Below are 60,948 nucleotides of genomic sequence, written 5' to 3'. Positions count from 1 at the left end.
GGATATTTTACGTCAACAGTGGTCGGTGCGAGCCGGGTGCGGAATTCGTATCGAAAAACCATTGCTGGGATTTGAACTCTGTTTACCTCATTGGAAGTTGAATGCTTTATCCCCTGAGCCACTACGGCTCTGCAGATATGATACTGTTAAGTTTCTTACTTTAACGAGAAAATATTAATCTACTTTAACATTTCGTTGCTTTGTGGGCAATCCGGGGGATGTTTGGAAAGCGAGTAGGGGTGGATCTACTAATATAATAAATATATTATATATTAGAGAGTAAAAGCTGAAGTATTAAGCAAGATCAATGTAGAGACAGTAAGCGAAGCAATCCGCAAGGGTCGGAGAGCAGGGGACGGATACCCCTGCTTAGTTTACTAAAGCTATTAGCAGTAGAATTACATGTTTTTTGTCAATGAACTAACAATGCGTCTTAATTTGCTTACATTTTTTAATTCCTTCAGAACAATTCAATTCTGAACTTGAGTTAGTTTTACGAACAAACATCATGGACTCACTCCATTGTTTTTAATGATTTCTACTTTATACGTAATCCGTTCCAGATCGCCCAGCCATCTCATATGAACTTTGTAAGAAGTTCCAGGGTTTGACGAGCAAAAGCGAGCAGTCTTTAGAAAATGCACTTAATTTATTATTATTGTTGAATTTAATTAATGGACAAGTATCTGTAATGCACTATGGTTGTATGATTACGTTGATCTACTAAAACTCAGCGAAAAAATTTATGCTTCCTACGTCAAAAAATATATTAAAAATTTCACACTACAAATCGCGTCCTTTTTTAGAACAATCTCGGAATAAATGAGCAATGCACTACGTCAACTGTTAGAAAAAGTATATTTTTGTTATCTAAATTTAATAGTTTTAATTTGTCAAAATTTTTATACAAATCTGTAGAATTTAATTTAAATTGGAAAGTACTAGTTTATTTAAAATATTTTTAATTGAAGAACCACTTTTTCATTAATGAAACACAAATAATTTTCACTTTGTCTGACATAACAATAATTTAAAAACGTTTTTGCTTTAACCTCAACGTCAGATTAGGCATACGAACGTTAGTCATTTCGCTTTAGCCAACAGACAATTTATACAAAATAGTATGAGAATATTAAAACGACTATCATTTTGCAACTTGATCTCTGTAATGGCGATCATAAACTTTTAATGTAATTTTAGACTAGCATATATTCGTTCTTAAAAAAATTCAAATTTGTGTTCAATTTGTGTAAATTAAAAAAGTTAAAAAGAATATTTCTTCAGCATAAAGTTATATTACGCGAATTAAAAATTGGGAGCAGTTGACTATTTTAAATATCTTCTAGACAAATAACTTTAGCTTTCCATTTGAAAAATCAACCTTGAAAATTTAAAAATCAGGTCATATTGATTTAAGTAAGTTTTGGAAGAACTTTTCTAATTTTATAAGAACTCATTCAGAAAAGGAACTTTTTTTTTAAATTAAAAACCCATCAAATGGCTTGATTATTTAACTTTTATAGATAACACAATGTTAAATAATTAATACTTCCATGAACTATGGTATTTGACGTTTAAAAAGCATATTTTCTTATTCATTTATTTAAACATATTTTTTATAGTTTTTTCCTTATTTTGTAATAATTTAGGTTAAAATAAGTAAAATATTATATTTAGAAATTTAATAATTTATGGTTATGAAATAGAGATAGATAGGTACAGAAAAGTCCTTTCATCTGGGTGATTGTGTGAATGTAACCAGCCTGAGCCGCGATGGCTCAGGAGATAGCACGTTATCCTTCCAATGAGGCAAACCGGGTTCTAATCCCAGTCGATGCGAATTCCGCATCCAACTTGTACCGACCACAATGCTGACGTGAAATATCCTAAATGGTAGACGGATGGATCATGGGTGAGAGTCCCCTTGCCGTCAGGCTAACCGTGGGAGGTTCTCGTGGTCTTCCTGTCCATGTAACGCGGGTTAGCTCCATCAAAAAGTGAAGTCAAATTCCTCCCAATACTCGATGCAGAAGCTCCCTTGTCTTCAGGATTAGGTTCAAAATTACAAGGCTATGCAGTTGAACATTAGTAGCCGTAAACCCATAAAATTGGGTCGGTTGTTTAACGACGGTAAAAAATTTTACCAGCCCTATAAAGGGGTTTGCGGTTCAATGACATGGACGTCGATACTCCACCGTCGAGGCTTAGCCACAGGTGCCCAATGGGTAGCGATAAGTGAGGAGCAATTCTGAGGCCAATAGGAAATGAACCCAAGTACACGCCATCGAAAAATGCTCCAACTTAGAATATTTAAAGATCCTGAACGTTTCTAAGAAAAATCTTGAAATAAAAAATATTTCTTTTAAGATTTATTTAAAAATATATATTTACCAGTGGTAGCTACTGACGTGCTTGCTGATAGCAAAAGGTGAGCATGATAGAGTCAACCACTTCTTATTCATTCGATAAAGACACACTGAGGAGGACAAATTTGGTCATCTTTCCCCTCCAACTGCAACAACCATTTCTCCTGCAAGAGACATCGTTTTTTTGTTACAAATTTTCCCGTATTAAAATTTTTGATGGTAGCATTAAAATTTTTTTGATAGTTTCAGTGTGATTCAAGATGGTCACCATCATCCGAGATTTTCCATTACATGTTCACGGTTTTCGATATGCCAACAAACTTTCATCATTCCATGATGGAAATTAATACTATGACGGTTAACCATCAAGAGAAGTTTTACTCTCATGGATCAAAAACCAATGATGATCCGTGATTTTTTCAACTATATATTTTCTTGATGGGAATTCTTGTTGGTTCTCAGGAAAATACCATCAAAACAATCTGGGTTTTTTATTTTGGACCATCATAAATCAGTTCCTACATTTAGGTGATGGTTGTTTATGATCGTTCCAACATTTGATTTCTAAGATACTGTGATGGAAATTAGGAGAGCTCAAAAGGAACAAGCTACGAGAACAAATTGCTATTCTTATGTTGAAACATCATAAATCAGTTCGAATTCCTAGATTGAAGTGATATTTACTTTTGTTGGTTACTATCAAAAAATATAATGTTTCATGATAGAATTATTGATGATTACCATCAAGATTATGTTGTTCCATCAATGGAAAACCATCAAAAATTTTGACTTGTGTAGAGCAAAAGTTATCTCAATACCGAAAATGGTGGCAACTGCTTTACACTAAAGTGAATCACTGTACATAATTTCTTGGTATTTAAGTGTTTTCCTACACAAAGAATCAAAGATAGTTTTGGACCACCATTTTGGTATTCAACAACACTAAAATTTACGAGTTCAGTAAGATATGATACACATAGGAGTCGGTAAAGTTATTTTTATGATACAAAAAGTAAGAATCATTAATTTAGGTTGCATATGTATGTTGTCGTGAATAACCAAAATCAAGAGAATGTCGACTTTCACTGGTAAATGTCAACAATCACATAATCGTTTTGGTGATTGTCCAGAATATTTCTTATATCCGATTTTATATTAACTTATTCATTTGTATTATTATATGAATTCGACATTTTAATATCTGATGAAAATAGATTTGGGATAATATCAGTGTGTACCGGTTAAATGCATACTAGGAAGTGGCACTTTACCTTAAAAAAACATTGATGTAGATCATACCGGACAAATGTATACCGGGTAGAGGCAATAAACTGGACCTAGTTTATAATTCGGACATTTACCAAACAGATTATGTGACTGTCAACTTAACCGGCGGAAGTCAACAATCACCAATTTCTGTCATTCATAGCAACATATATCTATAACGTTTATAGCATTTGTTTTCATTTCCATGAAAACCATTATTCAGCTTCATATCAAAAATAAATATAGAAACTAAGACTAAACTCCCGTAGTGCAAATTCAACCTTGACTTTAAAAAAACATGGATGTAGGCACTTTAGTTTGTCTATGGTAATAACTCCCCCCGCGACAAAGTCTGAGGCTGTCTGCTGCTACGAAAACTAGAATAGCGCATTTCAGTGCGGAATAGCTTCTATTCTCTTTAGGGCTAACACAATAGACCAAAAAAAAAGATTAATTTTCTCTGTCCGACCAGAGCCAAAACCTGTCCTAAGCAGTGACCCCACACCTCTACGTACAATAGTTATATCTCGTTACCATAGTCACCGTCATGGGTGCAGACAAAAGACTAGGGGAATTCTTACTTTAGTCGAACTGTAGTATATATTTCGAACTCTTACTAGCGAATATATAATTGTCAACATTCACCGGTGGAAGTTAACAACCACCAATTTCGGTCATTCAGAGTATACTAATTTTTAAAATAAAATGTGTTTGGTTTGCAAATCGAACTTACTAATCGAACCAACACACATCAAAAAGGATTATTTAGGTGAACTCAAACTAGGCTGACTAGCTAGACGAATGAAATTTAAATATTATGAAAATATTCAGTGGAATTGACCATTTTATGTAAATCTTCTAATTAAAACATAACTATTTTTTATTGCGCAACTTAAAATAAATATGCTCACTCACATTTCACTGCAGGTGTGTATGAATGCCTATTTCAGTATAAGCAATAAGCTGGCGATAACACAATTTTAATTTTTTTTAATTCCTCAGAATTGTAAGACAAATATCCTGTGTTAATGTTTTCCAACAATTATGGGCAAGGATCATGTTGGAGTTCTCCTTAAATGTCTTAAATGAAATATCCGACAATTGCAACAGTGAAAAAGTTTAACCAATGAAATGTGGCCTATAAAACTTCCCTCAAAAGCAATAGCATTTTCCAGCAGGATGAATAGCTTAGAACATTTTGAAAAACATATGTGAAAGACTGGTCTGTATATTTTGGCATATAATATTGTGGAATATATATTTTTATTCTTAATTTTTCTCAGATGACTTAAACTTTTAATAACTAAATACATTTTATAACATAGTTTTATATATAAACTTGCAGAAAAATGCATAGATTATTGATAGAAGATTGCATAAATTTAAAGTGCCCAAAATCACTTTTGTCCATCAGCATGCTGGCTACTGACATTCAGAAAAAAAAATCCTTGGCTTTCCTTTAAGGTTTGTAACTAATGATAAAATTTCATTATTTGTATTACATTTTTTAACATTTTTAATTGTGATTAAAGATGAATATGAATATTCAAAAAAAAAATTTTTTTTAACAGATTTATAGCAAACATATCTAGCAAACATTTTGCCTGACTGAATTCTCGTATATAATAGGCTTTATTCATAAAGTGTCAAAGAGAAATTATGAACGACATACATCATATTTTTTACTACGTAACTTAATCCTTAATAACGTACAGAGATTAAAAACTTTTAAATGACAAAATATTGAAACTAAATTTAAGCAAAAATAAATATTTCTCAAAAATAAAATATGCAATTTAAAGAATAAGTCCAACTTTCTCTTTATTCATAAGTGTCAATCTCATTCAACAGAAAATAAGCACCTTTCAAACACGCAAAAAATATTTTTAAGCACTATAAAAAATATCATAATTAGACCGGTTTGGCAAGTTTTCGACAGTTGAAGGTTTTATCTAGTTTTAAAGTCAAAAAACCATTTTGACATAGTTTTTGACAATTGTCAAAAACTCAAAATTTTGGCGTAATGATAATTATTAGCTATTATAAATATGAAGTATTTTTAAATTACCATACATGTAAAATTACAAGTACACATCACTTATGTTATTGAGCTATTTTAACATAAACTCTTTTTATTTTGAAAATTACTACCAAAATCTGAAATTTTGGTGCGGAAAATATTAAACAATTATAAATAAAAATATATCAAACTGATATTTATCTAATAACTAAAATTGTTAGACTATTAAAAATAAAAATACAAAAGCACTTAACAATGATCTTATTCTTTATATGCAAAATCATTTTTCATTTACTTCCATTTTTACTCTTCTTTTCCAAAAAGCAAAGAATTACAAAAAAGTAGTTTTAGAGCTATCTGTATTCCAAGTTTATTTTAATATGAATAAGACCGATATTTGAAACTGTTGTTTTGTTTGATGCTCAGCTGTATAGACTAGAATGTTGACCTATTAAACTATTAAAACATTATAAAATAACAGATAATTAAGAAATTAATATTAATAACTGTACTGAATATTGATAGTAACTCAACTAAACCTATAAATAGATTGATTTAAGAAATTATAACTTATTTAATCAAACATTTATATACTTTGTAAATTATAATTAGATTACTTATAAGGTAATATATTATATTCATGATTTACAGGGTATATTCCTGCACATATAAGCAGGAGTGCAGAAAAATCTCTGCCCCTAATATATTTTATCGAAATTTCCACCAAAATTTTATCATTTCTCTTTCTTTTAGTACCATACCTTTTAAAAAATATTTTTGGAAAGTTAAAATTATACAAGAAACTTGTTTGAATTTTTCAATAAACGAGCATATGTTACAAATTTTCAGAAATTTAAATGCAGCAGGACTTCTATTTAAGAAACTTCCATTTTGCGAATTTCTCAGTTTTCCGATTTTTGTCAAGGAACCAAAAACATTATGAAAATTTCTTTGTAAAATAACTTCCAAATATCGAAGCGAATTTTCAATATAGCGAACTTTTCTTTGTGATCCACTTTCCCTATTTCCCCTTATTATTTCTGAACATTTCAAACTTGCTAACGCATGCTTTTATGGGGGGAAATGACATTGAATTGACTTTCAAATTTTCGAGAAAGCAGTAAAATCCCTTTTTGTTTGCAATTCAAACGAAAAACTCAGACAAAATTGGCGGATTTAATCAATTCAACATAAGAGCGCATGAGGTATGAAAGTTTGCTTAAAATTACTTTTATAATTACAGCTATAATTTCGTAAATAAATTCAGCTTTTTTAGTTGAAAATGTATGTAGCATGATAATGTAACACTGGGTAAGGTAATGTTTTGCTCTATTCCTGCTTTACACGTAGATTTCTTTTATGGCTAAGATTTGCAAAATAAATATCAGATACTAGCTTACAAGACAAAGGTGTATCAATTACTATTTTAATTATGTCCAATGCTTATGAATTTGAAACCTGTTTCGTGTTGCTTAAGTATTTCAAAAGGTGATTTTCTATTTAACGAATTTTTCATGTAATGAACTTTCTATCGGGATTCAGCGACTTCATTAAATAGAGGTCCGACTGTATATTGCAAAAGTAATAGTTTATTAAATTAAAGATACCACTCATAAACTTAAGGAATTCTAACTAATAAATACACAAATTAACATTTAATGTTTTTTAACAAGTAAACATATACAAAGTGACACATTTTTTAATAATAAAGAGTTTTGTAGGAACTTTTTTAGACGGAAAAGTTTTCTTTGGCTGCCTGAATATCCCTCAAAACCTCATTCGCATGATTAGACATTATCTTCGAATCTACACATAAGTAGCGTAAGTAGTAATAACAAACAATAAGAGTCAAGAAGCTTTTTTTTTTTAATAAGTTAAGATCAATTATTGGCGACCACTTTTGTTTTACTTAATCTAAAAAATCTACCTAAATTGTGGCATAAAATATTTAAAATCAATATTTAGATTGACAATAATTAACAACTCATAGTTATTACTTATATTAAGATTACCATGTTTTTAGAAAACCCCATTTATAATTTAACGATTTTGGCTATATTTTTAATAAACGGTATATAATATAAATGTTAATTATGGTAATGCAAGTATTTTGTGCATGATTTGATGGCTAATAAAACGTCCCCAATGTTAACAAAGAAACTTGTCCGACAATTTTTGAAATCCTTCGACAAATTTTTGACGTGCTTAATCAAAAGCCGCTTGTGACGTCAAAATCCAACACTGTAATTAGGATATGAACACTAATAAAAAAAAATGTCTTCCTATTGTTAAAAGTTCTTCATAAAAACATTACCAAAGTGCAAAATAATTTCCAAAGACATTAACTGATCATGATAAAATAACTAGTGGATGATGAAGAACTTTTTTTCTTGATTACATTAGCCACCACAAAAACAATTTATACACGCTTTTTAAGCTATTCAGTATTAAGTGGCTCATTTTATTTTTAAATCAATATTTACTTTATTTAATTATGTAAAAAAATTAATTCAAAATTGTAATTTAACTATTATTTCGAAAATGTTATTGAATGTATTTTTTAGATTAAAATAAAAGATTAATATTATTGACCATACCGAATTTGTGTAAACATATGTAAAAAATTAAGCAAGCTAGGAAAACTAAAATAAATTCATATTACATGCGTAAATTAATGCATGGACCCTAAAAATGTTCCTTTTTGTTATTTGGCTTAGTATTTCTTCAACACTAGAAAGACTGAAACTTAGTATAAACCTATATTGCCCAAAAGTAGCCAAAATAACTGGATTGTTAAAGAATAACTAATGTTGAAAGAGAAATTTGCTTAAAATTAATGTTAAAATTTTTTTATATAATTTACAGTTATGTAACATGTTATTAGTAAATATTAACAATAAAAAAATTATACGTTGTACAAAAAGTCACAAAATTCTAAGAAATTGTGTCATTATATTCATCATTGTTTCTCTAATTGAAATTAAAAAGCTATCAAAATGACTTCCTTAGCGTTAATGAAATGATTGAAAATATTTTTTAGTAATTTTGAAATGTAAATATAATGAGTTTAGAAGCTAAGCATTTTTGTTAGAAGTAAATTATTAATGGTTATTGAATTCCTAAGATTTAACAAATATGATTTTATTAAATTTTCGGATTTGAATTGTTTACAAAAAAAAATCCTTAAAATATTAATTAAAATTTTTTGGAATGACAAATCTGAATTTGTTTACATAACTAATTATTGGATTTTCTATGCTGCATTTAAAATATTAAAAACCCCTCAATTTAAACTCTTTTTAAAATATTGCCTCTAATTATTTTTGAGTTCTCATAAAACAACTTAAGAGTACTGAAAATTTTAAAAGTAATAATACCATAATTAATAAAAATTTAAAATACGATTCACTACAAAATGAAAAGAATTATGATCGCCACAAAGCGATCACAGGTTATCCATTGACAAAATGGCTAGAGTCTAATTTTTTGGGGAAAAGAAACTTTACTGTGTTTTCATCTGAACTGCTCTGTACACAATTTCGCAGACATACTTAAGTGTAGCTCAGAAACATTCTGTGTAAATTCCTTTCACGACTGAATAGACTTTGAACAGCCAATCGAGATCAATATTAGCATTTTCGGATTGGTACAGTGGTGTTTGATGGGAATTGTAAGTTGCATCATACACCCGTTTCGGATTCACAAGTTCAAGCTTGAAATATGATTTGAAATCTAGGTTTTTTTAAAATTTCACATGAATCGTGAATTAATCATTTATATTGGGAGACATTGGAACTCTAACACAATACGATTGTAATAAATAAATAAAAATGTGTACAACCAAGAAAATTTTCCAAAAGAATCTAAGAGGTTATACTTTTATACTTATAGCTTATTAACAATTTTGAATAAATTTATAATAACGATTATAAATAATAACGATTTTGATGCAATAAATTTCTAGTAGAAACACCATACAAGCAAAAAATGTTTACAATTTTCAGTTATCATCGCACAAGGCATAATTTTCATTTTTAGTTACCATACTTTGTTAGATTCTATTAAAGAAAAATGAGAATTTTAAGTCCAAAAAAAAACCCAGTGGTGTATTCTAGCCTTTTTATCTTTGAAGGCAATTTTATTTAATGCTGGGAGCATTTATATATACATTGGAGCTCAAATAATTTACCAAGAAATGGCAAAAAAAATAATTAATTTAAAAGTTAACATATATATAAATGAAGTTAAACTATGGAAACTATTTTTATAATATAGCAATGTAGATAAACAATAACTAATAAAAAAGCAGAAAAATAAGTAATTCAAAAATATAAATCAAATTTGAAAGTGAAACATATTAATTAATTAAAATATCAACATAAAAACCTATTTTAATTAAAACCATTATAACGATATTACAATGTAAATAAACAGCTGACATTAAGGAAGTAGAATAATAAATATCACAGAAATAAATACAAATTAAATTAAATATGAACATTAAAACTAATTACTTACAGTTCCAACCCGATTGATTGCACAAGTAGAATAGCTATTGGCAATAGCAGCACATCATGTCTCTATGGGCCACATGGGTTAACTATTAATATATTACACCAATTAAAGATATTATGCATACTTTTTGTTCAAAATCATTCATGATTTTAACAAAAGAAATAATTGGAAGAAAAAGTTTCAGTATATTTAAACATGTTAACAAACTGTGGATAAGAGAAAAAATAATAATATAAATATGCTTTGGATCAGAATTCCTTTAACCATATTGCAACTTAATGTATTCTTGTTAAAAGAAGGATACATTTAATTTTATTTAGAATGAGCCTTAAAAAATCTTATTTAAGATGAATTAAATAAGTATAAAAGTATACATATAGTAAGAAATAGTGTTACCAAAATATTAGTGGAGAAAATTGCATCAGAATGAATGAGAAGTTTAATAGCAACCCTGATAAGGAAGAAGTAATTTGGTGCTTTATAATAGTAGCATTTACTAACATTTGAGTGATAAGAAATTTTTCTTTTAGAGAAAAAGAAATTTTCTTTAAGAGAAAAAGAAATTTTTCTTTCTCTGAATTGAACAACATAGTGAGAAACCAATTTCTTACAGATGAAAATAAACAGACTAATTGGTGGGAAAATTGTGTTAAAAACTCTTTAAGCAAACTGCTTTGAATTAAATGAAAAGAAAAATATTTTCAGCTTATTACAACAAAATTGTTTGTCCTATTATGTTTTGTTTTAAAAAAGTTAAAAATTTTATGCGAAAAAAAAACAATTAAAGAAAAGAAAGGAAAAATTAATGTATTCTGATGTAATTGATTTCTAATATTTGATGTAAAAATGAAGAAAAAAAAAACATTTGAAAATTTAATTTGAAAGTTGAGCTGTCCTTGCAGTTTAACTATAATTTAAATTAAAAGTCATAATAATTTATATTATAAATTATTTTAAATCACATTTCTTTTTTAAATTTTGGAAAAAATTTTTAAAAAATATATAGATTTTGGAAAAATTAATTTAAAAAAATACTTAAATAAAAATGAATAATTTCTATTTGATTTAACAAGTTTGAAACAATCTTAATTTGAAATTTGTTATATGTTAGTGCATACCTACCAGCTTTTACGCATTTGGCGTAAAATTTTAATTTTATATTTAAAGTGGTAGTAAATATACGCTATTTTTTCTTTTATAAATTTATATTTTAAATTATTTTGATAACCAGTATTCTTAAAAAAATTAAGCATATATGTTAATATGTGTTACTATCATGGTTGTCAGCTGAAGCTTCTTGAAATACAACTTATTTTTTTACTAACAATTGAAATTTTAATTCCATTTTACTACCACTGGGAAAAATCATAATGGAAGGGATCAAAAATTGGCAGGTATGTTAGTGGAATAGAATATATAAAAAATTAAACTTTCTTTTCTTTCTACATACAATTTCACAATATGTATTTCTGATAACATTTTTCTGATAACATTTTTCTGAAAGTATAAATTAAAATTTATATTGTTGTTGTTTCTAATGCCACTGGTCACTACCAGCCAACCTGCTTAGTGAAACTCATCAATTTAAGTATAGTTATTGATAATTTCTTTATTTCAAATCTGCCAATTCACAAATCATGGCTTCATTAATAGTTATACACAAAACTATAAAATGTGAATGCCTAAAATTAGCTTACCTCACTACAAAAAATATTTAATTCATTAATATCCGTACTTAAATTTATTTCAGAGTTAGAAATGTTGGAAAATTTATTCATTTACAACATGCAATTAAATAAATAAGACCTTAAAAATTATTATATTATTGTTATAAGATTAATCAACAAGAGAGAATATTAACGAAATTTCGAAAGTAATTTTTTTAGAAGTAAAATATTAACTAGTTATGTTGTATCTATTTATTATGATTAGTATTGTGATTGTATTGATAAAAACTTAAGATACAACATAAGCAAAAGGAAAAGACAAGTAAAGATTGATTTAAGCTACCAAGAAAAAACTAGGATGTTAAATCCAAAACAAAACAAAAATATTTGATTTATAAAAACCTTATTAGTAAAAGTTAATTCAGGCTGAAATAATAGTCAACATTATTAGAGTTACTAAGTTTATTAGTTAAGTAAAAATCTAGATAGCATAATTTTGATAATCTAGTGATAAGGCTGGTGCACATAACATTTCGAGAATATTTAATACATATATAATTTAAACATAAAATAAAAGAAAAGGCACTTAATTAATATTAAATTTAAGGGGATAAAAAGAAATATTTATAGTTAAAAAAATACGTTACAGTCTACTAGGAGAAATCCATATGCCACCCCGCAACATGAGCTTGTTTGTTTTCTCCTGGTTCTAGCAGCCAAAAAAGCTCTTCGAAGAAGAATAAAAAAACTTCTGTCACCTCAACTTTTGCGACTGCGCTGTTAATGGTTTCCACTAATTAGCCGCGAACAGCTGGGATAATTTATCTCTGGTCAAAGGGAACGAATATCTCTGCAGCAGTGGTGCTGCTTTCCAATGTTTAGACCAAAAACTTTCTGTTTTCAGCTTGAAGGGAGTTTATCAAAAATTAAAGCGCCATAAAATTGCAGTTTAATTAAAGTGCCTAGCAATGATATTGAATAAAATACACTCATGAATACAACAATTATTAAATCTCTGGCCATATTACATATTATTAATTATGTATTATTATCAGCAATTGACTGTATTACTTAATACATAACAGTTATCATGAAAGACATTATCAGTAACTATAACCACCAATAGTTATTAAAACCTGTAATATATTTTGAGAATACTGATTTAGAAAAATATTTTATTAAAAATTTCACTTAGAATGTTTAAGACATGCATATACTTAAAACATTAAGTTTTATCAATACACTTCTTTTATTTTTGACAGCAAACAAAAAAAAATATGTGTTTAGCTTACCTTAAGTCTCCAATAGTAGCTGATGGATTAAAAACAATTTCTGCACGATTAAGTCCATAAACCATCCACTTTTGTGGATGATGCCTTCCATAACAGATGTTGATTGCAATTTTTCCTGAAAATGAAGTCAATTTTATAATTTGTTTCATAAGTTGCAGGATAATTTAGAAAGTCCATCTTCTTTATAGATGCAATACAGTGGATTCATTTTAATATAAGCTTATTACAATAAGGAAAAAAACAGCTTTTTGTTGTATGAGATTTTTCAGAACGCCAGTTTCAAATCAGCCAATCGGATTCTCTCTACAAGCAATTTTTTTTAAATGGACATTTTTAGCAAAATGTACAATTCAAATGTAAAAATAAACAAGGGGTCACATATATGTTGTGACAAACTTCTAAGGAAGATAGGACACATCATCTGGATAAGCATTGCATAGGAACCCATGCCGGGGAAAATCATATTCTGCTTGGAGTGCTAATGAACTGTTTCTTTGCATACTTTTGAACAGGTCATAATAGGGAAGTGCCTATGCAATTTTAATCCTGATTTTGTATCCTAACTGCCACAGAGAATCATCCTCACATTTACATGACTTCTTATTATATACAATGCCTTAAAAATTGTACATTTTAACAAAAAAAAATTAACTAAAAATGTGATTTTAAAGAAATATTTAGCTTCAAAAGCCAAACTTTTTTCAGATTAGAAATTCCCACACCCAAATTAGGCAAGATCAAGTATTTGTATAAATGCAACAGAAAATTTGTACCCCAGTGTTATTGATATTATTTTATAGTTTAAACTTGCAAAGATTTCCCCAGAATTTCCTATTGATATCCATGAAAAAATTTCAATACAAGTTTGAATTGTTCAATTTTTTTTTATTATTTGAAGTCTAAAACTCAGTAAATCAAAAATAGTGCATTTTTTTCACAATTTCTCCTTTTCTGAGAGAAAATATGAAATAAAATTTATTAAGTATAAATATCAAACATACTTTTTCTAGGGATTTAATTAAAATCAAAGATACATTTTTACACAAGATTCCTTCTTTATACTCTATGCATTTATGAAATACTAGAGCAAAGCTATTTGAATTTTCAATTTAAAAAATTCAGCAATCATAAAAAATTTTAAATCTTAAAAAATTCATGCTGTCAAATAATACAGTATACAATTATTTATTTAAAAAATTGGAAATTTTATTATGTTAGAAACACAAGTTTAAATTTTCATAAAGTAAAATAGAGTGTAAAAAATTGCCATCACTAAAAGACAAAAAAAATCTGCTAAATACTTTTTAAATTGACATTAAAAACAAACAAAAAGCTAAAACAGAATTAAAAACTTTGCTGCTTATGAAATAGAAAAAAAAATCTATTACAATTAAGCAGACTATGTAAGCTTTTCTTGTTAAATACTTTAATTTAATGCAGTACAATTTAAGAAATAACTGTTATTTCTTTAGCAACAAGCATTTTTCTTAATTTGAAATTACTTTTCAATTTTTTTTCTTAATTCTTTTCTAGACCTAAATAAAAAAAACAATCATAAAGAAATTTAAAATAAAAATTAAGCATCTATCATTTTACAAATATTGTGTTAGTATGTCAGGCTTAGGATGTATTCATTATAAATTAGACTTAAAATATTTTACAACTGTTTAAGAATTTGGAAGAGTTTTTAATTTAATCTAAGTATTTATTATTCTGATTTATTGGTTTCCTAAATAACAAGTTCCATGTAATAAGTAGACTAAAACAAAATACAACATAAAATTGAAAATATAACATAAAATTGCTGCAATAAAAAAATACCCTTAGCAGGTTAATTACAAATAATAGAGTTGGTAATTAATTTTATTTCATTCGTATTATTGTTTTTAATGTTTTAAACATGATTTAAACTGTCATGGCCAAAATTCTAACTCAAAAAGTTATGTTGAAAACTGTCAAAAGCCTTAAATATTAAATTTTTGTAATAATATGAGCATTAGTGCAATTCTTAAGATACTCATGGTGTCAGATGTTGACTTGTCATGAATTTTACTATCATAAATTTTATTATCAAAAATTAGTTCTTGACATAAAAAATGAGAGTTTAAGCCTCAAAAATTAGCTCAAACAATAATAAACAATCTATAACATATGATATAGGTAATGTTTACAGTAACCATTAAGAGGAGGGAAGTATGCACAAAATAATTTTAACAGATTTTAAGTAGGTATTAAATTGCATATAAAATTAACCGTAATTATACTAAAAATGTAAAACATTTCAAAATATAATTAACGTCATTTCAGTTAGTTTCATTAATATTAATTAATTTCATACAAGTGTTGTCAATTTTCTTTAAGTAAAATGAATTTTCAAAGCCTGAAACTGGCATTTTAATAAATAATAATTTGACATTGAATAATAATCATAAATAATTTTATTTTAATTATTTTATTTTAATTTTTCAGATTTTATTATTTCAATATTTCACAATTCAAGAGGATAATATTCAATGATTTTTTAGAGATTTTGAAAATTGATAATTGGCCATTGTGATTTTTGAAAAATTAAATTTTAAGTTAGCAAATTAAAGTCCTTGTCAGTTTAAAAACTTGTTAGTGGAACCATTTGTTTATCATCAAATATTTAAGTACAAAATCAATTATGGCATTATTCAAATTTTTTTTGTTAACAGACTCATGACAGCAAGAAATCTAAATCAAAACAAAGGCAGGTACTTTATTTAAATCACACAAGAGCTGCACAATGGGCTATTGGCAAAGGTCAGGGAACATCCCTGAGAATGATCTCCTCTGCAGAGGGGATAGCTCCCCTGCTTTGGTAGCCCGTCGAACTGCCCAAAGTCAAGCACTTTATGGTAGAACAGTTTAAGGAGGACCAATACCTTCACCCTCGGTCCCTAAGCAGGCTGATCAAAGTTGTCACCCACCCGCTTACTGACCGCAGCCATTGATGCTTGACTTTGGTGTTCTACTGGGAACCGTGTCTTTACGATCAGTCCACTGCAGGACCATCAAAACAAAGAGTGAGATAGAACTGTTAAGCTGAAAAGGGAGATAAAGCTGTCAAGTTGAAAGGTGCACTACAATGCCTTTCATCTGCATTCTAAGAAATTGTTCATTATCAGGTGTTTTATTACAACGCTAGGTTCTTTTCCTCTTGCCCTTATACGTCAAATTATTTTAAACCTCTCTAGACATGCGGTTCAGGGTTTGCCAGAATGCAGATGGGCCTGATGTCAGGATATGAGGAATTTTCTTCTAATCAAAATAGGGACTAGCTTTCAGTTTTATACCTATTCTGACAGATAAATAGAAAAGGTTCTCTTTGACTTTTACTAGGATTAGCTTCAACTCTTTTAACATTGAATTTTAGCTACTGACTTATTTGAAATTTCCAGAAGAAAGTTAAGCTTTATAAATTTGCACAAATATGAATAACTGAATCCTATTTTACAGTTATGCTCATACTGTAGAGCAAAACTAATATTATTCTGTTCTTATGCAAATTAGATATGCTATTAGTGATCATCCGCTTATAGGAATCAAATGCTTCATGTATAAATTTAATAAAATGCCAGAAACTGTTTTAAATCACAGAATAAATTTATGATAGCACATTTAATAGTCTTTGACTAAATTTCATATTGAAAAAAATATCTTTTAAATTTAATTTTTTTAAAAACAAATTTCCTTAAAATGTATGTAAATGTAATCTGGTTAGAAATATGTTTAAATAACGTATTTCTAACCAGAATTATATTAAGAAACAAGATAACTTGAATTGTCAAGTTTAAGAAAGCAATTTATACAGTCAATTCTTGTGAGATTTCAGAAGGTGACTGAAGTAGTCTAGTTGATTGGAGCATGTAGGACATGGCCGAATCTCTGCTCATAAGAAATATTTGCTAAACATGAAACTATGCATAAATTGAAGCATTTTTTGTTGTTGTTGTAACACGGTAATAATAAAACAGCAACTTTTTTTATAAGTATTTTCAACTGATAATCTCAAACTATCTGCAACTTTTTTTTAACATAATTAGGAAAAAAATGTTTTTTTATTAATTGAAAATTTACTTCATTAAAATCGCCAACACGTGGTATATGATTCTTGCTAAATTTTCCTAAATATTCTCCAGAGCTTGAAATGACAACAGCTGTATTCCATATAGTATCTCCATAAGTTTCATCTCTTTCAAGAATATTAGATACAATAACCATATTGTGTTTCGCAGCTAACTACAAATATAAAGAAACAAAATTAATATATTGAAATAGTTTTTTATTTTGGGATGTTAAATATGTTAACTATAACAACTATATTGTGAAACCACATTAGTCATACTGTCGTGTTATATTAAACTATTTGTCATGCCTCTATGTTGTGATGGAGCAGTGATCAAGTGTAGATGTAGTGAATAAAGATATGTGAGAGTTAGCACGAAGTGGCTGTGAGGAAAAGACGTTCCTTTGTAGGAGTCTGGGGAAATTATTCTTTGGACAGAGTGCGATATTACACTATTCATATGTCACTGTGTTTGGTTCATAAATTATTTATATACTTTTTTTTTCTAATTAGCATCCTATCAGTATACCTTTATGGAAATTTCATAAATCCTTCGATATTCACCTAATTATTGATGGTTGATTTGTGGAAGAATATTCAAAAGAGTCATTATGAAAAAAAAATACTTTTACTACTTATATGTTTATTTTTTTATATCAATTATATATACATGAAGAGGAAAAATAACTTATTTTCAATAGAGATAAATAAACAAGATAAACTGTTTAAAAATCAAACATGTGTATTGAACATTTAAAAAATATAATACTCATTTCTTTCATAGAAATAAAACCTTTATAAATTACCTCTGCACAAAGGAGTGTCGTAGGATACCTTTCTGCAAATTCACACCACGGATATCTTTCTCTAGTGCAAAAGGAAAATGGCATTGCTATAAAATATTAAACATTGTATCACACTTAGTTTACTACTCAGATAATTAATATTCAGAAAATTACTACATCCACAAAATATTAATGTTTTCAACAATAAAAATTTTTAATGTTTATTAATTTCGATTTTTGTAAAAAAAAAATATGTATGCTAGATTATGCATAGGTTTGGTATGTTTTCATGCTTGACGGTTTCATACTGTTTATAGACAATCTTTTTTCCCCAGTGACTAACCTTTGCCTTCTTTTCTTAGATCATTAAACAAATTTTTGATAATTCAAACCAAACATGCTTATGACACTTGTATCATCAAAACTGATTTTATGACACCAGAAATATAATCCCAAAACATTAATAACTATGTAGTAGCAGTTTAGTTCAAATTCTTAGTCCATAGGGGTTAGTGGGAGGTAGTTTCTTTGTAGAATTAAAGTATTATGGCCGTTTCAGATACATTTCAAATTGGATACGATATAAGGTTATTTATCCCAGAAAAATTAATATAATCATTTAGAAAAAATTGATTTATAATGTAAAACTTAAATTGAACATAGCCACATTCTAAAATTATAAAAATAAAGAAAAGAAGTCCCTCAAAGGAATCAAGAAAATTATTCTCTTCGCGTCAGGAATTGCTTTGTAAAGATATCCATTTAACGGTTGGGACCAGGAGGCCGAAGCCTCTGGTTCAACTACTAATAATTCAAAATTAAAAGTGAATGAATTGTTCCCAGTGGATAATCATTTGAAGAGATCCATGGTTGGTGATTTATCAAGAGATAATCAACATTAAATTTGAAAATAATTTGGCAAAAGCGAATCGCCAAAAAGACTGTTAGGATTAGTATAGCTATGTAACTGAAACATTTTTGTGGTAAGAAATAAAGAATAAAGAGTTAAAAATAGATTTTTGTTTTTTATTTAGTTGCAACAGTAAATTAATGAGTCTTACTTTAGTATTGAAATAAAAAAATTAGCTGTTACATTGATTGATAAGAAACGAATAAGATTATTTTATATTAGCTTTTTATAAAATGTATAAAAATTAAATAATTGGCTTAATTTAATTAAAATTCGATTAAGAATGATTAAAAAAAAATTTACAAAATTTTGAAGCCTAGGAAATATGCAATGCCTAGTGTGGCATCATAAACTATATCGTTCAGTTTCTGTACCAACAATGAGAATGAATTCCCCTAGATGAACAAAAGAGATTTTCTTTTCTCTAAAAATTAATTGAAATTTCCTACTTCTTTCAACCAATCTTTTACATCAAAAACTTTCTTTCGACTTTTTTTTAACAAACTAACTAAATTGGGAAATATATAAAGTATGTTTTTTAAGCATATAAGCTAAGTATAGGAAAACTCAATAACAGACAATAAAACTTCAAATGAATATCCCAAAGTTATTAGAATGAAAGGAGATTGAGTTTTTGTTGACATAAAAAAGTTGAAAAACATGTTTTCATTAAAAATTTGTACAAGTTACCAGATCAAATTGGAATGAATCCGTCTTTTCTATTAAATTGCTTTTCTATTAAGTAACACATAAAATAATCCACTTCCTTATTCCTGAAAAAAACCTTAATTCTCCCACTCTATATTACAATGCTATGAGGTTAATGTTCCAAATAATAAAAAAACTATTCTTTTAAACTAATAAACTGTAAACTAATAAACTATTCTTGAAATATGAAAAAAGCATTCTCTTACTCCATGCTTTTTGGAAGCATATAATATTAACTCCACACTGTGCTGCTATTTCAACAATCTCCCGAATTCGATTATGAATGGCTTCTCTTTGTCTTGATATTGGTGCGGTAGTAGGTTCTGCAATCGCATGTTGTACAAGACCAACTCGAACAAGACGGGGAGCTCGGAGATCTTCAGGCAATGCATCAAAAAAATAACCTTTTAGTTCAAGATTTTTACTAGTAGCTTCAGCTAAAACACCTTCAGAAAATTCTAGTTTTCTAAAAAATTCAAAAATATTTAAAATTAAATAAATAAAAAAAATACTGAAAAATACCTCAAAATATTTAAAGTATTTTTTTAGACAATTGAGAAAATACATTTGTAGTACATACTTTTCCTCGACTTTTGTACATACCATTAGTATGTCATTTTTACGCATTTTTCTTCTATTTATCATAACCAATACTACTTATTATTTCTGAATGAAGGCTTATTTTTTGCCTGAGATTTCTGGCAAACCCCTGCTTTAACAAACAAAAAAAGCGTTTCGTATTTCTTAGGAACTATTTGGTGTTTTCTTTTCTCCCAAACTTAATTTCTTGGACAAATTGTGATTAGATATGACTGAAATAAAATTTATCTCACAAGTCAGCAAATTCACACTATAGAAAAAAACCCGGGTTGGTAAGTTTTTGACAATTGACAGTTTTAACCATGGTTTTATCTGTCATATCAAATAAACTGTAATAATGAACCCTAAAGATTAAATAGATAATAAAACTTTATTCTTCAATAAGTAATGAACCCTTACAGTTCATTACATAAATCACGTATTCATAAGTAATATAAGTAACTCAGGACAAGACTAAATAATATATTATTGTGTTTTAGCACTAGTATCATGGAATTCATTTACAAAATAAATTACTTATAAACAGTGATCTACATAAACAACCCTCAGGTATCAAATACACAATGAAGTTGAGCGCTGAAAATGTATTAGTTATGTCATATAACTTCTCATACGGGGACATTTTGCTTTTGAATGGCTTAAAATAAAGCAAAAAATATAGTTATAAATTGTGGCTTGCTTTAAGATATCTACAAATGTTGCCTTTTGAGTTTGTTCCCTTCTGGGAAATTTTTTTCATTTACTACCTTGCCATTGTCCTGTTATAGCTAAATCATGGTGACCTTTAGTTATGATCCTACACAAAAAATATTTCCTAACTTATAAATCAAAATATTTGCAGGCAGTGTTTTGTATAATTAACCCTCATCCAAAGTATGGGGAAACATCCAAAGTATCCTAGTATGGGGAATCCAAAATTGATAATTGTGTTAAGAAAAATTAAAACGGTATCGAAATCTTACGAATCAGACATCAAAACCAGTTTTATAACCTGGTGAGTATTGGAGTTGTTTCTTATATTTACATTTTCAACGCATTTTAGGGTATTTCAAACAGGTTTGGATTTTTTTTTCATATCCGCATTCAACGGTAAATAAATTCCAATTCTTGCAATGAAATTTGAACTAAAATGAACCGGGAAGCATTGTGTAAAACTTTGATATTAATTCTTCAAGAGTAACCATTTCGTTTAATATTTTGTTTCATAGAGGTAGGAAATCTTAAATTTGAGCAACTTTGGAAAATTTTACATTCATTACATTCTAACTAATAAACTTTTGATAACTCTGAAGGATTGTGATTAAACTCCACCTTTGGGATCAGATGTTTAATTATATGTAATTATAGAGAAAAAAGTAATGATAGAATATACAATAATATGCATTTATTCGTAATTTATCGTGTTATAACGCTTTTCATCAATATTAAATTGATATGTGACAATATAAGGTATCATTATTTTTACTTTAAATATCACAAATTAAATAAAAATAAGAAAATTTCGTTTGTATTTATTTCTAATTCGTTTCTCTGAGAAATGTCTAATACCATAAATCACTCTCAGGAGCGCAGCGTAAATATTCCCAAATTTGGCGATTTAAAAAAAGCGCGCCGAAAGTGGTTGTCGAACGGCATTTTTACCTAATGACTCTTCTTACAATGGTGAAATACTAACTAATACAATAAATCTCGAGCGTTAAATTTAAAATCATCACATATTTAAAGAAAATAAAAAGAAAATTACTTAATTCGTTTCTCAAAAATGCGATTTTAGAAATACTTTATTCAATGTAAGCATCTCGATTTATTTCATTATTAAATTTTTCTTCTTTTAGTGGGTGACCTGTTTGGTGGTGAGTAGTTGGGATATAATTGGGATAAAAACAAATACAATACATATTCTTGAAAATATCATTCTATATATTAAAAAAGGAAAACATAATAATAATAAAATTTCAGCATCAAAGATTAAAAATAAAATACCATTTAAGATACCGTTAAGAAAAAGAAACCGTTAAGAAAAAGAAACTCGAGTCTTAGATATAAAATTAAATCCACATTCATATCCAGAAGATGATTCTATTCTATAATTTATTTTATATGATATAAAATATATATAATTTATTTTATATGATATAAAATATATATACAATTATGATTAAAATATTTACAACAATTATAATAATTATTATTAATATTCTCCTTTTAATTGGAAATTAAATGTACATAATATACTTATTTATTTATGAACCCCATCAATATATTACAGAAAACAAAAAAACCACACTACATCAACAAAATGTCAATATCAAGCTGCAGCTTCAAACCCAAAATGATGTCTTCTACGAAAATGAATTTTTGTTACTCGTATTCATATTACAATTAAAAATAAAGTCCCTACAATAACATAAAATCCATGAAATCCAGTAGCCATAAAAAATGTTGAGCCAAATACAGAATCTCTAATTCCAAATAAAGTTTCTATCTATTCAAATCCTTGCAATATCAAAACATAAATTCCCAATAATCAAGTTGCTAATAAAGAATTTTTAGCTATAATTCAATTTTCATTTAAAATAGCCTGATGACATAATGCTACTCTTACCCCTGAAGTCAATAAAATTACAGTATTCAATAGTTGAAAATCATTTAATGTTTCTACTCCAGTAGGAGTTCAAAATGAACCAACTTCAATAGTAGGTCTTAATCTTGAATGAAAAAATGATCAAAAGAAAAATTAAAAAAAATACTTCTCTAATAATAAATAAAATTATCCCTAATATAAGTCCTCTCAATACTATTCTAGAATGATATCCTAAATGAGTTCTTTCATGAACTACATCTCGTCACCGTAAAATCGAAATTGTTATTCTTACTATAAATCTAACTATTAATAACTTATATTCTATATATATAAATATTTTTACCTTTCCTAATGTAAACGACAAAATTCTAATTCCAATAAATAATGGTCAAGGAGAAATATTTACTGTATGATAAGGATAATTTCCAATAATTAATATTCAATGGCATACAATAATAACAAAATTCTAAATACAGATCCTTGAATAATAGCTACACCAAATTCTAATAATAATCTCTGAAAAATTAAAGAAGAAATTAATTCTAATAATCTGATTCTTGAAAACAATCCAATAATTAAGTGACCAGCTATTATATTAGCAGCTAGTCGAATAGATAAAGTAAAAGATCGTATTAAATGTCTAATCGATTCAATTAATATCAATACAGTCGATAAAAGCAAAGGACTTTCTTCAGGAGCTAAATGAGCCGCATTACAAATAAAATTTTTAAATCATCCTATTGTAAAATAGCTTATTCTCATATTACAACTCCTAGTCCTATTGTAAATATAACATGAGCCGTTCCAGTAAAAATAAATGGAAATAAACCTATCAAATTTGATATAATATATAAAGCTAATTAATCTTACACAAATAATTCCGGAATATTTTTGAAATGATACTTCTTATGCGACTTCCAACAAGGTTGCGTTAAACGTTTAACGCTACATTTTTATTGGCCGGGAAAACACGTGGTAGGATCCAGTTTTCCCTCATTCATTTCCATATTGTTTTGGTTCTGACTAGCATAAAAATAATAAAAGTCATAAAAGTACTGTTTTTCTATAAATATTTTAGTTTGATTTGATACACATATAATTTAATAGGGCAGTATTTTTTATTTTCAAACTTAGTGGATAACAATTGTAAAAAATGAGTGAAAACAATGCCACGGACAATGCGACGGATTTAAGGTTATGTCAAGGTACGTCTCTTGTGAATATCAATTGATTGTTAGATTTTCTCTTTTCTAATTGCCATTTATATTTCACCAAATGCAGCCATGAGGGATATTAAATTATTTATTGCAAAATCTTTATTGCCACTATCCACAGTGTGTTCACAAGCTCTGGCAGACGTTACTGGTGAAGAAACTGATTATTGTGAGCGGCCCGTGATCCTTGCAGGAGATTTCAAAGTGAATTTCTCGTTACCTGAAGCTTCCTTAAAGACAAATTTGGATTGGAAATGATAAATGGTAGGAATGATCCAACAACCAACTACCATTGATGCAGTTTTTACAAGAAATATTGAAAAAATAGAACTCAAACATTTCGTATCTTACTTTAGTTATCATAATCCTATTGTAAATGTTATAGATTTGGATATTTTTCCACTCGAAAATGATAATTAAGAGATGCGATCAATTGTGAATTGTAAGCATTGTTAATAAAGTTTGTCTTAAAAAAACAATATGATTTCACTAAAAATCAATTTCTACCCCTTCCTATTTTCATTTCCACATTACGAAGTTTCACTTCTTCCGCGCGGAGGGACTCCACGCACCATTTTTTTAAAATCAGCTACTTCCTTAAATACTTCACTTACATTTACTAAAAATTTCTTTATTCTAATTAAATATATTCAATAAATCTTAAAAAATCTAGTAAATATAATTATATATACTAATATGATAATTATTAATTTAATTGAAATACCAAAATATGATGTAACACAGAAAATAAATTTATCAATATCATGTGTTTTTTTTCTGTTTCTAATCCTTTTATATTATACGAAAAATTTCTTATATTTAAATAATTACCATAAGTTTTTATAAATAATAACAAAACTACAAATAAACGAAGATAGAATTCAATACAAAAGGTATTAATTGTGGAATAAAAATCATCTTTAGTTTGATAAACTAATATTAATTCAACTACTCATTACATAATTAATTTAAGAGACTATCACCTAATTTCGGCCACTATTTCATAATCATATTTTCATAAATTCAATTTGAGGAATTACTGAAATTAAAATAAGTATAAATCTATGATCAGCCCCACAAATCTCTGAACATTGTCCTACAAATAACCCATTTCGATTAAAAATACAAAATAACTGATTTAATTAATAGCATCTACTTTTACTCCGAATGAAGGAATAGTTCAAGAATGAATAACATCAGTTCTAGATACAATTATTCGAACATTTAACATTCTAGGAATTACTAAAAAATTATCTACTTCCAATTATCGAGAAATTTGTCTCCGTGGAGGACTTGTTGATGGAACTAACCCGCATTTGTGTTACATGGAGAGGAAGACCACGAGAACCTCCCACGGTTAGCCTGACGGCAAGGGGACTCTAACCCATGATCCGTCTACCACTGAGGATATTTCACGTCAGCACTGTGGTCAGTGTAAGCCGGATGTGGAATTCGTTTCGACTGGGATTCGAACCCGGTTCAACTCATTGGAAGGCGAATGCTCTATCTCCTGAGCCATCGCGGCTCATTTGTAAGCATTTGAATGAATTGAAAAGTATTGGAAAAGTTTAATACATTTGGATGCTTTTTTTTCCATAGGGGTGCACAATCTGCGGCCTGCCGACTGCGTATGTGCAGCCTGCGAAAGCTTTTGAACACAATCATACCTGCCAACATTGGAGAAATAAAATTACGGAGATTTTGCTGCTACATTTTTTTAGGCTATGAGTAAAGTTTTGATACATTATGCATAGTCATGTAAGTCAAAAAGAGAAATTCAAAATTGGAAATAATATTACACACTAATAATATAATAATATAAACACTTACATTTAGTGAAGTGAAAAATATGTATATAAATATTAATCTAAAGAAGATTTTTTAAACCATTATTTATAACTACTTAAACTATTAACACTCAACATACTGCAGTACTGGCAATAGCACTATTTGTTGGGGAATGAGAGAAAGTATTTTTGCAAAGTATTTTGCACAAAAAAAAAGAAAAAATAATAAATAAATGATTAGAAATTAGTGGTCACAAACAATGAGCCGGATATAAATACACTCTTAAAATCTCATCACGTTCATCCAAGTCATTAATTTTTTTATTTTATTTTAAACAAAAGATATAATTTCAATAAATAGTTCTCCAACAAAAAGTTTCTTTTTTTTAATTTGTAATTTTTATACCGTACATATATGCAGTTTTTCACTTGGGGGTCCGTGGGCAAGCTTTGACTATAAAAAGGGGTCCATGGGTCAAAAAATTTTGGGAACCACTGCTCTAACGTAACTCGTTCAGACGAATGCGCTTACGAAAATTTACGATAAATTCATGATTTTCAAGAGGCAGAATTACAACTTCTGGTAGAAAAACTTGTTTTAGTCAGACTTTTTTGTTGGGTGATTTATCGAAAGTTTTTGTTGGCCCGGCTTTAAATGACTTTCTAAATTGGGCTAAAAATTATCTAAAACCTATTTTGGTCATTACTTTTGTTTGAGTTAACGAAAATTTTTGGGGTGCGAGAGCGAGATAACGATTTTCTAAAACGGGCAACGTTTTGAAGCAGAAGTTGAGTGAAGTTAGCCTGCAAATAGGCAAATGGAAATTATTTCGTTATAGTTTATTATAACCTACCAACATTGTTAGGTTAAGTAATAAATTAATAAGTTAAAATCCTTCACTGGCATGAATAAATAAAATTAAAGTAATAAAATATAGAAACCAATCTTTTACTGGAAAAGCTATTCATTTAAAATTGTAAAAATTACTAATAAATTTATATGGAGCTCAAAAATTCTGATTGCGATCATTTTTAAAAATAATTTCTTCTTTAAAAAGTAGACGGGGGGGGGGAGGTGAAAATCCTTCTACACTAAGGATGATGCTTAAGGAGGGCGTCTTTTGGGAGATCTTAAGAGAGTTAGAATCTCCAATAAGTTATTAAAAAAAACTGTTCCATGACTGGTGTGTAAAATTAAAAAATTGCAATGCATAAAACAGTTAAGACAGAAAAATAAGGATGGAACTTTCTACTTACAATCTTTATCTTTCAAAAGCTGCCGTTCCTCTTATGCTGCTTCACAAAAAGGAGTCAGGCAATGCTGGAATTAATCTAGCTGATTCCAATGAGTCACACTTATTCATTTATGTGGGGTAATTGAGCAAATCCTGAAAAGCTAAAAGATAATAAATTCAATAATAGAAAATAGAAACTAAACACTGCTAAGAATTGGAAAAACACAATGGAAAAAAAAAGAAAAAAAACAGAATGGAAAAAACCCACGGGGAAAAAATAGAAAAAAAAACACTGAAATAAAGGAAAATACGAATGGAAAATAGAAAATGGATAACAAATGGGAAATAGAAAATAAACACTGCAAAGAATTGGAGAAACACAATGTAAAAAACCCACAGGAAAAAAACGGAAAAAAACACTGAAATAATAGAAAATACGAATGGAAAACAGCAAATGGATAACAAATGGGAAATAAAAAATAAGCACTGCAAAGAATCGGAAAAACACCAGGGAAAAATAGAAACAAAACAGAAAGGAAAAAAAATGGAAAAAAAAACACTGAAATAATGGAAAATAGCAAATGGATACGAAATGGGAAGTAGAAAATAAACACTGCAAAGAATGGGAAAAACACAATAGAAAAAATAGAAAAAAACCAGAATGGAAAAAACCCACAGGAAAAAAATAGAAAAAGCACTGAAATAATGGAAAATACGAATGGAAAATAGCAAATGAATAAAAAAAAATGGGAAATAGAAAATAAACACTGCAAAGAATTGAAAAACACAATGGAAAAAACCCACTGGAAAAAAATAGAAAAAAACACTGAAATAATAGAAAATAGGAAAGGAAAACAGCAAATGGATAACAAATGAGAAATAAAAAATAAGCACTGCAAAGAATCGGAAAAACACAATGGAAAAAATAGAAAAAAAAACAGAATAGAAAAAAGCCACTGGAAAAAAATAGAAAAAAAACACTGATATAATGGAAATTAGCTAATGGATACGAAATGGGAAATAGAAAATAAACACTGTTAAGAATTGGAAAAACACATTGGAAAAAATAGAAAAAAAAAACAGAATGGAAAAAACCCACAGGAAAAAAATAGAAAAAACACTGAAATAATGGAAAATACGAGTGGAAAATAGCAAAAGGATAACAAATGGGAAAGAAAAAAAAACACTGCTAAGAATCGGAAAAACACAATGGAAAAAACCCACTGGAAAAAAGGAAAATAAACACTGCAAAGAATCGGAAAAACACAATGGAATAAATAGAAAAAAAACGGAATGGATAAAACCCACTGGAAAAAAATAGAAAAAAACACTGAAATAATGGAAAATAGCAAATGGATACGAAATGGGAAATAGAAAATAGAAAAAAAACGGAATGGATAAAACCCACTGGAAAAAAACACTGAAATAATAGAAAATACGAATGGAAAATTGCAAATGGATAACAAATGGGAAATAGAAAATAAACACTGCTAAGGATTGGAAAAACTAGAAAAAAACAGAATAGAAAAACCCTAAACAAAAAAAATAGAAAAAAAACACTGAAATAATGGAAAATACGAATGGAAAAAAGCAAATGAATAAAAAAATGGGAAATAGAAAATAAACACTGCAAAGAATCGGAAAAACACAATGGAAAAAGCCCACTGGAAAAAATAGAAAAAAACAAACACTGAAATAATGGAAAATAGGAATGGAAAACAGCAAATAGATAACAAATATGAAATAGAAAATAAACACTGCAAAGAATTGAAAAAACACAATGGAAAAAACAGAGAAAAAAAACAGAACGGAAAAAACCCACTGGAAAAAAATAGAAAAAAAACACTGAAATAATGGAAAATAGCAAATGGATACGAAATGTGAAATAGAAAATAAACACTGCAAAGAATTGGAAAAACACAATGGAAAAAATAGGAAAAAAAAAACAGAACGTAAAAAACTCACTGGAAAAAAAATAGAAAAAGAAACACTGAAATAATGGAAAATAGCAAATGGATATGAAATGGGAAATAGAAAATGAACACTGCAAAGAATTTGAAAAACACAATGGAAAAAATAGAAACAAAACAAAATGTAAAAAACCCACAGGAAAAAAGCGGAAAAAAACATTTAAATAATAGAAAATACGAATGGAAAATTGCAAATGGATAACAAATGGGAAATAGAAAATAAACACTGCAAAGAATTGGAAAAACACAATAGAAAAAACCCTCTGGAAAAAAATAGAAAAAAAAACACTGAAATAATGGAAAATAGCAAATGGATATGAAATGGGAAGTAGAAAATAAACACAGCAAAGAATCGGAAAAACACAATGGAAAAAATAGAAAAAAAAACGAAATGGATAAAACCCACTGGAAAAAAATGGAAAGAAACACTGAAATAATAGAAAATACGAATGGAAAATTGCAAATGGATAACAAATGGGAAATAGAAAATAAACACTGCAAAGAAGCGGAAAAACACAATGGAAAAAATAGAAAAAAAACGGAATCGAAAAAAACCACTGGAAAAAAATAGAAAAAACACTGAAATAATGGAAAATACGAATGGAAAATAGCAAATGGATAACAAATGGAAAATAGAAAATAAACACTGCTAATGATTGGAAAAGCACAATGGAAAAAATAGAAAAAAAACAGAATGGAAAAACCCAAAGTAAAAAAATAAAAAAAAACACTGAAATAATGAAAAATACGAATGGAAAAATGCGAATGAATAAAAAAATGGGAAATAGAAAATGAACACTGCAAAGAATCGGAAAAACACAATGGAAAAAACCCACTGGAAAAAAATAGAAAAAAACACTGAAATAATGGAAAATAGCAAATGGATAACAAATGGGAAATAAAAAATAAACACTGCAAAGAATCGGAAAAACACAATGGAAAAAATAGAAATAAAAACAGAATGGAAAAAACCCACTGGAAAAAAATGGAAAAAAATGCTGAAATAATGGAAAATAGCAAATAGATACGATATGGGAAATAGAAAATAAACACTGCAACGAATCGGAAAAACACAATTGAAAAAATAGGAACAAAAACAGAATGGAAAAAACCCACTGGAAAAAGTAGAAAAAAAAACACTGAAATAATGGAAAGTAGCAAATGGATACGAAATGGGAAATAGAAAATAAACACTGCAAAGAATCGGAAAAAAACAATGGAAAAAATTGAAAAAAAAACGGAATGGAAAAAATCCACTGGAAAAAAACGGAAAAAAACACTGAAATAATGGAAAATAGGAATGGAAAACAGCAAATGGCTGACAAATGGGAAATAGAAAATAAACACTGCAAAGAATCCGATATACACCAGGGAAAAAAAGAAACAAAACAGAATGGAAAAAACCCACTGGAAAAAAATGGAAAAAACACTGAAATAATGGAAAATACGAGTAGAAAATAGCAAAAGGATAACAAATGGGAAAGAAAAAATAAACACTGCTAAGAATCGGAAAAACACAATGGAAAAAACCCACTGGAAAAAAAGAAAATAAACACTGCAAAGAATCGGAAAAACACAATGGAATAAATAGAAAAAAAACGGAATGGATAAAACGCACTGGAAAAAAATAGAAAAAAACACTGAAATAATGGAAATAGCAAATGGATACGAAATGGGAAATAGAAAATAGAAAAAAAACGGAATGGATAAAACCCACTGGAAAAAATGCAAAAAAACACTGAAATAATAGAAAATACGAATGGAAAATTGCAAATGGATAACAAATGGGAAATAGAAAATAAACACTGCTGAGGATTGGAAAAACTAGAAAAAAACAGAATAGAAAAACCCTAAACAAAAAAAATAGAAAAAAAACACTGAAATAATGGAAAATACGAATGGAAAAAAGCAAATGAATAAAAAAATGGGAAATAGAAAATAAACACTGCAAAGAATCGGAAAAACACAATGGAAAAAGCCCACTGGAAAAAATAGAAAAAAACAAACACTGAAATAATGGAAAATAGGAATGGAAAACAGCAAATAGATAACAAATATGAAATAGAAAATAAACACTGCAAAGAATTGAAAAAACACAATGGAAAAAACAGAGAAAAAAAACAGAACGGAAAAAACCCACTGGAAAAAAATAGAAAAAAAACACTGAAATAATGGAAAATAGCAAATGGATACGAAATGTGAAATAGAAATTAAACACTGCAAAGAATTGGAAAAACACAATGGAAAAAATAGGAAAAAAAAAACAGAACGTAAAAAACTCACTGGAAAAAAAATAGAAAAAGAAACACTGAAATAATGGAAAATAGCAAATGGATATGAAATGGGAAATAGAAAATGAACACTGCAAAGAATTTGAAAAACACAATGGAAAAAATAGAAACAAAACACAATGTAAAAAACCCACAGGAAAAAAGCGGAAAAAAACATTTAAATAATAGAAAATACGAATGGAAAATTGCAAATGGATAACAAATGGGAAATAGAAAATAAACACTGCAAAGAATTGGAAAAACACAATAGAAAAAACCCTCTGGAAAAAAATAGAAAAAAAAACACTGAAATAATGGAAAATAGCAAATGGATATGAAATGGGAAGTAGAAAATAAACACAGCAAAGAATCGGAAAAACACAATGGAAAAAATAGAAAAAAAAACGAAATGGATAAAACCCACTGGAAAAAAATGGAAAGAAACACTGAAATAATAGAAAATACGAATGGAAAATTGCAAATGGATAACAAATGGGAAATAGAAAATAAACACTGCAAAGAATCGGAAAAACACAATGGAAAAAATAGAAAAAAAACGGAATCGAAAAAAACCACTAGAAAAAAATAGAAAAAACACTGAAATAATGGAAAATACGAATGGAAAATAGCAAATGAATAACAAATGGAAAATAGAAAATAAACACTGCTAAGGATTGGAAAAGCACAATGGAAAAAATAGAAAAAAAACAGAATGGAAAAACCCAAAGTAAAAAAATAAAAAAAAACACTGAAATAATGAAAAATACGAATGGAAAAATGCAAATGAATAAAAAAATGGGAAATAGAAAATGAACACTGCAAAGAATCGGAAAAACACAATGGAAAAAACCCACTGGAAAAAAATAGAAAAAAACACTGAAATAATGGAAAATAGCAAATGGATAACAAATGGGAAATAAAAAATAAACACTGCAAAGAATCGGAAAAACACAATGGAAAAAATAGAAATAAAAACAGAATGGAAAAAACCCACTGGAAAAAAATGGAAAAAAACACTGAAATAATGGAAAATAGGAATGGAAAACAGCAAATGGCTGACAAATGGGAAATAGAAAATAAACACTGCAAAGAATCCGATATACACCAGGGAAAAAAAGAAACAAAACAGAATGGAAAAAACCCACTGGAAAAAAATGGAAAAAACACTGAAATAATAGAAAATACGAGTAGAAAATAGCAAAAGGATAACAAATGGGAAAGAAAAAATAAACACTGCTAAGAATCGGAAAAACACAATGGAAAAAACCCACTGGAAAAAAAGAAAATAAACACTGCAAAGAATCGGAAAAACACAATGGAATAAATAGAAAAAAAACGGAATGGATAAAACGCACTGGAAAAAAATAGAAAAAAACACTGGAATAATGGAAATAGCAAATGGATACGAAATGGGAAATAGAAAATAGAAAAAAAACGGAATGGATAAAACCCACTGGAAAAAATGCAAAAAAAACACTGAAATAATAGAAAATACGAATGGAAAATTGCAAATGGATAACAAATGGGAAATAGAAAATAAACACTGCTGAGGATTGGAAAAACTAGAAAAAAACAGAATAGAAAAACCCTAAACAAAAAAAATAGAAAAAAAACACTGAAATAATGGAAAATACGAATGGAAAAAAGCAAATGAATAACAAATATGAAATAGAAAATAAACACTGCAAAGAATTGAAAAAACACAATGGAAAAAACAGAGAAAAAAAACAGAACGGAAAAAACCCACTGGAAAAAAATAGAAAAAAAACACTGAAATAATGGAAAATAGCAAATGGATACGAAATGTGAAGTAGAAAATAAACACTGTAAAGAATTGGAAAAACACAATGGAAAAAATAGGAAAAAAAAAAAACGTAAAAAACTCACTGGAAAAAAATAGAAAAAGAAACACTGAAATAATGGAAAATAGCAAATGGATATGAAATGGGAAATAGAAAATGAACACTGCAAAGAATTTGAAAAACACAATGGAAAAAATAGAAACAAAACACAATGTAAAAAACCCACAGGAAAAAAACGGAAAAAAACACTGAAATAATAGAAAATACGAATGGAAAATTGCAAATGGATAACAAATGGGAAATAGAAAATAAACACTGCAAAGAATTGGAAAAACACAATGCAAAAAATAGAAAAAAAACAGAATGCAAAAAGCCCACAGGAAAAAAATGGAAAAAACACTGAAATAACGAAAAATACGAATGGAAAATTGCAAATGGATAACAATTGGGAAATAGAAAATAAACACTGCAAAAAATCGGAAAAACACAATAAAAAAAACCCTCTGGAAAAAAATAGAAAAAAAAACACTGAAATAATGGAAAATAGCAAATGGATACGAAATGGGAAGTAGAAAATAAACACAGCAAAGAATCGGAAAAACACAATGGAAAAAATAGAAAAAAAAACGAAATGGATAAAACCCACTGGAAAAAAATGGAAAGAAACACTGAAATAATAGAAAATACGAATGGAAAATTGCAAATGGATAACAAATGGGAAATAGAAAATAAACACTGCAAAGAATCGAAAAAACACAATGGAAAAAATAGAAAAAAAACGGAATCGAAAAAAACCACTGGAAAAAACTGAAAAAAACACTGATATAATAGAAAATACGAATAGAAAATTGCAAATGGATAACAAATGGGAAATAGAAAATAAACACTGCAAAGAATTGGAAAAACACAATGGAAAAAATAGAAAAAAAAACAGAATGGAAAAAACCCACAGGAAAAAAAAATGGGAAAAAACACTGAAATAATGAAAAATACGAATGGAAAATAGCAAATGGATAACAATTGGGAAATAGAAAATAAACACTGCTAAGGATTGGAAAAGCACAATGGAAAAAATAGAAAAAAAACAGAATGGAAAAACCCAAAGTAAAAAAATAAAAAAAAACACTGAAATAATGAAAAATTCGAATGGAAAAATGCAAATGAATAAAAAAATGGGAAATAGAAAATAAACACTGCAAAGAATCGGAAAAACACAATTGAAAAAATAGGAAAAAAAACAATGGAAAAAACCCACTGGAAAAAAGTAGAAAAAAAAACACTGAAATAATGGAAAGTAGCAAATGGATACGAAATGGGAAATAGAAAATAAACACTGCAAAGAATCGGAAAAAACAATGGAAAAAATTGAAAAAAAAAACGGAATGGAAAAAATCCACTGGAAAAAAATGGAAAAAAACACTGAAATAATGGAAAATGGGAATGGAAAACAGCAAATGGCTGACAAATGGGAAATAGAAAATAAACACTGCTAAGAATCGGAAAAACACAATGGAAAAAACCCACTGGAAAAAAAGAAAATAAACACTGCAAAGAATCGGAAAAACACAATGGAATAAATAGAAAAAAAACGGAATGGATAAAACCCACTGGAAAAAAATAGAAAAAAACACTGAAATAATGGAAAATACGAGTGGAAAATAGCAAAAGGATAACAAATGGGAAAGAAAAAATAAACACTGCTAAGAATCGGAAAAACACAATGGAAAAAACCCACTGGAAAAAAAGAAAATAAACACTGCAAAGAATCGGAAAAACACAATGGAATAAATAGAAAAAAAACGGAATGGATAAAACCCACTGGAAAAAAATAGAAAAAAACACTGAAATAATGGAAAATAGCAAATGGATACGAAATGGGAAATAGAAAATAGAAAAAAAACGGAATGGATAAAACCCACTGGAAAAAAATGTAAAAAAACACTGAAATAATAGAAAATACGAATGGAAAATTGCAAATGGATTACAAATGGGAAATAGAAAATAAACACTGCTAAGGATTGGAAAAACTAGAAAAAAACAGAATAGAAAAACCCTAAACAAAAAAAATAGAAAAAAAACACTGAAATAATGGAAAATACGAATGGAAAAAAGCAAATGAATAAAAAAATGGGAAATAGAAAATAAACACTGCAAAGAATCGGAAAAACACAATGGAAAAAACCCACTAGAAAAAAAATAGAAAAAAACACTGAAATAATGGAAAATAGGAATGGAAAACAGCAAATGGATAACAAATGGGAAATAGAAAATAAACACTGCAAAGAATCCGAAAAACACCTGGAAAAAATAGAAACAAAACAGAATGGAAAAAACCCACTGTAAAAAAAAATGGAAAAAAACACTGAAATAATGAAAAGTAGAAAGGAAAATAGCAAATTGATAACAAATATGAAAAAGAAAATAAACACTGCAAAGAATCGGAAAATTACAATGGAAGAATAGAAAAAGAAATTGGAAACAATTAGAAAGCAATAAAAAAAAATAGAAAAAATTGTGAAAAAAAAATATACGAATTGAAAAAAAAATATAGGAAAAACATATGGAAAGAAAATGGAAAAGAAACAATGATAAACAATTTTAAAATGCATCAATAAAAAAAAATTATAAAATAAGCTGAAAAAAGAATTGGAAAAGAAACAATGAAAAAAATAAAACGTGGAAAAAGCACAATGGGGAAAAAAACTAAAGAAAAGTGGAGAAAAAAAGTAGTCTTAGAACACAAAGAAAAATTAAAAAGAAATGGAAAATACTGTGAAAAAAGAGTAGCCAAAATATGAAAGCGCAAACGCAATAAGATGACCTAACGACCAAATTTCGTTTCATGTAACGCAAACGTAGTAATGATGAATTTTTCGACACGGGATCCCTCGAATGAAAATGTACCAAACGGGGAAAAAAAGAAGAAGAAAAAACCGGACAAAATGTTGCCTTTTTTTCCCGAAAGAAAAACGGCAATATTAGATCAGCCACTCTGCCTTCTTACGATTACTTTGAATATCATAAGAAACAGAAATTCAGGAAAAATAAATAACTTACCTTAAAATAAAGAATTATTAGTAAGCTTACCTTTACAACGAAGAGTATCATACTATTTCTTGAATACATAGAGCCTCCTATTTTTTAAGCTAGTAAAACTTACCTGTAGTTACCTTACCTTACTATTAATGACTGTTAGATGGGTCTTTACAAGGCTTCTTGCTCATTTTTCTTTATATCCTGAGGGAAAATTAAAGATCATTATATTAAAATCATTACATCAATGTCGTAAAAGTAATAGAATGATTGTATTTTAATGGAATATTTTTGTCCCCTTTCTTAAATTTCTTAACATTAGGAAAACTAAGATGTCAGAATCGAAAATCCCTATCTAGATAATTTGCAGATTAACCGAACTGCTCCGTTAAAGAGCAGAATCAACTGTTTTCCTCATTGTCCCAAGGTAATGAGATCATATACGGCTTCATGTGGTTAAAGTTCAAAAGTTTGTTAACTAATTGGTTGGCTATATTTATTGACTTGATTCTAAATATAAACAAATGACATTACGATTTTTTTCTTTAATTGTACATATTTTAATAATTATTGTGAACAAGTTTGAACATTGCATTAATAATAAAAGGAAGTGTTTGTGTCCGTGTGTTCCTCCTGTAAATCCAGAATCGTTTGCATAGAAGGGTTCTAAAATTTGGATAGTGGCTTCGAGGAGAAATTTCAACCTCCCTTTCTAAAAGTGATTCAAGAAATTTCATTCATTTGTTGGGAAAAGACGTTTAAAAAAAGAATATTTCTTATGGGATATGCATTAACCATTGTTAAAAATTAAACTGTTGACGATTCTGTTTTAGTACTTCAAATATTTAAAACATGCAATCATTTTCAGCTTTGCAATATTTATCACGGTGAACAACGATAATGCTTGAGTTGAAAGAACTTAATAACGAAAGGATTGAAGAAAAGTTGGACTGTAGATATTGTTTGAGTTACGTGTTTTATTTGTATAATAAACAGTCAATATTCTGATCCTTTTACAAAACGTGAATCAGTGCGCGTTTTTTTTTTTTTTATAAAAAAATTTATATTCAAAATCAAATTTCTCTATAACTATTTGCCTATTTCGTTGAAATTTTGCTTATCGTTATTTAAAATTATTTCTTTAAAATTATGTACAACTTCGCATACCTGACGATTCAAACTTTTATCAAACATTAGTAAATAAGATAAATAATTATTTAAAATACTTTGCTGCATGGAATTGTCTTTGGATATTTTAATTGTATAATTGAGTACAAAAATTATTCACTTTGTTTAAAAAGTTTGAGATATGACAAAATACACAAAAATTAAAATAAATGCTCCAGGGTTCAAATCTTGGCCAGCTCTCCTGATCAAATTATTGAAACATTATTTTCCTGATTCTGACTATCCCCACCCCCATATTTTAAGGGTCAGGAATCCAAATCAGTAGAGGACAAAATGTTTATTCAGAGAAAATGCGTTTTTGTATCAGATTTCGTAACTAGAAATATCATCTGCACTAATTAATTAGCATATTAAAAATTTGACCCTTGAGCCATTAAAATTGAGTCATACTACGTAAAAATGTGCCCATTAGTTCAGTTTTTCTTTTCTTTTTGCGTATTGTACCATTTCAAAAATACTGCATTTTTCTGAATTCTAGTGGATTTCACTCAATAGTAAATAAAATATCCTTTTATTTAATTTAGTTTTTATGTAAATGGGTCTTAAATTATTATGAATTCATCACTATACAATTGTTAAACTTACCTAACTTACAAAAAGACGAGTTTGGAGAATTTTTCGAATATTTCTTGCTCTCTTCATCTATGCAAACAAAAAGCCATTCATCCATACGAATAAGATCAGAGAACACTAAACAACGACTTCGATAAGCTAAAAAAATCTATAATATTCATTAGTTTCACCTGTAAAAAAAATTTAATATTAAAATCATAAATGAAATACTTAAAAAGTAGACAATGCACAACAATTTTTAAAAAGTAAAAAGTAGACATATGACTATCGATGTAGTAAATTTGATAGTCAATCGACAACAATTATTTTCTCTTAAATTTGGCGATTATAAAATTCTTTCTGCGTATTTTCTTTCACTAAGCGCAACCGTTTGCGGTTGATAACACAACACGTTAATATCACTAATTTGTAAAATAATATATACAAATTTTATAGACAAATCGCAATTCTTTGATTCGTTTTTGCTAGACGTATGTGATAAGATGTTAGATAATCAATTTTTTGACCATTAGATCAATCAACTTATTTACATATTTACTGCATTATATGCATATTTGTTTGAAACATTGAACCCAGAAGGCATTAAAAACATTCCATTATCCACATTTACTTAAAATATTACTGTCTGTTTCATGTAAAGCACAAAACAGAATAAATAAAGTTAGCTACACATACAGAAGAGTTCTTTCATAGACTAATAATATAGGTAGACTGCTCATCTATGATTGCCAATTGGCAACCAGGAAGTCTCTTCACCAAACCTAGCTGAGTTTGGGTAGGGGCGGACTAAGCAATCGCTAGGGAGTGCCAAATAAAATGGGCAGAAAATTCATTCGTGATTTCTTTAGAAATATTACAAAAAAATGTTTTTAACGTTTCATACGTGTTTATTTTAATTTTTTTGACACTCTGTTTTCTGATAATTTCCATTAAAAAATTTCATAGGCGATTAATATTTTCTTTAATGTTAAAGCAAGGTAAAATTCGAGTGATGGTCTGTTTTAGCATCCATTGCGCATATATGTTATTGCTTGTAGAACTCAACGCGAAAGTAAGATGGAAAAAAAAATCAATATTTTTTAACAAAAGTTACTGTGTCAAGATGTTTTGTCTGAGATAATCACTAGACAAATCAAAATGAAGTTTTTTTGATTTTTCACAAACTTATTTACGATTGTATAATGCAACGAGTATTTAATAACACGTTTATGAAAAAAACAGATTAGTGCTTTAAAGTTATTTTTAAAATTTATTTTTATATTCACTTCAGTAAAATTGAATACAAAATAATTTTATCGATATTTTCTTTAAAGACTTTAAAGCTGCACTTTTAATAATCTCCTTATTGAAATAATTAGGAAAATTTGCACGAAATTATTTTGAAAACTTGTAATTTTTTGTTCAATATTTTGTCTTAATTTAGATAAAAATTTAAGATATAACCATAACTCTCCAAGTTTATATTATAGTTTGCTTTACTTAGTTGCTTTACTAGATTAGGGTCTTTGAAATTAAAAATTTAATAAAAAATTTAAGAGGAATTTAAACAAACGTTCAATAGTCCCCCGGCATTAAATTTTGGTTTCGTATTTAACTATTTAAACCGAAACTGTATAAAAAAAAATAAGGATTTCATAATAAAATATTTCTTTATTAAATTCAAAATTCGATTGAAAACAATTAGATTGAAATTAAATTTATGAAATATTTATTTGAAAGAATAATTATACTTTGTTCAAACTCTTCGCAGTTACAAATTCTCTTCAATTACCTACATTATATTTTGCTCCGCATAAGTAAATTTTACTTTTTCTTTGTTTTAATTTTAATTTTACTTATTTTAATTTTACTCAATTTAATTTTACTTATTTTAATTTTACTCAATTTAATTTTAATCTTTTTAATTTTACTAATTTTAATTTTACTCATTTTAAATTTACTTCCCTTTATTAAATTTTATTTTCCTTCATTTTTCTTCAAGAAAATCTTACAATTTTAATCTAGACGAAACTTACCGATTAAGTAAATTTGTTACTCATAAAGTTTAACATTTATAACTCTATTTAAAAATATATAAGTTGACTAGTTGCAGAGAAAAAAAAATAATAAAATCGTTGAACATTGAAAAATAACTGTCAATTTTCCTTTAATTTATTTATTTGCCTATTTTTTCTTCTTTTTTTGCTTTTCAGTTTAGCTTTTCCATTTGTTTAATCCACATAAAATTATTTAAACGAAACCAACCAAAAAAATATGTTTTCTAAAGAAATATTTTCGCTAAACTTGAAAACCATTGAATCTTTCTAAAAAATTAATTATTCCCGGAGCCTGGTTTGATTAATTTAATGTGATAAAGAGGGAAAGATAATTTTTCAGGGTAAGTTTGTTTTAAGAAGAAGGGTGGTTTTTACGATTGGGGTAACAGTCTAATCCGATTTTATTTGTCTATGGGTAATTTTAAACTCCTGATTTGAATGTTAAGCTAACAATCACTTTTTCTAGAAGCTTTCTATTTCGGAAAACACATATTACAAAACATATTTGAGAGGACTAATATAAATTATAAATACTGAAGGCATATAATAATAACTCAATTGTAATAGATTTACACAATTATAAATTCTTAATTTGCATAACTTTGGTCTCAGAAGAGCACTTTAAAAGCTCTTTAGAGAACATGTGCAATAGTATCATTAAAACCACAAATCCGAAATTTGTTTTTTTTTTATATAATGGAACAAAAATTTAAGTTTTTAAAATCAAGGAATTAAAACTAAAAATAAATAAAGAAGTGCCAACTTTCTAAACTAGATATCAGTAATATACAATAATATATACAATATACAATAATATATATAACCTAAACATATATAACATATGAAATAATATGTATAACATAAGTAAACTTCAAATTAACTACTTAATTCAATATAGGTATATACCTACTATTAATGATATTATGTATATTTAATACTTAATTGATACTTTTTTCGAATATTTGCTGTAAACGAAAAAAAAAAGCTAATTGTTTTCAGCAGATTATTCGGAAAATAATATCGTAAACAATACCAAGCTGTAATATCGTTATTTAGACTAAAAGAAACTTCAGTTATGGATAAATTGCAATAGTTGGCGCTTCTTTAAATAGAAGAAATAAATAGAAAGTTTCAAAATGTAGAGCTCGTTTACTTCATAATTGTATCAAAGATTTATTTTTTAATTTTCCGAAGCCAAAATTTTTACATTTCTTAAATCTTAGAAATATTTTAGGATGTTTTATTCCAGTCTAATTAAAATGAAAATAAAATTGGAAAATAGGTGCTAATGAGCCTCCTCAACACCTTTCATACACGCATTTAAGTTCGTAAAGGCTGAAAATGTTTAAAAGTAGCGCTTCGTTGAACGCTGTAAGTTTGTCAATTATAAAATGACATCTTAAAAACTTGTGTTTAGAACTGGAAAATATCGCCAAGATTTTTTTTTAAATTTAAATATTTACTAACAAAAAGAATTCATTCATATAAACAAACTAATACATTTAACAAACTTGTTTCACTCTTTTCGAAAATTTTTGCTTGTTGTTGCTGCACGTGGTTGATTATGAAACTTTTTATTTAAAACTCACGTTTTAAAACAATTTAGACAAAAATATCATCCTCTAATCATAAACACATAATGAAACAAAAATTTATGTATTTACATGGCACAATAATGTAAATGCGCGAAAGTCAGAATTACAAAAAATATTCAAAATTAAATAATAGTTTGACTTCTTTAAATCCAGGAGAGAAACAAATATTCGATTGAATCAATTACTAAAATTTTCCTATTGAAACGTCTTAAACTGGTAAAACGAGCGCAATACATGAGATAAAATAGAATCGTTTTTTCCTAATGATTCATTGTAACAATGTAAATACACAAATGTAACAATCAGCTTTTAATGAATAAATTTCTTAGTTATAACTTTTTAATCAAAGGAAGCAGCAGCTTTTAAATATTTTTTAATTGAGAAGATTTTGATGTTTAATTTAGTTAAAACATTAAATAAAAGAAAGTAAATTTAATGTTCTTCAAAGATACATTTTAGGCGCATAATATTCTGTATGTGCAAAATTGAAATTCGAAAATAACAGATAAGACATTTTGGCTTCCTTTTTAAGATATTTAATTTAAAACCATCTCGTGGGAGATAAAAGCCATGATTTTTATTACCAAAAAACTCAAACTATTTAGAATGACAGCGAGTCCACTGCAAGTATTTTTTTTCGTCTACACAAGCATTCCTTTTTCATATTGTAATGTAAAGCAAATCTCTTGAACAAATCATTATTTTCAGAAAGGTATTTTGAAATAATGATCTGAATCAAGTAATTCTGAAACCATCAACTGTGATAATTGAATACTTATTCAACCATCATAATTAATATTCACAAAATGAAAACTTTCCATACTCATGTATTAAAAAACTTAAGGAAAATTGTTTCAAATAGGAAAACAATGAATACTGTGAAGAGTATTTTAATATAGAAATTAATCAAAATAGATAATCCAGGTCTTATGAAAACAAACTTGCATTTAAGTTTTTAAAGAAGTTTTATTCCATTTAAGGATTTATTTTGTATACCTTAAAAATTTCAACAACACAGTAAGGATTTGTTGAAAACTTTGCAGTTTTTCAAAACATAGAACATAAATACATATACAAAAATTTATTAAAAGAATGTTTCTGCACTAAAGAAAGCTGTTTTTATTGCATCTGTTTCGAAATAAAAATTGAAAGACAACTTCTTCTCTTTTTTTTAAAAAAAGTAAGATAATTAATACTGTGAGATATGCATAATTTGTAAAATAAAAGTAAGGATCATAACTTTTAACCACACACATTTTTTGTGCTCGGTTTTAAAGCAAAATACAATTTTGCGAACAAATAGTTTTATATGCTGTGATTTAAAATAGCTGCAAAACTTCTTTAAATTTAGAGCAGAAACTTTCAATTTGGAAAAACAAATGCATTGGAATTTAAATTGGGAAAACATTCTATTTTCACTCTTTAATCAAACGACTATAATAGCAGAAAGAAATTGAGGTAAAATTTTTTTGGATGGATTTTTTCTAGGTAGTTGGTTTGATTTAAAAATCAATATCCATAAATATTCATTAAAATAACACATATTATTAATGAAACTTTTTGGAAAATATTTCCTTCTGAGGGCATTTGTTTTTCCATACATTAAAAATATCAAAAATCTAACTACATAATAAGAGTGAATAGAAAACTCTAGAATTTTAAACCCATGAAAAAACAAATATTACTGGATTTTTCTTTCAAATCAGTTTAAACTTTCCTTTTTTAAAAAAAGTTTTTTCAACAATGCAAATTGAATATGTTTCTAATAATATGTTTAATAATATATTTTAAACGATACAAATCAAATACATTAAGTAAAAATGAATAATGGAAAAAAATTTCTAATTCATTCAACTTTCCACTTATACAAAATGAATATTTTTATTTCCATTATTATTAAAAGCCAGATATTAAATTTTTTTTGAACAAGTCATATTTGTTTAATGGAGTAATAGTTTTAAGATTTTGGGGACCATTTTTTGTAATTGAATAAAATCTTAACTAATATCTAAAAAGTCACCGAGAATAGAGTTGAAAAATTAGTTATTACGAAAATACTGTGTAACGATAAGAAACCGTCCATCTTCATTTTTATGGGAGAAATCCGAATTTATTGCAGAGACATCAGACATGATGGAATTTATTCCAAAAACACTCTCGAACTATTTAAAAAAGCATAATATAAACAATAATTGAGCCTTAAAATTTGTTTTGACATTTACATATTTATCAATTATTTCCTTAAAGAGAATCAAAATTAAAATTCTAGTCATTAAAAGTAAATATCATAGAAATTTATTAAGCATGATTTACGCCAATAATTACTGATGTAAATGAAGATGGACGTCACTGGGGCACCCGGGTGCGTGGAGCCCGTATTTGCTTAACACTACAATTTAAGCCGATGAAGTAACAACTGAAGGGACTGTTTATATACATGAAAGCTGATTCTGAGAAAAACGAATGTCAAGGTTTGTGAATTTTTCAGGAGCTATATGATTAAAATTTTAAAAAAATAAAACAAAATGTTAATTCTTGATGTTGAGAAAAGTAAATTATAAAATCTGGTTGGACAAGAATCGCTTTTTCCTCAAACTTCATTGCCATATATATTTCCTCACTAAGCCTTGTCTTATTCACGATACTTTTCTTAATTCTTCTCGTTTATGCATGGATATGAACCATTTTTTCCAAACACGGTCCATCTTCACTGAGTAAAAACTCTCGTGAAGATTTCTCATGTTAGTGATTTGTCAAAAATTAGTAACCCTCATATGGACAACATGACGATCCAATCGAAATTTTTGTAAAAAAAAATGGACATAAGCCGTTCTTCTCTAATGATCTTCAATTTTCTTTTTCCTCTTATTGATTTGATCGTCAATTTTCATAGTTTTTTTTTAATATTTAAAAGGTAAAAAATTTGACTTTTAAACTTCAAAAATTTCCTAAAAAATTTCCAAATAAATTTTAAGACTTTCTGAAATTTGAAGTATAAAAATTTTGAAACTGATAAATCAAGAAAAAAAACAGAACATTTTATTTATTTTCTGATTTAAAAAAATTTATTTTCACTCTTAAATGAGAATTTTTTTTTTCAAGATAAGTACGCATGAACAAAAGCTATTCAAAATGTGAGTATTAAAAAAAAAGTGAAAATTCAGAATATAGTAAAAAAAACAAAAAAACAAATAGAAAATCCACATTGTAGGGTTAAGCAAACCCCCTGGGGGAAATTTTGATTTAGTTTGAAAAACAATTAGCCAAGTCAAACACACCTTCTAGTAAAAAAAAAAAACTTAACCTTTTGAGGTTCGGATTCCAGCTTTGGGGTTTACTGTTTCGCGTGTGCTTTAAAAAATATCCCTAATAAACAAACAGATCATAACAGTCTCATCGGGATTATACAAACGGGACTTTTCCTTCATACTCCTTCTTTGATTATAGTTACTATATAGCTCTATGTAGTTGCTTTTTGCCTTCTGAGTTCCGTTCAAAATTACGAGGATTTATAGACAAAACATTAAATCTATAAAAATTGCTTTGTGAGAATCCACGTCGATTTTGCATGTCGTTCAAAATGCAGGGAAAGCAATTCGTGGAATTTGTCAATTATTCGCATTTGTAATCAAACATATATTACGAAACTCTAATTTTAACTGTAACGCTATTATACTGACTAAATATGATGATTCCAATCAGATTTCCAATCAGATAAGTAAAAAATATTTTTTAATATAAAATTTTAAAATGGACATTTAATTGATTATGCATTTTCAAGAAAATTTCAAGCACTGGATTAATAAGCAGAAATAATAAACTGTAAAATAACATGTATGAAATATGAATAAAAAGTAAGGTATGGGTATATAACGCGTAATTAAAATATAGTTATTATAAATAAACAAAATCTATGGAGAGAAAGGTGAAAAACAATTATGATATAAAGCTAAAGAGAAAAGAGAAATGATTATTTTAAAAAAAACAATCGAAATTAATAATATTTAATAAAACTGAAATAGCAAGTTAAAAAAAAAATAACTATAAAAAATGAATCGGGAGATTTAAGAAGAAAAAAAATATGCAAAAGGAAGTAAATATGCGAGAAAAAATTTTTAAATATACATCAGAAAAATACCCCCCCTCGCATTTTGATATTATACATTAATATGAAAGTAATTCAAGAAGTTAAATTTAGTATTTTCGCAGGAAAAGGAAGGAAAAAAATTTTTTAGTGCGGCCTAATGTATACTCTTTGAATATCTATCGCAGCCTCTCATCAATGGAATGTCACAGATCATACATATGAAAGCACTACTTTATGAAAGCACCATCGAGGAAACTGTGGTAGAGTGTGACACCCTATAAATTTCAGGGTTCTTCAATGATCAATGATGCACTCATGGAGAAGTACGTTCATACATTTGCCTCCCCGACACACCATTGACTGAGGCAATGATGAATATTCCACACGTTACCCGGGACATATGCAACTGGGAGCATCACATCTGATACGCCCAGGCTACTTCTGCAAATATACAAAATTTGATTTACATTTTGAGTTACTTCTGTTAACTTCCTTTTGCAAACAGTAACCATGAATTTTAAATTTAATTGCCCGATAAAGAAAACAAAAAAAAGGGAATTTGTATTGTATTTAAGGTTTAGATATTTTTTTTTGAGTTCATTGAGTTGATCAAGAAACTCCATAACTTCATTCATGATGGGGAAAAAACGGAATTTTTCAGGGGCGCATTCTTAATATTCGTGTTAGAAACCCTTCTTATTTTTTCTAGCATTCGAAACAAGCAATCGAACATTCTTATTTTGATTCTCCCTCACACCATCTCGAATTCTGTCATTTTCATTGTCCACCGTTGTTACATTTTTCTTTCTTTCTCTCTCTTTCTGTCATTGACCCGCTGTTTTTATGCTAATCACTCTTTTCATTGCTATTCCTAACCTTTTCACTAATAAGAAAATGAAAGCGGGAATTTTCTTTTCAAAATAGATCATTGGCATACACCCAGTCTTGCTTATTTAATAGTGTGACATTTCATTAATTTAAAACAAGTGTTAAGAATATATTAACCTTGTGTATTAAAATTAAACATAAATTACGTCTAGTTATTCCTTTCAATCAATTTTTAAGCAATCTTGAAGCTTCCTTCTTTGGTGAAAATTAACCTGATAATTTTTGCAAATACTAATTGGACACAATTTCAGTACTGCATCTCAAATCTAGAAAATATTTTCTTGTACTAATTTGATTATCACACGAGCTCAGGGGTCCAGACCAGCGCCCCAAGCAAGCATTAAGCATGTATAGTGCACACCATTTGAGCTCAGTCAACAGGTTCAAATAAATTCATTGTCAGAAACAACCTATCCTTGTATGATACATATTTAGTAGTCAGAAACTACCATATAAGTATGATAGAGAAGGGGATAAATAAGCGAGGAAATTTTATCCAAGCGATTATGAATATTGAAGGCGAAAATATTTCCCCCTCAAATTTATGGAATTTCCCGGTTTCGCTGTATTTTACTGGCTTGTTATGAAACAATTTGGTGAGAAAAGGTTAACTCTTCTAGATCTAGCTCCCTACTAACAATATTTTCTTTTCAATCTAGAAATTTTATTATATTCTAAAACATCATAAGAAATAGTTTAAAATTTTTACTAACAACATTATAGGTTTAAGCAACAATTGATTACATATCGAACATTAAATCTGGAATAATATGAAGCTTTGAAATTCTTTCTCTTAGGTAACGTAAGCAATCTTAACATTCACGCTGCGTTATAGATGCTTTTTTGTATCATCTTGCAAGAGAAGGCAAATATCCAATACCAATCCTAGCAAAAATGTCATGTTTAATAACAATAAATGTTGAAAAAATCCAATATTGATTTCCATACAGTTGACTCGTTTGAACTGAAGAAAAATGAAAATGGTGTTTACGATATTCAGATTAACACACTCAACAATAAGAACGAGGTTGGAGAATGTTAACGGATGCAAACCATGGACGGTACTGAACAATTAATAAAAATATTATATCTATTTTCATAAACAACCTTTCAGAGATATGATCTATAAAGAATGTCCAAAATTGTCCAAGAATTTCAAAATCGAACATTATCTAAAATTATGAGAAAAGATTTCATATTTTTGTATTTATTAAAATATTTCATTTGTAATCTAATAGGAAATTGAACACTTTATTTTTGACCTTATCAAAAATAAAAAAATATATAAGTATGAACTAACAAAATTAGTACATTTAAAGTTATTTGACAATTGTTATGGGTGAAGTTTACGCGATCAACCCAAATTAGACAAAACTCAGAGAAAAAACCAAATTTGACTATTCAAAATTTTTGGAAAATAATAAAAGGAATTTATTATATTTTTTCTCAATTTTCTTTAGTTTTAAAGTTTGTAGCTAAATAAAAAAATAAGTTTTAGTTAGTTCATATATATCTGCAAATTAGATCCGAATTTTAGATGAATCAAAAATTTTTGCATCTACAGAGGTAGTAATCCTCCCTCCCCCTCATAGTTACCCTTTTTCCAAAATTTTCTTCTTTTTTTCTTCATTTCTAACATATAAAAATTGAAGTTTTCTACAATTGCAAAACATGCAAAATTATCTGAAATATTTTTCTTTAGTTTTAATTTAGTACATAGCGAACAATTTATTTTTGCTTTTCTGGCAATTCAGCTATATATTTTTGATTGAAAATTAGTTTAAAAACGTTTTAAAAGAATAGCCTGGTTGAAAATGGATAGCTTTGGTAACAACAGTTAAATGTTGAAACTTTCTATCTTTTCAAAGACAACTTTTCTATTTCTCGCAAGAAGTAAAAAAAAAATCTGCAGTGCCCGTGACCAAGCTGCACGGTTTCTGCTTACCATGTTTGCGATATATATATATATATATATATATATATATATATATATATATATATATATATATATATATATATATATATATATATATATATATATATATAGCTTTTGAGACATTTTTTCCTCCTGTAGTTGCCGATTTTTTCAACGTTCATTTGCAAATTTATTTGAAACAGAAGTTTACTAAAAACTTCAGTCAAGCTTGTTTCGAGACTTAACATCTAGTTCTATTTACAATGTAATCATGAACCGTGGAATGAAATTAAAATGTATCTTACGCGGCTGTCAAATACTGAAGGTTTATCCAAGCTAGATTACTTGCGGGGCCATTTAGTAATAGCTTCATTTCAAACTAAGGTAAGCCAAAAATCAAGCAACTTGAAGTTATAAAAACAAAAGAATAGGTAGAGACATCATAAGTTCAATTCTCCTCTTTTTCTGGGTCTAATCTGCTAGTTATTTATTAGTTTCTAGTGGGCCATTGTGCAGAAATATTTGCGATGATTTTAGTGTAATTGCCGAAATCTTCCCCATTCAACGGATAGTGGTAACTGATTTTGTTAACAACGACGCAAGTAGTATTTAATACTGTTAAATGATCTCAAAATAATTTTCAATAAATGTAGAAGAGCTGTTTATAACATGTATTAATTATTTTTTTTCAAAACCAATACTGTTTATCAAAACTATTTGATTTTTTAACCCTTAAACTCTTTTAAAAAAAATTATAAGACTTTATCGTAACTTTAAAAAAATGCTATTTAAAGTTATCACACCAAATACAACTGCAATTTATACTTATGAAATATTTAACTCTCTTTAGTAAAATGTATTTAAAGGAACGTCACGCTACAAACATTAGATTAAGTTTTCATAGTTCAATTAATAACATATTATTAGAAATAATTAGCTCAATTAGACGGATCAATTGCGAATTTTTAGCTGCATTATTTTCCTACTAATCATGGGATTCATCATTAATGAGGATGGGCCTCTACGATAAAATTAGTAAAAATTTGTAAATAATGTTCCATTTAAGCGGGTAACTAAATAGTACATTTTAATCATTCTAGTTATTTTCTAATCAATGATTTTGAAATTCTTTCAAATTGATAATAATGTTCAATATGATTTTTTTATGACTTTGAAGATGAATATCAAAATATTTTACAATATTATATCAAAATAATATTTTAATTATAATTAATTAAATAATAAGAATCCTACTTGTGCACAATAAAATTTTATTTGCCGTTATCATTTGATTTTTTAAATATTTTTAAGGCCACTTTCATAAAAACAGTAATAATTTGACAAACGTAAATATCAATTATATTATTGCTTCAAATCACTATAAATCAGAAAATATCTACTTTACAAAAATAAATGAGCAACCATTCGAAGCTTTTAACTTGTATGCTTATTTTTATCAATAAGAGTAGAATAAAAATTTATAGTAAAGTTTTCTCCTTTTGAGAAAAGAAGAACAATTTTAATTTATTTTTTAAACTTGTTTTATTGCTATTTTTATTTTTAAAATATAGAAACGGTAACTAAAATCTGTTGATAAGTTATCGTTGCTTTATTTACTTGACGATCTTATGTTTTAAGACAACCTTTCTGAGAACGGATTGTTTGAATAAATAAATAAAATAAAAAATAATAAAGAGTTTAAGAAAATTTGAATTAAAAAATGGCAGTTTTCTTCATTAAGAAATTTTACCTTTTAAAAAACAACTGCAAATATGTTTTGCACAAGAGATATAAATATTACCGGTCTAAAACTCTTTTCTATTAATCAAGATATTCGGAATATATTTGTTTTGAAAACTATTAATCTTTAAAAAAGATGAATCTGATACTTTTTTTTTACTAATAAGGTGCACCAATATAAAGCGTGTCAGAAGATATTTTTTTCTCCTTTTAATAATGAAAAATAAAAACGCATAAAAAGACTCATAATATTTAGTTTCTGGGACTTTTAAAATATTTTCCGTTCTGATGAACGATGCCGTTAATGATCTGTATATTCCCAGTTTCTCACTTTCTACTCTTTTGCAGTGAATTGTTGTGAGAAGTTTTCTCACCCATTGTGGGAGGCAGCAATCAAATTCATAAGTGAATAACACTCCTAAAAAAATTGATTAAGGGGACTGGACAATGTGAATTTAAAACAAAAACAAATTGTGCAATTTTTTCCAATAATTTTGAATTTTTTACAAGATATTGTCATCACTAATTTGAGTTTGTTTCAGAAATTTTATAAAACTCTTAATTTGTTAAGTTATATTCTTTTTCTAAAAAAAAATAATGAGCTTTAAATAATATTTTAGAAAAAATATTTGAAAGAAATAGTAAGTATATAAACACTTAATCTGAATTAGTGTTTTGAGGATAAGTGCAATTATCTAATGGAAATGTTTCACATAACAAATATTTTCAATATCACATGACAAATATGTCAATAGTTGGTGAATATTTTCAAAATTAATATCGAAAATATATTTATTTTACATGCGTTTCATATTAATAAAATTATTAATTTTTTTTACAAAAAAGTATAATCCGCCCGCTTGTTTATAATTTCTAAATAGAACACTTGTCATTAAGTACTGTCTAAGGAAAGACATTATTCTCCTTATAAAATTCCAAAGAAATTATTTCTTTTAAAAAAATATTAGCACAAAAAAAACCTTTCAGTTTTATGTTATTTATAAGCTATTACTTTGCAAATTACATTAAAATATTAGACCAAGACAGTAGCTATAAATTAAAAAATAGTAGTGAACGTAGGACAAAGAATACTTAATTTGAAAGAATTAACTTTTATGCAGAAAAAAATAAAATAAATTACGCATTGAAATGAGTAATCCATTCAAATTTATATTTTGCACTTAAAATGAGCGTGAGAAATAAATTATTTTGTTCCTCTTATTTTCTCAAACTTGTTTTATATCACTGTATGATTTCATTGCATTGAGCACACAGCGGTGTTTGGGCTGTAAGAGTGTCTGCAGCACTTGTGCTATTAAACTCAACATTCAACAACAACGATAAAAAAAAAATACTAATAAACTACATTTAACTAATCAGTAGTAGGAAAAATAGTATTAAATGTGTAAGTATGGCTGAGCACCATGCTACAACCTAACACCGTTAATTAACACCATTAATTTTCTTTCTTAAAAGTTAAAAAATAGTTTATACAATCATTATTACTAGTTGAGACATTTAAAGTAGTTTTCTAAAAAGATGAATTGCACAGGTCTTATGAGCTATATTTGTTGATCAATAGGTTATACTATTGATTCTAAAAAAAACAATCATCGCTTTTATTTATGTATGCATTTAAATTTAAAATTTTTATATATATATATTTTATATTTATATATATTTTAGATAGGATATTATAAAACGCACCAAATTAGACTTCATACTAGAGTAGATAATTTGAAAATGCCCAATCATATTTACTAAAACTACATTGTTTTAACAAAATTATAAATTAATAGTACAAATAAGTTATTTTTCTAGCATTTACTTTCTCAAAAATTTCACCTCTTATTAGTCTTTTCCTTTTCAAATATAATTTGGCAAATTTCATTTCATTAAATCTCTTAAGTTCTCAAACAAATCAATGAATTTGCAACTTCAAAAAGTTATTCAGAGAAGTGAAATCATTCGATCCAGCCAGATTGCGTACGCCCACTTAATATAAACTTATTAAATTTGAGGAACACAAATCTCTCCTACTTTTGTAAATTTTAAACAAGAAAAAGAATCCGAGAATTCTTTTGGAACGTTTTTTTCTTTATTACTCTAAAGGGTTCAAAACTCATGAAAACGTATTGGCAATTTCCTGGATTTTGCATTTTTATTATTTTAAAAAAGACCCTAGTACTTTAACACAATTTCCTATATCGGAAGAGTATCGAGAATTTGTATAGATTTATCACTAAATCAGTTTTATTAAGTTTAACAGTCACAAATTCAGAAAATAACACCTCATTGGCAGTTCTATGGATTTTGCTTTTTCTTTATTGCTCCAAAAAAAGCAAAATGCGTTTACTAGAAGAAACTTCTCACAGATATTTGCAACTACGCAGAGAGTAATATTATTTAAAATGCTTTATGCATTTACCAACTAATAATGCTTCATTTTGAAATAACATTTTTATTTTTCAGATTTCTTACACTAACAATAAAAAAAGATTTATAAAGAGAGGAAAGAAATTGAAAAACCATACGTGTGGATTATTTTCGTGAATTTCAAAAAATTTGGGTAAAAATACAGCAAAAAGACTTTCTTAAGAAATGTTTAAATGCAAAATTTGTCTTTTTATATAACGTTGAAATGACAGTTTGCAGGTATAGCGTCAATCACAAAGAAAAGAGATTTTACAAATTTATTATAAAGTGTATTAAAATTATTTGAAATAAAGAAAATAGAAAAAAATAGAGATAAGTCTTAAGTCGTTTGTACTTATGTTTGATCCGTTTAGAAAAATCTATGTTGTTAAGCTCATCAATCAGTTGATAATGGTAAATATTCTTCAGCAGTCTTTTATTAATTCAATTTTTGAATCTATATTTAATTTCTTTTATGTATTTTATATAACGGCATAAAAAAGTATTTTCCCTTAATGAAGTTTTATATTTAGTGAAATGGTTTCATGAACACAGTAAAGTATATAAAATATTGGTTTCGTTTCAGAGATGTGTGTAGATAGATTTACTAGCAGCTTAAAAATACTAAAATTTGATGGTTTAGGAACGCCCAATAAGCTTGAATTGAGCGTTAACTAGTTAAATTTTAATTATTGGTTATCAACAAACTAAAGCGTTTCTAAATTTTTTGTAAAAAAAACCTGGCATTTGTAAAACATTTTTAACTCCTTTGAAAAAAGGATTAATTATTGATTCACAAGTTAAGAGAGAATTGACAGTTCCTTGTTTAAACAGAAGTGCTTTTAATTGCAATAAATTTTCATTGCATTCAAGCTCTAAAAATATTGATTAGTACACTATTAAGAGAATAAAAAGGATTTTACACAATAAGTTTTAAAAATAATACATTTATGAAATATTGGTTTCTTTTTGACAATATGATTAACCAACCAACGACATAAAACTCTAACAAATTTGCAGTAGTTTAAGGGGAAAAAATTACTGTTCACCACTGTAGTTTATATACTGGTCAAATGCTAAACCATAGGGAGGACACAGATTTAAATTAAAAATATAATTACACTTGAAATATTTTTATTAAGCTGTAATAATGCCTATGTTTAGCAGAGACCATCAATTGCTGTTATAATTATTGGTTTAATAATTAAAAGCAAGCATTGAGCTCATTAACATTAAAAATTCAGGGTACTTGTTTCTTTCTGCCAGTTTTTCTAACTTGGAAATAGTTAATAAAAATTTACGATAGGAACAAGCGCGAACTTTTTAATTAGTCAAAAATTCAGTTTTAATCATTGGTAAAATATTAGATCAAAGAGAGGAAGCACGTTTAAACAAGAAAAACGTTATATTTAGAATACTAATTCTCTTTAAGAAATGTGACTCTTCAATTTAAAAAGTCACATGTATAAAAGTAGTTAAAAAGTCTAAGTTAACCCATTAATCACATCCCAAAATATTATATAGATACCCATTGCCAAACTGAGAACAAACTGCTTTTTTTCGCTGATTTTTTACACTTTGCACTTTGAAGTGAATACCTTCCGTGCATAGTCAGTAGTGTTTATTTTAATATTTTAATCTATTAATTTTAAGTAAATATATTTAACTAAAACATTTTCGAAATAAATGTCTGAGAAACTGAGTTTTAAAGTTTGAACTAAAAATAAAAAATGTAAAAATATATTTTGTATGGTAGTTACTCTTATTCACAAGTTTTGAAAAAGTAATGAATGAGTTTTGCAAAAATGTGAAAAAGAAATCAAACTATGAATAATTATCATTAATTACTGCAGATAAATTAAACATTCAACAACAATTATTTAGTAATAAAATTTTAAAAAATAACAGTACATGATTAGTTCTTTCATTAAAAAATATTTCATTTCAGAAATCTCATGAATGAGTAAGGAGCCTTAAAAATTTCAAAACGATATCATAGTTTTGTGAAAATTTAATATTTTAAGTACTTTTTTGCTTAGCGAGCATCTTTTTTTAAAAAAATTTTGATTAAATATTCATTTTTCCTCACTAAAATCATAAAAAAGTGTGCCTCAATAATACAGAAGACATAATACTTTATAAATAAAGTTAAAATAAAAAGCTTAGATTTAGAATATAAACGTTTCACCCAATTCTTGTATTTTTATCCACGGAGACTGAAACAATTTAAAGATCATTTGAGAAACTATTAAAGCTTCCTGTTCATCACAAATTGAAATGAAAAACTTTTAAATGTAAAATTTGATAATAAATTTTAGTATATTTGAATTAAATAGATCAAAATTATATTCTTTTATTAATTTAAAATTTGGTATTGACAAAAAATGTTCCAAATATCAATATAATCAATTAATAGAACCGAATCCTGGTTCCATAGTAAGGTTTTGATTAGATTCCTTATCCTGAGTCACGTGGTATACAGGTCAGGTATAAAATTATCCCAGGAGTAGATGAATCATTATTTTAAAGGTTCATTACTTTCACATTAATGGCGAAATGTTTTTTCTAAAAAAAATCTCCGTCAATGGCACAGGTAAATGCAACTAGCTATTTAATGCACTCCTTAAAAATAAGATAGATATGTAAATGTTGTAAATCAACAAGTCTATTGCATCTTTTCTGAAATTGATAAACATCAGTTATGGAAGAAAACTACTTCAAAAATAAACTATCTATAATAATTATTAATAAATATTAGCTTTCAAGACTTTATTTTGTTTTAGAAAAATTTATAAAATTAAATTTTTGATAATAATTCACAGCATTAGTTACAAAAACAATTTTATTTTAATCAGGGAGGCTGATAAATACACGAAGAAGAAACATTTTCTGCCAATGTCTAGTACGAATTAAGAAAAAAAAACAGACAAAAAAACAAAAAGCTCAAAACTAATAAAAACGTTCATAAAAGTTGAATTGTTAATATTATTAATATGATTATTATTATAATTAGAGGTCGCGGCAAGCACAATACCGTAACTTAGCTAAATCGGAAAAAAAATAAGTTTGTATTTTTACCTATGCCTAAACATAAGAGGAATTAATGTGATTTTTAATCAACTCATTTTCATTTTTAAATATTGATTTCTGTTATATTTTAACTTTTATGACAGAAAATGACTTGAATTAAGAAATTTTTACAAATTTTAGGTTTTTGTCAAACATTATAAAAATTTCTCATAAACATTTAAAAAAAAAACAATTCTGGACATTTTTTGTCAATTGGTGTTTCTGATGAAAAGTTACAAAGTTATATAGTTACTATATAGTTCTATATAGTTAATTGAACAGTAAAGAGTATTTTATTAAATATTTATTTACTCTGAGACCTTCTGGAATTCATGCAAGAGGATATCGTGAAAAAGCTTTGCCATCACTTAGTACAATCGCTTAAGCATGAGCGTGAACAACGCCACAGGAAGAGAAAAAAAACAGATTAGGTTTTAGTCAAACAAAAGTTTCAAAATAGAACTTGAATAAAAGTTTAAATTTTGAAATTGTATTTCAAGGATACAAGTTAAGAAAGTCGGCGCAGAAATCTTATTGATCAATTTCCTGCGTATGGAAAAAAGTTTTCACTTCAAAACGAAAGACTTTCCTTCACTCAGTGTTTAAAAGTACTTTGAATTCATAATTTCGTTTTTAGTAATTGGAACAATTAGTAAAACGAGAGGTACGGCTTCGCCCTGTTTTAAAAAGAATTTTAGTAATTTCAAAGTAAATATTTCAAATAACAGTTTCAACTTTCGAAAAACGTCCTCTTAATATCATTTTATCACCCTGTTGATCATAGTTAAATATTATGTAAATATCAATAAAAAAGCTTCACAAATCGTTCATTTGATTCAATTTTTTTAAGGGTTCCATTAACCGATTCAAATCAAACGTTCGTTCAAATAATTTTATTTTTTAAAAAAAGAGGTTATAGAAAAGAAATATTTTTGTTTATAATAACAATTACAAAGACTATTTTTAATTATAATCATTAAAATACAATAATCATGCACTATTTTCCCTTCAAAAATATTTCCATACAAAAAATAGCTTTTTAAAATAATATCTCAGAGAAAATATTTTTAGTGATAAAAAAATAACCAAATTAACTAAATTTATTTTTTCTTATATTTGAAGTATAAAGAAGTGCTTTTAAACCTGAGATTGAACAGAAACATTTTTGGAATTAAAAATCTCAAAAAATTGTTTTTTAAAAATTTCATTTTTTAAAAAAGCATAAAAATTTCTTTTATGGAAAGATAATTAGCAAGTTTTAAAAAAAGAACATTTTTAGAATAAATTTCTGAAAAAAATCAAACTATATATTAACATTAATTGCTAAAGTTAACTTAAATATTTACTTACAATCATTTACTAATGAAATTCTGAAAATAACAGCAAATATGACTAATATAAATAACAGTACATGATTAGTTCGCAAATAGATAATCAGAAAAATAATTTGCTTGATAAATCCCTGTTTTCTAAATAATAAGGCTTTAGGAATTATTATTAAACTCCTAAACGGTGTTGTGCAAGCTTCATTTTTGTAATGCATTTTTTAAGCATAGTGTGGATTCCTTTTTATAATAAAGGTTAAAGGTCATAAAAAAGGTTTGCATCAAAGTAGAAACTATACGTTAATATATATAAAACTAGAGCAAAAATATTAGTTTCATGCTTATAAACTTTTCACTCATTTTTGTGCATTAATTGGCACACACGTATAGCTGAAACAATTCGAAAACACTTTAAATAAACGATTGAAGTTTGATTCAAGAATAAATATTTCAAAACTTATATTTCTTATTCATCACAAATTGAAACAACTTAGTAAATTTAAATTTTTGCAACTAAAGGCGCACTTAATTATGCTTAAAATTAATCCATAAATTACATTCTCTTTTTAATCAATAAATTTGGCAGCGTAAAAAATACTGCAAGATATAAATACCCGTTAAAAGAATCTAAAGGCAAATCCTGGTTCCATAGTAGTATTTTGATTAGATTCCTTATTTGATTAGATTTAGATTTATAGTAATTCACTTGCTCGAGCCAAGCCGGATGCGGATTCGTATTGACCAGCCATGCCATCGCTGGAATACGAATCCGGTTCACCTCATTGGAAGGCGAACGCTCTATCCGCTGAGCCATCGCGGCGCAAGATTTACAGTAATTCCCTGTGGTCGGTCCAAGCCGGATGCGGATTCGTATTGACCAGCCAAGCCATGGCTGGGATACGAACCCGGTTCACCTCAATGGAAGGCGAGCGCTCTAGCCCCTGAGCCATCGCGGCGCAAGATTTCCAGTAATTCCCTGTGCTCGGTCCAAGCCGGATGCGGATTCGTATTGACCAGCCATGCCATCGCTGGGATACGAACCCGGTTCCCCTCAATGGAAGGCGAGCGCTCTAGCCCCTGAGCCATCGCGGCGCAAGATTTCCAGTAATTCCCTGTGGTCGGTCCAAGCCGGATGCGGATTCGTATTGACCAGCCATGCCATCGCTGGGATACGAACCCGGTTCACCTCAATGGAAGGCGAGCGCTCTAGCCCCTGAGCCATCGCGGTGCAAGATTTCCAGTAATTCCCTGTGGTCGGTCCAAGCCGGATGCGGATTCGTATTGACCAGCCATGCCATCGCTGGGATACGAACCCGGTTCACCTCAATGGAAGGCGAGCGCTCTAGCCTCTGAGCCATCGCGGCTCAAGATTTCCAGTAATTCCCTGTGGTCGGTCCAAGCCGGATGCGGATTCGTATTGACCAGCCATGCCATCGCTGGGATACGAACCCGGTTCACCTCAATGGAAGGCGAGCGCTCTAGCCCCTGAGCCATCGTGGCGCAAGATTTCCAGTAATTCCCTGTGGTCGGTCCAAGCCGGATGCGGATTCGTATTGACCAGCCATGCCATCGCTGGGATACGAACCCGGTTCACCTCAATGGAAGGCGAGCGCTCTAGCCCCTGAGCCATAGCGGCGCAAGATTTCCAGTAATTCCCTGTAGTAGGTCCAAGCCGGATGCGGATTCGTATTGACCAGCCATGCCATCGCTGGGATACGAACCCGGTTCACCTCAATGGAAGGCGAGCGCTCTAGCCTCTGAGCCATAGCGGCTCAAGATTTCCAGTAATTCCCTGTGGTCGGTCCAAGCCGGATGCGGATTCGTATTGACCAGCCATGCCATCGCTGGGATACGAACCCGGTTCCCCTCAATGGAAGGCGAGCGCTCTAGCCCCTGAGCCATCGCGGCGCAAGATTTCCAGTAATTCCCTGTGGTCGGTCCAAGCCGGATGCGGATTCGTATTGACCAGCCATGCCATCGCTGGGATACGAACCCGGTTCACCTCAATGGAAGGCGAGCGCTCTAGCCCCTGAGCCATCGCGGTGCAAGATTTCCAGTAATTCCCTGTGGTCGGTCCAAGCCGGATGCGGATTCGTATTGACCAGCCATGCCATCGCTGGGATACGAAACCGGTTCACCTCAATGGAAGGCGAGCGCTCTAGCCCCTGAGCCATCGCGGCGCAAGATTTCCAGTAATTCCCTGCGGTCGGTCCAAGCCGGATGCGGATTCGTATTGACCAGCCATGCCATCGCTGGGATACGAACCCGGTTCACCTCAATGGAAGGCGAGCGCTCTAGCCCCTGAGCCATCGCGGTGCAAGATTTCCAGTAATTCCCTGTGGTCGGTCCAAGCCGGATGCGGATTCGTATTGACCAGCCATGCCATCGCTGGGATACGAACCCGGTTCACCTCAATGGAAGGCGAGCGCTCTAGCCTCTGAGCCATCGCGGCTCAAGATTTCCAGTAATTCCCTGTGGTCGGTCCAAGCCGGATGCGGATTCGTATTGACCAGCCATGCCATCGCTGGGATACGAACCCGGTTCACCTCAATGGAAGGCGAGCGCTCTAGCCCCTGAGCCATCGTGGCGCAAGATTTCCAGTAATTCCCTGTGGTCGGTCCAAGCCGGATGCGGATTCGTATTGACCAGCCATGCCATCGCTGGGATACGAACCCGGTTCACCTCAATGGAAGGCGAGCGCTCTAGCCCCTGAGCCATAGCGGCGCAAGATTTCCAGTAATTCCCTGTAGTAGGTCCAAGCCGGATGCGGATTCGTATTGACCAGCCATGCCATCGCTGGGATACGAACCCGGTTCACTTCAATGGAAGGCGAGCGCTCTAGCCTCTGAGCCATAGCGGCTCAAGATTTCCAGTAATTCCCTGTGGTCGGTCCAAGCCGGATGCGGATTCGTATTGACCAGCCATGCCATCGCTGGGATACGAACCCGGTTCACCTCAATGGAAGGCGAGCGCTCTAGCCCCTGAGCCATCGCGGTGCAAGATTTCCAGTAATTCCCTGTGGTCGGTTCAAGCCGGATGCGGATTCGTATTGACCAGCCATGCCATCGCTGGGGTACGAACCCGGTTCACCTCAATGGTAGGCGAGCGCTCTAGCCCCTGAGCCATCGCGGCGCAAGATTTCCAGTAATTCCCTGTGCTCGGTCCAAGCCGGATGCGGATTCGTATTGCCCAGCCATGCCATCGCTGGGGTACGAACCCGGTTCACCTCAATGGAAGGCGAGCGCTCTAGCCCCTGAGCCATCGCGGCGCAAGATTTCCAGTAATTCCCTGTGCTCGGTCCAAGCCGGATGCGGATTCGTATTGACCAGCCATGCCATCGCTGGGATACGAACCCGGTTCACCTGAATGGAAGGCGAGCGCTCTAGCCCCTGAGCCATCGCGGCGCAAGATTTCCAGTAATTCCCTGTGGTCGGTCCAAGCCGGATGCGGATTCGTATTGACCAGCCATGCCATCGCTGGGATACGAACCCGGTTCACCTCAATGGAAGGCGAGCGCTCTAGCCCCTGAGTCATCGCGGCGCAAGAGTTCCAGTAATTCCGTGTGGTCGGTCCAAGCCGGATGCGGATTCGTATTGACCAGCCATGCCATCGCTGGGGTACGAACCCGGTTCACCTCAATGGTAGGCGAGCGCTCTAGCCCCTGAGCCATCGCGGCGCAAGATTTCCAGTAATTCCCTGTGCTCGGTCCAAGCCGGATGCGGATTCGTATTGCCCAGCCATGCCATCGCTGGGGTACGAACCCGGTTCACCTCAATGGAAGGCGAGCGCTCTAGCCCCTGAGCCATCGCGGCGCAAGATTTCCAGTAATTCCCTGTGGTCGGTCCAAGCCGGATGCGGATTCGTATTGACCAGCCATGCCATCGCTGGGATACGAACCCGGTTCACCTCAATGGAAGGCGAGCGCTCTAGCCCCTGAGCCATCGCGGCGCAAGATTTCCAGTAATTCCCTGTGGTCGGTCCAAGCCGGATGCGGATTCGTATT

At 28.9% G+C, this 60,948-nt stretch overlaps 2 protein-coding genes across 2 annotated transcripts; both read right to left on the bottom strand.

Annotated features, from left to right (window-relative positions):
• Positions 1-2,463: 2,463 nt before the first annotated feature.
• LOC147803197 (beta-ureidopropionase-like) lies at positions 2,464-20,225 on the bottom strand. The gene is made up of 7 exons (XM_087150469.1): positions 20,200-20,225; positions 19,826-20,085; positions 18,023-18,108; positions 17,228-17,389; positions 13,127-13,241; positions 10,171-10,252; positions 2,464-2,530 (listed from the first exon to the last, which is right to left on the bottom strand). The coding sequence occupies exons 1-5, from the start codon at positions 20,223-20,225 to the stop codon at positions 13,128-13,130; spliced, it is 648 nt and encodes a 215-aa protein (XP_087006595.1). The 3' UTR covers positions 2,464-2,530; positions 10,171-10,252; position 13,127.
• On the bottom strand, positions 19,955-29,169 carry LOC147803196 (uncharacterized). The gene is made up of 3 exons (XM_087150466.1): positions 29,143-29,169; positions 27,062-28,225; positions 19,955-20,085 (listed from the first exon to the last, which is right to left on the bottom strand). Exons 1-2 carry the CDS (start codon positions 29,167-29,169, stop codon positions 27,161-27,163), a joined length of 1,092 nt encoding a protein of 363 aa, XP_087006592.1. The 3' UTR covers positions 19,955-20,085; positions 27,062-27,160.
• Between the last annotated feature and the right edge of the window lie 31,779 nt (positions 29,170-60,948).

Source organism: Parasteatoda tepidariorum, chromosome 9 (genome assembly GCF_982258835.1).
Source record: "Parasteatoda tepidariorum strain Cologne lab strain chromosome 9, Ptep-v5.0, whole genome shotgun sequence".
In the NCBI taxonomy this organism is placed as follows: domain Eukaryota; kingdom Metazoa; phylum Arthropoda; class Arachnida; order Araneae; family Theridiidae; genus Parasteatoda; species Parasteatoda tepidariorum.
The sequence above is the reverse complement of the archived record's forward strand: the minus strand, read 5'-3'. Positions and strand labels throughout refer to the sequence as shown.

Coding starts and splice junctions, on each gene's coding strand:
- LOC147803197 (XM_087150469.1), bottom strand. CDS start 20,225: ATGGTATGTACAAAAGTCGAGGAAAA. Junction 18,109..19,825: donor ATGCTTCCAAAAAGCATGGA/GTAAGAGAATGC, acceptor AATATTTTATAG/CAATGCCATTTTCCTTTTGC. Junction 17,390..18,022: donor CGACACTCCTTTGTGCAGAG/GTAATTTATAAA, acceptor TTATATTTGTAG/TTAGCTGCGAAACACAATAT.
- LOC147803196 (XM_087150466.1), bottom strand. CDS start 29,169: ATGTTTTTTTCCGCTTTTTTCCTGTGG. Junction 28,226..29,142: donor TTTCCGCTTTTTTCCTGTGG/GTTTTTTACATT, acceptor GATTCTTAGCAG/TGTTTTTTTTTCTTTCCCAT.